At 43.5% G+C, this 72,089-nt stretch overlaps 1 protein-coding gene and 1 pseudogene across 1 annotated transcript; both read right to left on the bottom strand.

Moving 5' to 3' along the window:
- Positions 1–19,905: 19,905 nt before the first annotated feature.
- On the bottom strand, positions 19,906–22,598 carry LOC145343662 (dispanin subfamily A member 2b pseudogene; annotated as a pseudogene).
- Positions 22,599–42,543: 19,945 nt separating this feature from the next.
- On the bottom strand, positions 42,544–46,657 carry LOC145344433 (dispanin subfamily A member 2b-like). The gene is made up of 2 exons (XM_080191570.1): positions 46,449–46,657; positions 42,544–42,884 (listed from the first exon to the last, which is right to left on the bottom strand). Exons 1-2 carry the CDS (start codon positions 46,644–46,646, stop codon positions 42,741–42,743), a joined length of 342 nt encoding a protein of 113 aa, XP_080047696.1. The 5' UTR covers positions 46,647–46,657; the 3' UTR covers positions 42,544–42,740.
- Positions 46,658–72,089: the final 25,432 nt, after the last annotated feature.

The following is a 72,089-nucleotide window of genomic DNA, read 5'->3' as shown; positions in this document are numbered from 1 at the left end:
ACCTTTCAGACTGCAAGAGGAAACCGGAGCACCTGGAATAAACCCACGCAAACACGGCGAAAATGTGCAAACTCCACACAGACAGTGACCCAAGCAAGGAGTCAAACCTGGGTCCATGGCACTGTGAGGCAGCAGTGTTTGCCACTGTGCCACCATAATCCCTACAGTACAGAAGAGGCCAATCAGCCCATCAAGTCTACACTGACTCTCTGACAGAGTATTTTACCCAGGCCGTCATTGTAACCTCACACATTTGCCATGATTAATCCATTTAACCTACACATCTTGCGACACTAAGTGACAATTTAGCATAGCCAATCCACCTAATCTGCACATATTTGAATTGTGGGAGGACACGGGAGAACGTGCAAACTCCACAGAGTCACCCAAGGCCAGAATTGAACCCGGGTTTCTGAAGCTGTGAGGCAGCAGTACTAACCACTGTGCCACCATACCCTTGTGTCGAGCGATTTTTCTTTCTGTTAAAATGCAATTAGCAAATCTCAATCGAAGACCATTCTGAGCTGGACGCGAGTTGATAAGCAAAAGTACAACTCTTGATGCGATTACAAAGAGAGATGCTGACCTTTGTTTATACCTCCCCCCCCCCACCCAAGCAAGAAATAGAATCCAGTTCAGATTCTCTGCGTGCCATTGCCCCCTAGTATTCACCCTTCCCCTGTATTAAGGACGTAGAAACAGTAAAGGTAAAATGTAGCAAATTAGTTTACAGTTGTATTTTGAAATATGCTAGTGAGAGGTTTTGTTTTACTTTGTATTTAGTTCCCTTAGAAATAAAAATGTACAATTAGTTTGGATAGAAAACAAAACTTCATTCGATAAGATATTTTGCTGAAAGAAATGCAAACTGCGCTAGAATTCAGAAGGATAGTGTTTGGGTCCAAAATCAAGCTGTAAATGTATAAATGATCAGGTCAGCCTGTTCTCAGACAAAGATAACTTGTGCCATTTGGCAACAACCTAACCTGAACTTTTTGTAATGTTGGAGTTTTTTTTAAATTAACTCTTACGGTTTCTTTCAAACTTGGCTAAGTAAAAGGAAACTGAAAATTCGTGTAAAGGAGAAAAATGGACAGAGAAAAGGGGTAAAGTTCGGACCTCACCATGAGTGGAACTTGTATAGAAATTACGGAACGGACAACAGAATTAGAATCGCGAGTGAAACCTCTCACAGTCTGTTTCTGTTGGGGGGGAGGGCAGGGGTGGGGGAGCAGCCAGCAGCCCGCTGAACTGTATTTCAGTCGAATCCTCCACATTGCCAACACTCTAAACAGCCTCGCAGAGAGTCTGGTCACTGCTCCCTGTGTAAGTTTTGGGCAGTGGAGTTAAAAAGGAAATTGGGGAAAACAGCAGCGCAAGTAGCGACTCCCATCTCGTCACAAATAATATTAAGATTATTAAGATAATTAAGAGAAAGCAAGAAAACTCGAACCCACAGTACAGTTCAGATGCCGTATGAAAAGGACACACAAAAAAAGTAACTTATTTATTTTGCTGAAGTATAAATCTTCTCCTGCCTGAGTGCGTCATTACAAGTGTTGTTTTGTGCCAGCGAACTGATTGATGGCTTATTAACCTCCTGTAGTCTGGTCTTCTATGATGTTCTAAACCTTTTTCCTTGCAGTGTTCTGTCTGTGTGCATCTCATATTTCTAGGAGTGCATGGAATTATGAAAGCGTGAATGTAATTAGTGCCTACACTTCTAATAACGGGTTGTGGGTCTATAGTCTTCTGTCTTCAAGAACTTACAATGCGAGAGAATGCCGGGAATTCGCTGTCTGAAAACTGTGAGAATCTGCGTGGTGCTTGTGTTTTATGTGGGTTTGTTTTATTATTGATTTCGACAGACAAACATAAGAAGGTCGGAAGTAATATGACTGAGGAAGGCTGGGACTCCTCCTGAACGTTTGCGGTGGCTTTTGCTACCAAGTAAACCTTTAACCCGGTGTTGTGAGACTTCTTACTGTACCTATTCTGAACACAGTAAAAAGTCTGACAACAACAGGTTTTAGTCCAACCGATTTATTTGATAATACTGAACCCAGAGCAGCATCAGGAATGGTAGGATAAACAAATGAAAGCAAATGAGAAGATTGATCCTGTGTAAATGTTACCTTGATCTGAGTCAGTCAGGGAAGTAAGAAGTTTCACAACACCAGGTTTAAAAGTCCAACAGGTTTATTTCATCGGTCAGAAAAATCAGAGAAGGCTGTTAATCCATCAAAGAGGACAATTACTAAAGGAACAAGAGGCACTGTGACTTTCCCACAGCACAAAAGGGGAGTTAACTCTTTCTGATTACACCTTGAACTTTTAACCCGATGAATTAATCCATTCCACCTCGTGCACAATAGGATCCCTGTGACTTATTTTAAAAATTGGCAGAGTTGGAGAAAACAGCTCAAAATCAGAATTAGGCAGAATAATTTAGTGGGTTACGTTTGTAAAAGTTGTTGAAGGCAAAAAAATCCAAACGTGTTAATGCCTGGAATCAAACAGGGATGTTTGTTTTTTGTTTTGAAGAAATTATGAGAAAACTTCATTATTGTAAAATCGCTCCAGACAAACTGAATAAGATTAAGACAGTTGGGAATGCAGGTGTAAACTGGTATGATGATATAGGAAACGAAGTTAGGGGGGAAAGAACGCAATTTTGAGCTAACTGAATTTTAAAAGCTGGTTCCACTCACCTGACCAAGGAACAGCGTTCGGAAAGCTTGTGGGTTTACTATCAAATAAATCTGTTGGACTTTAACCTGGTGTTGTGAGACTTCTTACTGTGTTTACCCCAGTCCAACGCCGGCATCTCCACATCATCACCTGACAGAGTGGAACTGTACAGGGGAGAGAAGCTAAGATCGAGAGTGGAATTTTCCCGTCCCACCCGCCACGGAATCGTCCATTGACATTGGGCAGGATTTTCTGGTCTTGGGACGGGCGCGGCCAGAAAATGCATCCCTAGAGTCAGAGACCCCCTTTGACTCCTATGATTAATATAACAAAAAACGTGCTTAGCAGATCAGGATAATAGAGAAACTAACGTTAAGAACATTTTAAGATGATCATAAGAGAATTTTAAAAAGGGCGTTTATGATTGAAACAATTTGAAGATCAAGGGGAATAACAATACTGAACAACAATGGACCACAAGATGGATTCAGTAAAGAAAGATGAAAGCTTTTCTCATGCAAGAGAAAGCTTTTCTCATGCCGCATGGTAGCACAGTGGCTAGCACTGCTGCTTCACAACTCTGGGGTCCTTAGTTCAATTCCCGGATCGGGTCACTGTCTGCGTGGAGTTTGCACGTTGTCCTCGTGTCTGCGTGGGTTTCCTCCGGGTACTCCGGTTTCCTCCCACAGTCCAGAGATGTGCGGGTTAGGTTGATTGGCCATGCTGAAAAAAAAGCCCCTTAGTGTCCAGGGATGCGTAGGTCAGAGGGATTAGTGGGTATAATATGTTGGATATGGGGGTAGGGCCTGGGTGGGATTGTGTTTGGTGCAGACTCGATAGGCCGAAGGGCCTTTTTCTGCACTGTAGGGTTCTATGTATAATGTTAGGGGAAGTGACGGACCTCCTGCAGATTCGGATCAGGTCATACATTTCACTGGGCGAATGCTCAAGGAAATATGGAAATGGTTAGGGATGTAACAAAATTCCATATCTTCTACCATCCACCAAGTTCAGGGATTGTTGAAAGAATTAATCAAACACTTAAAAAAAAACTAGCAAAAGCTAATCAGAGCACAGGGTAAGGTTGGGCGGATTTCCTCCCCAGTATGTTACAGCAAGATGCTAGGACTAACTCCGTATCAGCCGATGACCGGGAGAGTTGTGAGACTGCTGGAGGATGGAGGTAAATATCAGAGAGTGAGGCAGTTTTAATGTCATGGATTGAGACGAGTTGAGAGATCAGCTGATAATATGCGGCACTGAGGCGAAGCCATGATGGAACAAGCTAAGACACCCAGAAAAGTGATGGTTAAGTTCGTGCTTGACAAACCTGGATTTGAGCCGAAGTGGATTGAGCCGTACTACATGATTATGACCGGGGCTTTATGCGCCTGTATGAGCAACATAGATAGAGGGCGCTGGAAGCATGGGTCAGAGCTCAAACATTTCACAAATTGATTCTCTTTACAGAACCAAAATCAACCAGGACAGTTAAGTTAGAGAATGTCAATTGCCATATTAAGGGATTGATAATCTTGGCTATGGGAGTGGTGAGCAGCGTCACAACTTCGGTACCATTGAATTTTTGACGATAAGTGTTTTCCATTAAACGTTGCAAATTTATTGCAACGTAACTGAACTGTTAAATATGTTAATTATAAATGAAGCAAGCAAGGCAGAAGAATATGGATGATAAACACATTTCGAATTTTCAGGGCCCAAAATGTGAACTCTGCTTTCCTCAACATCATGCAATAAGGTTCGGAGAAGTTCTGACCTTTCTCCTTCCCAATTACATCTTCGGTTTCCATATTCTAAATTCAAACACGCAACACTTGTATAATTTTACATGTGACATGTTTATAACATATAATGCAGATTTAAATATGGGTGGCACTGTCACGCAGTGCTTAGTACTGCTGCTTCACAGCACCAGGGACCCAGGTTCAATACCAGCCTCAGGTCACCGTCTGTGTGGAATTTCACGTTCTTCCTGTGCCTGGTGGGTTTCCTGTAGGTGCTCTGGTTTCTTCCCACAGTCCCAAAGACGTGCAGTTAGGTTGATTGGCCATGATAAGTTGTCCCTTATTGTCAGGATGATTAGCAGGGTAAATATATGAGGTTATGGGGATAGCGCCTCAGTGAGGTTCTTAACAATGCAGATTCAATGGGCCAAATGGCCTCCTTCTGCACTGTAGAAATTCTGTGATTCTGATTTCGGTTTATTTAAAAACGTGAAACTCTTATGTACATTTATACATTAAATAATACTCATCTTCAATCATAAAATTAAAAATTGCACTTTAAATGAGCCAATAAGCTGGCTCCATCAGGAGGGGGCATGGTTAGCATCCTCCTTCGTTGCACTGGGGCCTGTGGAGATTGGATTGAAATCTTTGAATGCAGATAAGTAGGCAAAAAAAACTCTTCTTTCTGGTGGCCCATGGCTTTCTGTCACTAAAGGGAAGTTATGGGCCAATATTTCAGACAATAGAGTTGTTAGAAAACTGAAAAGCTTGTTAATTAGCCATTTCAAAATGTCAGGCTGGCTACCAGTTTCTTCATCTGCTCACTTTCCATAATTTGAGATTGACATGTGCTGACCCTATTCTACAATCATGTGATGAGCAGGGGAATCGTACCCCACTTGCAGACATAAAACCCAGCCCACATGTGGGACACAAATACTATAGCAGATTGATTGACATGGAACCCAGTGGTTTAGTGAAGTTGTTGTTTATTCAGCTATAAAATGCCAATGTAGAACTGAATGCCATGAAAGTGGTGATGGTCTGGGATGTGAGTTCCCTGTTGCCTCTTTTTCAGGAAGGCATGCATGACCTTGTCTACTCAAGAACATGTCAGGCCAGTTTCAAGGACCCCAAGGGCAGAACTCCTGCTTGCTAAAAGCTGCCAGTCAACCAATGTCCAACAACAGTATTGAATGGCAACATCACTCTGAAGGTGAAGCTGCTGTCCTAGCCTGATGCCCAGCTTATCCCACGCGACAGTGTGATGAGTGTTAGCAATTTGCACAGACACTTGTCCCTCAGTGCATGCAGTTCCTGATGCCCTGAGAACAGGCATTGAATGTCTTCGAACAGAGACCCTGCAATCAACCTCACACATGTTTGCTTATCACACACTCCACTTGGCAAGCCTGGATAATACCAGCGATGGCTAAATCAGGCCCTAAATTAACCAAATTAACCAATAATTGTCCATTTAAGGATTTCAATTGGCAGCAGAATGTCTTCATCAGGGTGGAGGTGGAAGTGTGGTATGTCCATATTAGTCACCTTCAGCTATATTCATCAGAGGGGCGGTCACAAAATTCCATCTGCGGATTGTGGCTAGGATTTTTAGGATGGGTCGGGTTTCTCTTTCCACCATCCAAAGAAATCTGAAAATTGAGGCCTGGTGAGTAAAGGCCCTCAAATGGTCAATAATTGGCCTCAATTGGGACAAGAGTGTGTGAGTCAGTCCAGGCCTTGCCCACTCCAACATGAAATTGTGCAGTATTCCTCACCAATATCTAGGGGATTGTGCCAAAAGAAAAGTGAGCTGCCTCACAGTCTAGTCAAGCAACAGCCAGCCATACTCACTGAATCATACTTTATAGATAATGACCTAACCATCATCATCACTAACCCTGGATACGTCCAGTCCAACGAGCATGAGATATCCATTCAGTGTTAGGGACTGGAATTTAGTGAAATTAGCCTAGACCCCAAATTTTTTAATTTCGGCATCAGAGTGAGCATTAAGTGTTTTGTTCCAGGTATGATTTGATTGACCCACTAGTTTTTATTAAAACAAGATTTATTTAACAACACAGTTAAAATGTAAGAGAAGTATTAGCACAATGTTTACTAATTGAAAGCCTTAAACACGACAAGGTATAATTTTTACCAGCTAGCTATCTCTGTAGTTCCAATGTAAGCAATATCTTCACAGACATGCATCCTTCTTCGGAATCAGTTAGCACAAAATAGCTCATTGGATTCTATGTTTCTAGTCTTTTAACCCCTCTGGACAGATGTGGAATGGCACCTGTCTTCTGATTCCCATGTAGCAGCCTCCGAAGAAAGAACCTTATATCCTGGCAGATCTCATTCACCTGAATGAAGGGGCAGCACTCCGAAAGCTCTCGAAAAATAAATAAACCTGTTGGACTTTAACCTGGTGTTGTGAGACTCCTTACTGTCCACAACAAGTCACCACATAGCAGCACCTGTTCAGGTACACTGAGGGAAGATTTAGCATGGCTAATGCACCTAACCAGCACATCTTTCAGTCTGTGGAGGAAGCAAGAGCACCTGGAGGAAATCCATGCAGACACGGCGAGAACATCCAAACTCCATATAGAGAGTGACCCAAGCCAAGAATTGAACCCTGATCCATGGCTCCATGAGGCAGCAGTGCTAACCACTGTGCCATCATGCTGCCCATGTGAAATGCCCTGTGAAATGGCCTAGCCAAGCTAAAAAGGAAACACAAAGGAATGAAACCAGGCAGACCACCCAGCATTAACCTAGACTTTGGTAAACTAAGTCTATGGCACAGAGTTAAGATCATTGCCAAAAGAAGCAATGGTGAATGATGGAAAACTTTTTCACAAAGTGAGTGGTTAAGATCTGGGATGCACTGCCTGAGAATATGGTTGAGTCAACTGTGGCTTTCTGAAGGGAACGGACTATTATTTGAAAGAAATGTGCATGGCTATGGAGGCAAGCCACTATGTAAATTATTTCGTCAAAGGACCAGTGTTGTATAATGGTGTCACAGAACAGCATGTTGCATTTCTGTAATTCTGTGACATGCTCCCTAAAGTGTGGGGCCCAGAATTGTTTACAATATTCCAGTTGTGCTCGAACCTGTGCTTGATTCCAATCCCCTGAGCCTAATCTCTTTACAATTCATCAAAAATAGATCTCCTATCATTGAGTATTTTTAAATTTTGCTTACTTGGTTTCCTTTTGTTTAATTATTCGAAACCTGATAATATTGTGATCACTGTTTCCCAAATACTCTTTGTTCAAACACAACCCACTTCAATCCTACACAAAAGAAAATGCTGGAAAATCTCAGCAGATCTGACAGCATCTGTGGAGAGACAACAGAGCCAACATTTCGAGTCCGGATAACCCCTCCTCAGAGCTGACTCTTCGTCAGCCACTCTGCAGTATTTTGCTTTTGTCCACTTGAATCCTAGTGTGAGATCCAGTACGGATTGCTTCTGCAATGTACCAGAAATATCTGAATCAAAGAATAATTCTATTTAAATTGATCAATGGTGGCTGCTTCCACACTGGGTTCCTGTTTCAATAGTTGTGGCCAATAAATCAATGACCGCAGCCAGCAGAAGACTATATATCCTGTTCTGGGAGAACATTTGGTTTAAGATCTTTAATCTGGAGAGCGTAGAAGTCTGCACAATGGAGGATGTGATGTGGAGATGCCAGCATTGGACTGGGGTAAATACAGTAAGAAATCTCACAACACCAGATTAAAGTCCAACATGTTTATTTGGTAGCACGAGCCACTAGCTTTTGGAGCGCTGCTCCTAAATCAGGTGACTGGGATTTCAGTTCACAAATAGGGCATATAAAGACACAACCTCAATTTACAAAATAATGGTTGGAATGTAAGTCTTTACAGATAATCAAGTCTTAAAGGTACAGACAATTTGAGTGGAGAGAGGGTTAAGCACAGGTTAAAGGGATGTGTATTGTCTCCAGCCAGGGCAGTTAGTGAGATTTTGCAAGCCCAGGCAAGACATGGGGGTTACAGATAGTGTGACATGAACCCAAGATCCCAGTTGACGCCGTCCTCATGTGTGCGGTACTTGACTATCAGTCTCTGCTCAGCGATTCTGTGTTGTCGTGTGTCATAAAGGCAACCTTGGAGAACGCTTACTCGAAGATCGGAGGCCAAATGCCCGTGATCGCTGAAGTGTTCGCCAACAGGAAGGGAACAGTCTTGCCTGGTGATTGTCGAGCAGTATTCATTCATCCATTATTGTGATGTCTGCACGGTCTCCCCAATGTACCATGCCTCGGGACATCCTTTCCTGCAGCGTATCAGGTAGACAACGTTGGTTGAGTTGCAAGTGTATGTACCATAGAAGACGAACATCTCGCCAAGGCCATCCCCACACCTCCACCTCTTGCCTTCAAACAACTGCACAACCTCAAACAGACCATTGTCCACAACAAACTACTCAGCCTTCAGGAGAACAGTGACCATGACACCACACAACCCTGCCACAGCAACCTCTGCAAGATGTGCAGGATCATCGACACGGATGTATCATCTCATGTGAGAACACCAGCCATCAGGTACACGGTACATACACTTGCAACTCAGCCAACGTTGTCTACCTGATACGCTGCAGGAAAGGATGTCCCGAGGCATGGTACATTGGGGAGACCGTGCAGATGCCACAGCAACGGATGAATGAACACCACTCAACAATCACCAGGTAAGAGAGATCTCTTCCCATTGGGGAACACTTCGGTTGTCACAGGCATTCAGCCTCTGATCTTCGGGTAAGCGTTCTCCAAGGTCGCCTTCATGACACATGACAACACAGAATCGCAGAGCAGAGACTGATAGCCAAGTTCTGCACACATGAGGACAGTCTCAACCGTGGTCTTGGGTTCATGTCACACTATCTGTAGCCCCCTCGACTTACCTGGGCTTGCAAAATCTCCCTAACTGCCCTGTCTAGAGACAATATATATCTCTTTAACCTACGCTTAGCCCTCTCTCCACTCACATTGTTTGTACCTTTAAGACTTGATTACCTGTAAAGACTCGCATTCCAACCATTATTTTGTAAATTGAGTTTGTGTCTTCGTATGCCCTGTTTGTGAACTGAAAACCTATTTACCTGATGAAGGAGTAGTACTCCAATGGGCGATACACAGAGGAAACAGCTCAGTCATTGGGGCCACCTCCATCAGAAGCTGTAGGGGTTATGAATCTGAATTCTTCCATCCAGCATTTGCAATCAGTCGGGTATTTGAGAAGGAAACATTGAAATGTCCCTGTGAGCTTTGCTACATGCTCTGTGTTGGGTGTGGGAGTGGGAGGGAAGTCCATGAACTGTATGTATGACGTACTCAGACACAAGGGAGAACATCCAGCCTGTCTCAACAAAGAATGGAAATCTCATGTTCTGGTTAGCACTGCTGCCTCATAGTGCCAGGTCCCAGGTTCAATTCCGGCCTCCAGTCGCTGTCTGTGTGGAGTTTGCACTTTCTCTCCATGTCTGTGTGGGTTTCGTCCCACTGTCCAAAGATGTGCGGTTAGGTTGATTGGCCATGATAAATTGACCTGAGCGTTGGGGAGGGGGATTAACAGGGGGTAAATGCACGGGGTTACACAAGTAGGGCCTGGGTGCGAATGTGGTCGGTACAGAATCGATGGGTCGAATGGCCTCCTTCTGTACTGTAGGGATTCTACGTTTTCGTACGTGACTTATGAAGCTGACCACATTCTGCTGTAGTTAGACTGACTAGTAACAACCCTTTGGGTTGTTATTCTATCAGAAATTCAAAAAGGTTGCTGTGTGCCAGATTATTTCCTCCTGGGGCTACTTTTGTATTTGTCTCTGATTTCCAAGGTGATCCTGGAAACTTTCTGGGAGTGAAGTTTCACCTCGCACTCAGCCGTGTTTATTCGTCACCTGGGCAGCTGTACTCTGCTCCTGTTATCCACCACCGAGTGGCTATACACAGCCCTGACTTGCAGCTTTAACGCCAACTTTTGTTTCTCGTTCTGTGGATTCTGGCTAAGGTCCCCATTTCCCTCCCATTCCCCATCAAAGCTACCTCTACATCACGGATACCATTCTGTCCTTTGTATTCAGACTGAGGGCAAGCAATTAACATGACTAAAACCCCACACAGTGCTGAGTTCACAATGCAAGAGGGAGAGAGATTCAGAGCACAGGACAACAGGTGTGGAGAGCAACCAGAATGTGATGAACGACATTCACCAGTTATCATTTCTTTCCTATGAATCAATTTCTCTAAAACTTAGACCAAGAATTAGTATTTCCCAATCTCAAATGTAGTTTCGGAATAGGATCAGTGGACCCTTGACATTAATGGGCAAAAAAAGAGCACCTTATTTTGTACCATGTCACTGTAGATAAGGTGACAGGTATTAATACAGGAACTCACATATGCAACATACACACATTTCTGGCATCCATTGTCTGAATGAAATAGATGAAAAACATCCACTACGTGGTTAAAATGGGGATTAAATTCCACACTAGTATAATCCCAACAACCAGTCACAACTTCAGTTCTTTATTGCTTCATTGACTTGGTGACATTTACCATCCTTTTTTATTCATTCATAGAATGTGGGCACTGCTAGCTAGTCCAGTATTTGTCACCTATCTGTAATTGCACTTGAGAATGTGCTGGGGAGCTGACTTCTTGAACTGCAGCGGTTCATCAAAGGCTGCCTTGATATCAAGGGCAGTGTGGCTGCATGGCTAAGAGCAAGACTTCTTCATAGCATTATAGGAAAATAGCCAAACTCACAAAAATCAGAACAATAAAAAGCTGAATTTGTGGTCTATAGAGGGAACTGAAGTCAGACTGCTGGCCAAGTATGTCTGCAATAGGGATTGTATGACTTTTGCGGTGCAAAGGTTTACTTTTGATAGGGAACAATGGAACAACTGTGTCCTGTTTTCATGACTCTTGGACAATGATCACAACATTGGGAGAGCCCTGGGCAAAACAAGCATCATCAACATTTTGGAGTAAAAATATAAAGGTGGAAGACTCAAGGTATCAGCTTTGACAATCTGGGATGAATTATCGTGAAAGAAGACCTTGAGTTTGGAACACAGAGAAGACTACAACCTAGGGAACAAACCTGGCCAGTTGGTCATACATGGGTAGTATTTTAAGTTCAAGTTGTGAGTCCTGTGACTTGTCATAAATAAATGCTAGAGTAGTGGGCTAAACATATAATCTTACGGAAGGAAGGTATAGCAAATATTTGTGTGTTTTGTGTGTTCAAGTATTACCAATAAACTGTAAATTGAACAGTTTATAGCCTGGGGTCTTTGTCTGATACGATAATTAGAAAATAAACAGTCAACCCCCTAAAGAGACAAGAAGGGTCAACGGCATTCAATTGCACTCCACTTACAAGTTCAGCTATTGGACTAAATTAGTTCAGAGGTTGACTGGCCCTGACAGTGAGCAGTTAATTGCTATGTAAGTTCCTCTTGCTAACGTTGCCAAAGAAAACCTCCCATTACTTTTTCCACGCTTTCCATTTCTCCCTCATCATCTTGTGACCTCGGAGGGGACTATAGAAACATAGGAAACTAGGAGTAGAAGTAACTCATACAACCTGGGGCCAGTTCTACCATTCAACTATGGCTGATCTTTAAGCTCAATTTGATTTTTCTGTACTATCCCATATCCCTTGACATCATTGGTACTTTGAAAGATATTCATCTCTGCCTTAAACATACTCAATGACTGAGTTTCCATAGCCCTCTGGGGTACAGCATTCCCAAAATTCATAAACTTCTGAATGAAGAAATGTGTCTTCATTTCAATCTTAAATAGCCTTCCAATTGTTCTGAGACTAAGTCCCCTGGTTTTAAACTCCAGGCAGGGAAAACATCCTTTTTTGCATCTAACCTATCTAGGCCATTAGAATTGCGTATGTCTCGATGAGATCACTTCTCATTCTTCTAATCTCTGGAGAACACAGAACAAAACTTCAATGTCTCCTTGTGGGACAGTCTTACCATCCCAGGTATTAACCTGGTGAACTTCTACTGCACTCCCTCTAATGCAAGTATATCCTTCCTTAGGAAAGTGATCAAAACTGTACACAATACTCTAAGTGCAGACTTACCAAGTCTTTATACAAAATCCTTGAAACAAGAAATCTTTTTTCCTGTACTCAAATTGTCTTATGGTAAAGTACAACAAACCATATACCTTCCTAATTGCTTGCTGTATCTGCATGTTCACTTTCAGTGACCCATGAACAAGGACACCTATGTTCCTTTGGACATCAACACTTCCCAATCTCTCATTATCACAAAATATTCAGCACCTCTGTTCCTCCTATGAACGTAGACAACCTCACACTTACCCACATTATATTCAATTTTTCATGTTCTTGACCATTCCCTAATCCTAATCCGTTTGTAACCTCTTTTCTATATCTTCACAACACAACCTCTCACATAGTGTTGCATCCTCAGCAAACTTAGAAACAACATATTTGGTCTCCACATCCAAATTACCGATATAGATTGTGAACTACTGGGGCCCAGGTATCAATCCTTATAGTGCCCCACTAGTCACAGTGTGCCAACCTGAAAATGACCTATTTATTCATATCCTGTTTGCTGTCCGCTAATCAATCCTCAACTTATGCCAGCATATTACCACTACCACATGTGCTCTAATTTTATTAACCAACTTCCTGTGTGGAAATTTAGAAAAGCATTCTAAAATCCAAAGAACAAAGAAAATTACAGCACAGGAACAGGTCCTTCGGCCCTCTAAGCCTGCGCTGACCAAGCTGCCTGACTGAACAAAAACCCCCTACTCTTCTAAGGATCATATTCCTCTATTCCCCTCCTATTCATGTATTTGTCCAGGCACCCCTTAAAACTCACTATCGTATCTGCTTACACTATCTCCCTTGGCAGTGACTTCCAGGCACCCACCACCCTCTATGTAAAAAGTTTTGCCTCATACATCTCCTTTAAACCTTGCCCCTCACACCTTAAACCTATGTCCCTGAGAAATTGACTCTTCCGCCCTGGGAAAAAGCCTCTGACTATCCACTCTATCCATGCCCCTCAATCTTGTACACTTCTATCAGATTGCCCCTCAACTTCTGTCGTTCCAGTGAGAACAAACCAAGTTTCTCCAACCTCTCCTCACAGCTAATGTCTTCCAAGCCAGGCAACATCCTGATAAATCTTTTCTGTACCCTCTCCAAAACTTCCACATCCTTCTGGAAGAATGGTGACCAGAATTGAACATTATATTCCACATGCATTTTTTTGTATTCTGCTCCATGTGACAGACACTAAGTAATTATTTGCCTTTCCTGCCATTTCCTTATTCTCCATTATAAATTATCTTCTTTCTGCCTGTAAAGGACCCACATTTGTCTTTGCTAATCATTTGTTTTCTGCATATCTATCAAAGATCTAATGATCTGTTTTTATGTTTTTTGCTTGTTTACATTCTCCTTTTTTTAATCAGTTTCTTGGCTCTCATTTGTTGAATTCTAAAATTTTAGGGAAAAAATAAACTAATTAAACAAATTAATTTATTAAAATGGATCATAACCAATATTAAAAGGATTATAAGATGATTTGAAGTTGGGGACCAAGTGTAGTGTGTCAAAATTTGCAGATGATACTAAGATGAGTGGCAGAGCAAAGTGTGCAGAGGATGCTGAAATTTGCAAAGGGATATAGATAGTCTAAGTGAATGGCCGAGGATCTGGCAGATGGAGTACAATGTTGGTAAATGTGAAGTCATCCATTTTAGTAATGGACTGATATTTAAATGGTAAACAATTGCAGCATGCTGCTGTGCAGAGGGACCTGGGTGCCCTTGTGCAGGAATCTCAAGGAGTTGGTTTGCAGATGCAGCAGGTAATTAAGAAGGCAAATGGAATTCTGTCTTTCATAGTTAGGGGGATGGAGTTTAAAAACAGTGAGGCTATGTTGCAGCTGTATAAGGTACAGGTGAGGCTGTGTACAGTTTTGGTCTCCTTACTTGAGAAAGGATATACTGGCACTGGAGAAGGTGCAGAGGTGATTCACTAGGTTGATTCCGGAGTTGAGAGGGTTGGTTTATGAGCAGAGACTGAGTAGACTGGGGCTAATATTGGAATTCAGAAGAATGAGGGGAGATCTTATAGAAACATATAAGATTATGAAGGAAATAGATAAGATAGAAACAGGGAAGTTGTTTCCACTGGCGGGTGAAACTAAAACTAGGGGACGTAGCCTCAGAATAAGGGGAAGCAGATTTAGGACTGAGTTGAGGAGGAACTTCTTCACACAAAGAGTTGTGAATCTGTTGAATTCCCTGCCCAGTGAAGCAGTTGAGGCTAACTCATTGAATGTTTGGAAGGCAAGGATAGATAAATTTTTGAACAATAAAAGAATTGAGGGTTATGGTGAGTGGGCGGATAAATGGATCTGAGTCCACAAAAAGATCAGCCATGATCTTATTGAATGGCAGAACAGGCTCGAGGGGCCAGATGGCCTATTCCTGCTCTTAGTTCTTATATTCTTATAACCAATATCCATGCACTTGGAAAAAAATACACCAATAGCTACATATTTAAGTAGGTAGTCAATTTTTCACCACTGAACATTTACATCCTTGGAGCTCATATTAGTCAAATGAATTTCGCAATTGAGCCTTGTACTTCTCATGAATTTAGAATCCATAGAATTCCTACAGTGCAGTAGAAGGCCATTAAACTCATTGAGTTCGCACCTACTCTCTGAAACAGGATCTTACTCAGGCCTCTTCCCCACCCTATCCATGTAATCCTGCATATTTATCATGGTAATCCACCTAACCTACACGTCTGAATTAGCAAACCACCCTGATGCAAGGCTGTGACTGTTTATCATAGAAGGAGTAGACAATGTGATGGAGATTAAGCACGATTTCTGGGAAGATAGGGGAGGATAGATGATGCCTAAGCTAGCAGACATCCTGCCGCATGAACTATGTATCACCGAAAACAAAAGCTACCTATTTAATGTAAAACAATATGCATACAGCATTGGTATCTAAACAATGTTCTGCACCTGTATATAAAGGCCCTTGCAGATCTGTAAATTGGCTTTGGCTGTCCTCTGATGTAATGCTCTCACAGCTTATGTTGGAAGAATAAGTGATTGTGCTGTACCTGAGATAATTCCTTGCAAACTTTATTACTATACTCTCAATGCTCAATTTTACTACTTTTCAGCAACATTATCAGCCACTTCCTTTGACTGAATACAATATTTACCTTCCTTTGTTAGCTATGGAGAACTATTTTTTCTTGCTGGATTTCCATGCCACTAAGAAACGTATATTTGTTGTAAATCATACATTAATTATTTAAATACTTACTAATGGCTGTTTACCATCATATTTTTTAAATGTTTCTTCACACCCACCACAGATAAACTGCCCCTCACAGCTTCGTAATGTCATTTGTTTACGTTTACAACCCTAATTTTAGATTTTTACAAAAACTCATTTACAGGAAATAAACATTGCTGGTTATGCCAGCATTTATTGTCAATCTTTAGTTGCCCTTGAGATTAAACATTGTTTTCAAACTTAATGGAAAATTCCATCCTATTAGGTCACTCTTCCCTAAACTTTCTTTAACAACAAGATTATTAATTAGTCCTTTCTCATAGCATATACTAGATTTGAAACAATTTTCCCTATATGGTTCCAACTGATGATTAGCCATGTGTATGGAATAGGGGAACACTGAGATAAGACTAATTGTAAGAGAATTGGGACAGTGAACAAGATAATTTTCTTGGCACAGAGAGTTGAGGCTGTAGAATGTATTAAGGCAAAATGTTGCAGATGCTGGAATCTGAAACAGAAACTGAAAATGCTGGAGAAACTCAGTACTTAAGAACATAATAACTAGGTATAGGAGTAGGCCATCTGGCCCCTCACGCCTGCTCCACCATTCAATAAGATCATGGCTGATCTTTTCATTGACGCAGCTCCACTTACCCGCCTGCTCACCACAATCCTTAATTCCTTTACTGTTCTTTATCCTTGCCTTAAAAACATTCAATGAGGTAGCCTCAACTGCTTCACTTGGCAGGGAATTCCACAGATTCACAACCCTTTGTCTGAAGAAACTCCTCCTCAACTCAGTTCTAAGTATGCTCCCCCTTATTTTGAGGCTATGCTCCCTAGTTCTAGTTTCACCTGCCAGTGGAAACAACTTCCCTGTTTCTACCTTACATATTCCCTTCATAATCTTTTACGTTTCAATCACATCTCCCTTCATTCTTCTGAATTCCAATGCATATAGCCCCAGTCTACTCAGTCTCTCCTCATACACTAACCCTCTCAACTCCAGAATGAAGATAGTGAATCACCTTTGCAGGTTCTCCAGTGCCAGTTTACCCTTTCTCAAGGAGACCAAAAACTATACACAGTACTCTAGGTGTGGCTTCACCAGCACCTTTATACAGCTGCAACATAACCAATACATCTGACAGCACTTGTGGAGAGAAAATAGGGCCAACATTTTGAGTCAGGAGGGACACCATTTTTTTGCCTATGAAAAACACAATGTGAAATTGGATTGTATTTGTTATTGGGGAATTGAGGATATTTGGGGTGGAGAGTCCAGGGATCATGGTTCAGTCACATGGGAGATGAAGAAATGGAGTGGATATATTCACTTCTGCAGAACCCAACAACAATGAGCAGGGTGAGAGCAGCAGCCAGTGAGTAGCTGAGTGAAACCTAGGAACTGGCCAGACCTTGTGCAGTGTCAGCGACTATACCTGAGCTTCTGGATAGCACTGGCTTGTTGGATTGTTACTAGTTACAAATGACATTTTGGAGATCATTGCTGTGAGTTACTGGTATGACTTCAGCTATTTACAACTTGTCACTAGGACAGCTTTCCTCTCATTTCTAGTTGTGTCTCTGTGAACTTTCTCCCTGCCCCATGTCTCAGACCCTCACCATTCCCATCCAACCAACCCAGCACCACTACTTTCAGAGGAGCTCATAGTTCTTGAATCTGTCACATTATAGCAACTGTTGCAAAACTATGAGCAGGAGATCCAAATACCAAATCTCCAAATGCCTCCAGTCAGATCGTACAACCCAGGCTCTCGTAGATACAAAACACAAAGGAGGACTTTGCAGATTCATCTTCTTGGCTCCAGCCTCACTGAGTGAATATGAGCTACTCAAAGAGTTACGAAATTGTCAAAAGCAAAAAGGAAGCTAGAGCTAAGGATGAGAAAACAAGGTTCAGTTGGGCCGCTTAAGGGTTACAAGGTAGCTAGGAATGAGTTAAAAAAAGGGCTTAGGAGAGCTAGGAGGGGGCATGACAAGTCCTTGGCGGGTCGGATAAAGGAAAACCCCAAGGCTTTTTACGCTTATGTAAGAAATAAAAGAATGACCAGGGTGTGGTTAGGGCCAGTCAAGGATAATAGTGGGAACTTGTGCATGGAGTCAGAAGAGTAGGTGAGACGTTGACTGAATACTTTTCTTCAGTGCTCACTAAGGAGAGGGGCCGTGTTTTTGAGGATGAGTGTGTGATATAGGCTGATAGGATGGAGGAGGTAGATGTTGTGAGGGAAGATGTATTAGCAATTTTGAAAAACCTGAGGGTCGATAAGTCCCCTGGGCCAGATGGGATACATTCTAGGATTTGTTGGGAGACCAGGGATGAAATTGTGGAGCCTTTAGCTTTGATCTTTGGGTCCTCACTGTCCACAGGGATTGTGCCAGAGGACTGGGGAGTGGTGAATGTTGTTCCTCTCTTCAAGAAAGGGCATAGTAATTATAGGTCAGTTAGTCTTATTTCAGTGGCCAGTAAGTTAATGGAAAGGGTCCTGAGAGATAGGATTTATGATCATTTGGAAAGATACAGTTTAATCCGGGACAGTCAGCACGGTTTCATGGGGGATAAGTTCTGCCTCACAAATTTGATTGAATTCTTTGAGGAGGTAACTAACTGTGTAGATGAAGGTAGAGCAGTTGATGTTGTATACATGGATTTTAGTAAGGCACTTGATAAGGTTCCCCATGGTAGGCTTACAAAGAAATTAAGGAGGTGTGGGATAGAAGGAAATTTGGCCAATTGGATAAGTAACCGGTTGCCTCATAGAATAGCCTCATGTCTCATAGAAGACAGAGGGTGGTGGTGGTGGAGGGAAAATTTTTAGACTGGAGGCCAGTTACCAGTGGTGTACAACAGGGATCAGTGCTGGGTCCTCTGCTATTTGTGATTTTTATCAATGACTTGGAAGAGGGGGCTGAAGGGTGGGTCAGTAAATTTGCTGTTGATGCCAAAAGTGGTGGAGTAGTGGATGAGGTGGAGGGCTCTTGTAGGCTGCAAAGAGACATTGATAGGATGCAAAGCAGGGCAGAAAAGTGGCAGATGGAGTTTAACCTGATAAGTGTGAGGTGATTCATTTTGGTAGGACAAACTTGAATGCTGATTACAGGGTCAACGGCAGGGTTCTGAGGATTGTGGAGGAGCAGAGAGATCTTGGGGTTCATATCCACAGATCTCTGAAGGTTGCCACTCAAGTGGATAGAGCCATGAAGAAGGCTTATAGTGTGTTAGCGTTTATTAACACGGGGGTTGAGTTTAAGAGTCGTGGGGTTATGCTACAACTATACCGGACGTTGATGATAGGAAGTGGGATAGCTTGATCTTGGGTTTGGACATAGCTCGGCACAACACTGAGGGCTGAAGAGCCTGTACTGTCCTGTACTGTTCTATGTTCTATGAAATTCCCTTAGATTGCGAACACCTCATTTAGATCTCTCAAACCTTCAGTCCAGTTCACACACGGACACATCAAACAGAAAGTGACCAACTGTTCGATCCAGATAGTTCCATATAAATTAGACACTTTATACGTACGTGGATCCCTGCAACCTCCAAGGAGCAAAGTTTCCTTCATCTCCGCACTCGTCTAACTGATTTAGATTAGACCAACACAAAGTGCTAACCCCTTAACCTCAGAATATGTCAAAGCATCTGCAGAGTGTAATGATGAGAATCTGAATGTTAAAGACGCCAACTGGCATCTTACAACCAAGGACAAAGTACACCACTCTCATTGAAAAGGAGCATTTCAGGGTGCAATTGACCACACACCCATTTGATGTATAGTCATTGCAACTAATAGCTTATTTATACTATCAGGCGGAAGCCTTTACAGTTGAACACAGGAAGCTTCCATTAAACTCCAGGAGACACGAATTGTCATCAATTACTTTATGCATACAATCATTGTCACACATTGACCACGTGTTAAATATTCCAGCACCACATATGCCTTATAAATAAGAAGATGCGATCAGAGTCTGAAAGGGCGTCAAAAAGCTTGAAAATATCTAGCCACAAAATGGTTCCCACCAAGGAAATGAAGTGCTGCCAACGACTGGTTTAATTCCAACCTCTGGAGTTGTTCCCGGATTCAGACCGCTTTTGACACAATGACAACACAATGATGCCGATGACGGTGAGGCAGAGCAGCACTGTGATTGTAATGTTGAGTGCTCGGGCTGTAGCGGCATACTGCAGAGCTCCTTCAGCATCACCCACGACTTTCCGATCTCTGGACTGAAAGAAAATAAGTGCGGTTTCACACAATAAGATTTCAAAAGCCTCAGTGCAAGCTGGTCACGACAATTCAGCACTTGACACTCTGGTAACTTTGGAAAAAAATAGTGTCTCTGCAAAGTACTTTCTGGTAAAGGAACATTCTCAGGGTAGCACTGTGCTGTCAGTATAATTTGTGTTCTTAATCTGGAAAAAACGTGAATATTGAACACATTAATTTCAAGCCACAGTTTTGTCAGACTCAACTCAACAATACTCCTCAATCCAGCAAAAGAATGAAGAAATGATTGCCCACGGTGCATATTCAAAAGGAAATCAGAGCAAAATAGATGGTTCTTTAAAATAATACTTATTACACTGACATCGAAGTAACTATTCGCTGAATAACATTTAACGCTCACGTCAGTGTTGCTTCTTCTACCAAACAACTTCACTCAGTATCCTCTGATTTTCCATCCTCCACAAATGGGTACAGTTCTGCCCTTTGGATTGTCAGAGCATCGTTACTCAAAGACTGCCGCACTGCCGGATCTGTAATCTTAAGGACGCTAAACCAAGGCCGAGTCTGTCCTCTCAGCTGAATGTAAAAGATGCCACGGTGTCGTTTTGAAGAATGTGGGAGTTACCCCTGGTTTCCATGCCGATATTTATTCTTCAATCAAAGTTACACAAAAATGGCTCCCTATCTGGTTATTATCTCATTGTTCATTCTTTCAGTAATGACTGGACCTATTGGGTTGTAAAGTTCATTGAGGAATCTGGCGGTCATGCAAAAATGTGATAGAAATGCAAGCTTCTCTCTCTTCCATTGACTTCCTTAATGAAGATCTTATCTTTATGATCCTTGGATTTGGTCTCCCCCAGAAATGGGAACAGCTTTTCCATGTCTGAACTATTAAAATATAATCTACCTAGCAATCAGTCAGTACTGTTACACCGTGTTGCTTACAAATGTACAGACAAGTGTTAATGAAGGAAGAGCAGAATAGGTTGTTAAAGACAAACATGTCTAAAACGATTGGATTATTTGACAAAGCGACAGAGGAGGTTGATTAAGGGTGTTGTCAGGAATTTCAATGATGTGGAGAATTTGGAAAAGCTAGGACTGTTCTCCCTGGAATGGAAAAACTTAAGATGAGGCTGAATAAAGGTTTACAAAATGATAGAGATTTGATGGAGAAAAATGAGACCCTCTGGAGAGTGGGTCAATAACCAGATGTCAGACATTTAAAATTATTGGAAAAAAACATTGAGGGGAGTTGAAAGAAATGTTTTTCACTCAGTTGTTGGGATCTGGAATATTCTATCTGAAGAGCTGTTGGAAGTTGATGCCATGAATAATTTGGGGCGGGAACTGGAGAATGAGGAATTTGCGGAGTTACCGACAATAAAACTGAAGTGAGGGACTCAGCATGACAGTTCTTTTAAAGAGCTAGCACAGACTTGAGGGGCCGAATGGTCATTTTCTGTGCTGTAAGTTTCTATGATACGCAGTCTGTAACACTTTGTAGACTACATGTGTTCAATTTGTAACAGTTTCCCGAGTAAGAAACAGACACAAATGATTAACAAGACGGCAGAGATTTCCCACAGAGATTTTCTCATCATTGAACACACTTCTTTCAACCCAGGATTTCACAGCTCTGTGAACTTTAGCACTCCATAAGGCCTAAATAAGTAGAAGAACAGAAGTAGACCATTCGGCCCATCGAGTTAGCCATTCAATAAGATTATGGCTGATCTGATATGATAATCTTCAACTGCATCATCCTCCACCTTATCCCTTGATTCCTTTACTATTTAAAAATCCTTCTTTTTCAGCCTTGAAACTTAATGATCCAGCCTCCACAGATTTCTGTGGTAAAGAATTCCACAGATTCGCTATGCTCTGAGTGAAGAATTTCCTCCTCAGCTCTATTTTAAATGGTGACCCTTTACTCTGACAGTATGCCTGCTTGTCCTCAACTCTCCCACAAGAGGAAACAACCTCTCAGCATCTACCCTGTCAAGCCCCGAAGAATTCTATATGTCTCAATAAATTTGCCTCGCATTCTTTAAACATCAATGAGTACAGACCCAAACTACTCAACAGCTCCTCCCTCTATATCCAGGATCAACCTAGTGAACTTTCTCTGGGCTGCCTCCAATGCCAGCATTTCCTTAGATAAAGGACCAAAACTGTTCACACTAAACCGCAACAGGTTCTCATTTTTGTACCACCTCCAAACAACACCTGAGGGGTCATTCTCCCCATCGCAGCACTCTGTTACCTCCCTGTGGTCTCTGTTCCCTACCCGGGGGTCTTTCTTCCCAAACCCCTCACTCACTTTGACCGAGTAAACCAGCGCCACGAATCCCAGGCAGCAGAAATTCAAATAGAGGAAGTTGAAAATGGAGCAGAGGAAGTGGTCCCGCACCGGGGGCACATTCTGGGTCACGGTGGATTTGACCTGCTGCTGTCCCGGGTACGGGTAAGAGCTGGGATTCGTCGGCACTTGGTTAGATCTGTACTCCATCCTAATCCCAGTATCACTGAGTGAGCAAACTGAATATGGACCACTCTGGAATCTGCGATTTAGACAGAGGGGTGGAGCGAGGGACTGAAACCTCCTCCAACAGTCCTGTAATCCTCCCAAAAGCAGGGTATATTCTAGAGACAGGGAATAGACCCAGACACGGACAATAAACCTGAGACAGGCTCTCCACTAACATCTGCAATCCTCCAGAGATAAAGAGTAAGGTTGAGGAATATTACAAGTCCAGCCATCTTCAACCAAAACAGTCGAGAAATAATTCATTACGACCTCCTCTTGAGGTCTCCAGCAACCCCAGCCTGTCTTCAGCTAATTTGATTCACTCAACATGGTATCCAGGAGTTGCTGAACTCACTTGATGACAGCAATGTCTACTGGCCCTGACAGCATAGAATGATAGAAAGGTTACAGCAGTTGTCCATTTGGCCCTTCATGCCCATGCCCGTTCAGCAAACCCAAAACCTGAAACTGGACCTGCTCCAGTTGACCATGCTTTCTATGCACATGGCTGTGCAGGACACCGGAAACTTACTATGCCTTCATAGCGAGGGGGATTGAATATAAAAGTAGGGAGGTCTTGCTGCAGCTGTATAGGGCATTGGTGAGGCCGCAGCTGGAGTACTGTGTGCAGTTTTGGGCGCCGCACCTGCGCAAGGATATTTTGGCCCTGGAGGGAGTGCAGAGGAGGTTTACTAGGCTGATACCGGAGTTGAGGGGATTGAGCTATGAGGAGAGGCTGAATAAACTAGGCTTGTACTCGTTAGAGTTTAGAAGAATGAGGGGAGATCTCATTGAGACGTATAAGATGATGAATGGGATGGATAGGATAGAGGTGGAGAGACTCTTCCCGCTCAAAAAAGACAGTAGGACTAGGGGGCACAGCCTCAAGATAAGGGGGAGGCGGTTTAGAACGGAGTTGAGGAGGAACTTCTTCACTCAAAGGGTGGTGAATCTCTGGAATTCTCTGCCCGTTGAAGTGGTGGAGGCTGCCTCGCTAAATATTTTTAAGAAGCGGGTTGATGGGTTCTTGATAAGAGAGGGGATTAAGAGTTATGGGGAGAGGGCGGGAATGTGGAACTGAGCCACGACAGATCAGCCATGATCTTATTGAATGGCGGGGCAGGCTCGAAGGGCTAGATGGCCTACTCCTGCTCCTATTTCTTATGTTCTTATGTTCTTTTTTCTGAGATTATTCACTGATACAGCACCCGACTCCTGAAGTTTTTGTTTCCATTTTGAGTTTCAGATTTAATTTACTTTGAAACTGAGAGGAACAATTTCCTTTCACACTTTCCTTTTTCTTTCCTATATCAGCTGGGGACTGAAAGAAAGCTCTATATATGGGCAGAAGGCACTGATTTTGGTGACATAGCATCATGTGACTCAGGATCTATTGTTGAACAGCAATGTCATAATGTTTCATTCTCATGCTAGCTTTTTATGATTTATGACCAAGGACCCTCAAATCCATCTGTATTGCAGCTTTCTGCAGTCTTCCTCCATTTAAATAATAATCACCTTCTTTATTTTCCCTGCAAAGTGCACAAATTCATATTTTCCTACATAGCATTACATAAGCTAATTTTTTTGCCCATTCATTTAACCTATCTACAACCCTCTGTAGACTTTTCACATCATCCAGACCATTTGTTTTCCCCCCTATTTTTGTGCCATCTGCAAACTTGATAATAGTGCATTCACTTCCCTCATCCAAGTAATTAATATAAATAATTGTAGCCCCAGCACTGACCTCTGTGGCACTCAATTAGTCACAGATTGCCAGCCTGAAAATGCCCCTCTTGTTCCAATCCTCAATCCATGCTAATATACTGCCGCTAACACTTAGCTTAGCTAATCAAATAGCCTTTTGTGCAATACCGCATTGGACACTCTTGGAATTCCAAGTATATTACATCCCTTCTCCATCTTCAGACTCTCACCCCTCCATTCTACTCCACCCACCATCATTACCACCATTCACAGATGACCTCCTAATTCTGGAACTTATCACACAGTGGCTGCTGAAGTAACTCCAAGAATTATCAAACTTCTAGGAACATTTTCAATCTGATGGGAAACTCAGGACCTCACAGTTACAAAGCACAGAAGGAGGCCATTACTGATTCTGCTGCTTGCTTCCAGCCTCACTGAAGAGTGGACATGAGTCAACGAAGGAAGATAACAAAACACTTTACAAGAACCGCTTAATCTTTTGGCACGAATAAAATCTGTACAGTCCAGATTATATGTGAATATATCAGACAGGAAAAAAGCAGTTGCTCCATCCAGATTCTGCCACATGACAGCAAGAACTTCCCCTAACAATCCAAGTACTCTGTACCAACCTGAGCCCTGTAACCTATAGAGAGATTTTGCTCATATCTATGGTGGCACAGCACAGTGGTTAGCATTGCTACCTCATAGCAACAGCGTTTGATTTCTGGCACGGGTGTCTGTGCAAAGTTTGCACATTCTCCCCGTGTCTGCATGGGTTTCCTCTAAGTGTTCCCATTTCCTCTCACAGTTGCAAAGATGTGCTGATTAGGTACATTGGCCATGCTAAAATTCTCCCTCAGTGTACCCAAACCTGTGCTGGAGTGTGGCGTCAAAGGGGTTTTCACAACTTTGTTGCACTGTTAATGTAAGCCAACTTGTGACACTTATAAATAAATTAAAACACCCAACTAACTGATTTATATCTCCCCAGACAAATCAAGGTAATTCCAAAGTTTAATTAGCTGAATAATAAAGATCCTTAGTCCTGTGACCTGAAACTCTGCAAATCAAGTTTCACATTTGCTCTTTGCCAGAACAAAGTACATTACTTCAGTGGAACAACAGCACCTCTGCATACAATTAACCACAAACTCGGTCAATGCAATGTGGTTGCAAGCATAAAGTTATTTTTACTGTTAAGAGGAAGTCTTTACATTTGAACACAGGAAGTTTACCGTTAAACTCAGGAGACCACCCTTCGTATGAATTGTTTTATTGATACAATTGGGGATCAAACTTTGGAAAAATTTTATAGAGAATAAATTTGTATTGCTGAGACATGTCAGCATAACATGAAGATTATAAAAACAAAGAAAGACCAATAGACTATGCATTAATAGGTGGAAAGTATCATTTTACTTTATCATTCTAATTTATTATTAATAAATGACATCATTGCTAATTTACGACTTTTAAAACTAGGCAATTTTAAAATGACTGAAGCTACGGTTGGCTATGACTAACAATAAGAACTTTCTGGCATTCAGTGAATCTACCACCTCGGTATCATCGAGGAGACAGTAACAGCCCAATGACCGACAGAAGAGAAACTTCCATCGGAATAATATGAAGGCCATTGACATCAATCATGCAAGCTTGGCCAATGTGCTCATGTGAACCAATAATTCCTAATTTCTCTGTGGGCTTTTTCCCAGCTTTCTTTTTTGTATCCCTTTTTGACTGTGGGAATTCCAAAAATATGGGGTGATGGTGGGGGGATGGGGGATGGAGACATTATGCATCCTCTTCGCGTGTTTTGAGTGTGTGCAATATAAACTAACCATTTGAGAAATACGGCATTGTTTATAAAGGGAGAAATCAAAATTAGAACACTTTTTTGTTTACGGATGAGTGGTGAGTAGGGAAATCAAGACTGTTTAAATGAATCACCCCCACCCCCCCCCCCACCCTTTCCATAACAAAAATTGGGAACATAAGTCCAGAAATACCTAACTTGAACTTGACCAGAGTCCACTAACAGATGAGCCAAAAAGTGGTAACTCAGAGGTGGAATGAATTTTAAAGCATAAGTTACTTCCCATAGCAAATTCCTTTCCCCTTATACTAAGCTTACACTAACAAAATGGTAACTTTGGTGCTCAGATGATCATCCAGCAAGGAAATTTGAATGGTGAAATTTTGGATGGTGACTGTTAGCACAGAAAAAAATGAAGCGTACAGAAGTGAACAATGCAGGCAGAACATTTGGGTCTCGCGTTACAGGTAAAGCATCAAAGAGCTCAGCCATGAGCTTAAATTCCCTCCTCCAGCCAATTTCAAGCTGGTAAATCTCAAAGTACAGCTAGAATTTCAGGAAAGGGCAAAAGAGAAATTATGAGTGGTAAAGACTGGGAAAGGAAAGTCCAAGGGGAAGAGTAAAATAGAGCGAGCAAGGAGACAGAGAACAGAGGAAGGGAGAGAGAAAAATTCCAGCTTCAGTAATTGGAAATGGATCGAGCAGCTCAAAGTGGTAGAGGGACACAAACATCGGAAGCTGTGAGGGAGAATATCTATCTGGTAGCACCCCATATCTCCCTAACCCAGGACAAGTCTCTCAGGTCCTCAAATATGCTTGATAATGTCCCAAATTTGAACAGAGCGATGTGGAGTCATTTTTTTAATCACATTTGAGTAAACAACTGGACAATGGCTGTCAGAGGTCTGAACATTTTTAATTCAAGGCCAGCTGTCAGGGAGAGCCCAAGAGATCTATTCCATGCTTCCTTCTGATGTGTCCATGAATTATGAGCAGACAAAGAATGACATCTTAAGTGCCAATGAGTTAATTCAAGGGCAAATCACCAACAATACCTGAATGCTGCTAAAGACCACATGCAAACCTACATCGAGTTCCAAGAGCTCAAGCAAAGCACGCTTGATCAAAGCATAAGATCCCTAATAATTGTATGCACTTTCGAGGGGTTGTGAGTTGGTGATGGTGGGGGAGTTCAAAAATTGCCTACCCACTGCCTACACTGAAACCTGCAAATGCAGTTGATGGAGCAGAGAATCCTCACAGCCAAAGAAAGAACTATAACCTCACCCATGGGCTTAGAATCTTAGATGAACCCTTTCCAAATTTTTACTGATGAGCATTTGAAAGACAAGCAGTGTGATTTAAATAGGAAAGATCCTATCTCAGAATATAAAACACAAAAGAGAGTGTGAAAAGCCCCCCCACCCCCAATCCCCATCCCCCAGTTTGCAAGGAGATCTCCTGGAGGATAGTGTGTTCCCATTGCAATAAAATAGTCCATCCCAGACTTGAGTGCTGGAGATTGCAATAGCAATCTATTGGCCTAATAGGGCTCCATATGAGTAGTTCCCTGAAGGGCACCCCATTGGATAACGCAGCAGAGCTGGTAGGGTTCTCTCTACATAAACTCGCCTTTTGGAGAGTGTGGCACTATGTGTATCTAAGGAGAACGCACTAAGTTATAGAGTTGTAGAATCATACAGCATAGAAACAGGCCTTTGGCCCATCACACCTATGCTGACCATCAAATACCAATCTATCCTAATCTCATTTATCAGTACTTGGTCCATAGCCTACTGTGTCTTGACGATTTAAGTGCACATCCAGATGCTTCTTAAATTTTGCGTGATTACCTGCCTCCACCACCTTCTCAGACAGCGCAGTCATATTCTGACCACCCTTTGGGTGAAAAAGGTTTCCTCAGAACCCCTCTAAATCACTTACCCCTCACCTTCAACCTATGCCCTCTGGTATTTGACACTTCTGCATGGGTAAGAGATTCTTACAATCTACTCTATCTATGTCTCTCAGGTCTTACCTCCCCACCCCCCACCCTTCTCTGCTCCAGGGAAAACAAACCGAGCCTATACAGTCTCTCCTCATAGCTGAAACTTTCCACCCCAGGCAGCATCCTGGTGAATCTCCTCTGAGCCCTCTCTGATGCAATTATGTCCTTCTGATAGTGTGGCAACCAGAACTTCACACAATACTCTATCTGTGGCCTAACTAATGTTTATAAAGTTGTACTAAGATCTACCTGCTACTGTATTCTAGTCTCGGCTAATGAAGGCAAGTATTCTCTGAGTTCTTCATCACCCTATTTACCTGTGTTGCTACCTTTAGGAATCTTTGGACTTGTACCTCAAGATCCCTTTGCTCTTCAATACTCCCTAGGGACCTGCCATTGATTGTGTATATCCCACCCTTATTAGACATTGCAAAATGCATCACCCAACACTTATCAGGATTAAATTCCATCTGACATTGCTCTGTCCAATTTACCAGCTGATCAATCTCAGTCTGGAACCTAAGACAATCCTCGTCACCGTCAAGAACAACCCCAATTTTTGTGTCATCTGCAAATCTACTAATTATATCTTCTACATCTATATCAAAGTTGTTAATGTGTATAACAAGCAGCAAAGGGCGTAGCACAATCCATGTTGTACACTGTTGGTTACAGGTTGCAAATCACAAAAGCAATCCTCCATCATTACACTTTTCCTCCTGTTAACAGTCCAATTTTGGATCCAATTTGCTGACTTGCCTTGAATCCCACAGGCTATAAGCTTTTGGACCAACCTTCCATATGGGACCTTGTAAAAGGCCTTAACGAAGTCCACATAAACTGCATTAACTGTGCTACTGCCCTTCTTGAATAAAGGTACCACATTAGCTATCCTCCAGTCATCCAGCACTTCATCTGTGGCCAGTGAAGATTTAATTATCTTCGTCTGGGCTCCTGCAATCTCTTCCCTTGCCTCCCATAACAACCTGGATACACCTCATCAGGCCCTTGAGAATTATGCATCTTTATGTCCACTAAAATGTTTAATACCTCCCTTTTATTAATCTTAATGTGCTCTCGACTCTTACCGTCCCAACTGAAATCTCCAGCTATAATGTCTTTCTCTTTAGTGAATACAGATTAATTTAGGACTTCACCAACATCCTCTGGTTCCATGCAGAGATTGACCCTTTGGTCTCTAATGGATCCCATTCTTTCCCTGGTCATCATCCCCTTGCTCTGAATATACTTATAAAAAGTCTTGGGGTTTTCCACCCCCATTTTTAGAGCTCTATACCTACCACATACTTCCTTTTTTTCTTTATCAAACCCTCAGTATCTGTTAACGTGCAGAGTTATTTGGCTTTGTCATCCTTGCCCTTCACTCTTAGCGGAGCATGTTGGCCCTGAACTCTCACTATTTCACTTTTAAAGGACTCCCACATTTCAAATGTAGATTTACCTACAAGTAGCTGTTCCAACTCTACGTTTACCAGATGTTGTCTAATGGTATTGAAATCAGCCTTCCCCCCAGTTCAGATACTTGTGTCAGAATTCTACCACCACACCCACCAAGGAATCGGAGCGGGCGAGAGGTGGACAATGGAAATGTCTGTTGACCTCAGATGGGATTTTCCAGTCTTGGGTTGACCGAGGCCATAAAATCCTGCCCTTAAGTTCTGGATTATCCTTACCCCTTCCCATAATGACTTTGAAACTCACAAAGTTATTATCATTTTTGCCAAAATGCTTGCCCACTGACATTTTGACAACTTGCCCAGCTTCATTCACTAGAGTTAGGCCTAGCAAGGCCACATTCTTAGTAGAATTATCTATGTTCTGGCACAAAGAGCTCACCTAGATGCACTTTAAAAATTCCACCCCATCTAATCCTTTCACAGTAAGGCAATTCCAATTAATATTGACAAAGTTGAAACTTATTCCTCACAAACTACTCTGTGATTTTCCTACATATCTGTTCCTCTATCTCCTCCTGGTTGTTGGGAGGCTTGTAGTATAACCCCAGCAAAATGATTGCCCTTTTTTTTCATTCTGAAACTCTACCCGTGTGGTCTAATTTGAAGAGCCTTCTAAGACATCCTCTCTTATTACTGCAATGATGGTCCCTTCTAACAATAATGCAATGCCCCTTTCTCTCTTACAACCTCCCTAATCATGCCTGAAACTTCTTTACACTGAAATGTTGAATTTCCAGACCTGCCTTTCATTCAACCATGTCTCAGTGGCTGCAACAATGTCACATTTCCATGTGGTGATCAACATTATAAGTTCATCTGCCCTACCAGACAGGCTCCTTGCATTAAAATAAATGCAATTTAGCCTTCCAACCCTCCCATGTGCTTTATCATGCCATGTCTTCTCTGCCTTCTTTACTGACCTAGTTTTCCTTCTATATCTGACTGAACCTGAGTCCCGAATGTACATCTACTCTGCCCCATCTGACTGCCAAATTAGATTAAAACCCCTCCAACAGCATGAGCAAACCTCCCAGCAAGGATATTGGAATCATTCTGGTTCAGATGCAACCTGTCCAGCTGATACAGGGCCCACCTACCCCAGAAACAGGCCCAATGATCCAAAAATCTAAAGCCCTCCCTCCTACACCAGCCCTTTAGCTACATATTCATCTGACACATCTTCCTATTCCTATATTCGGTAGCATGTGACCATGGAAGTAATCCAGAGATTACAACTTTGGAAGTCCTGCCCTTTAATCCACCACCTAATTCTCTAAATCCCTGTTGCAGGACCTCATCTCTTTTTCTACCCATGTCGTTGGTAATGATGTGTATCACAACCACTATTTGTTCATCCTCCTCCTTCACAATGCCCTGCAGCCCCTTTCAGGCATCTCTGACCATGGCAGCAGGAAAGTAACATATCATTTCAGAGTCAATTTCATGACCATAGAACTATCTGTTGGCTCCCCTTACAATTGAGTCCCCTATCACTAAAGCTCTCCCAGTCTTTTTCCTCACCTGCTGTACAACAGAAACAACTGTGGTGTCACAAACTTGGCTGTTGCTGTTTTCCCCTGTGAGGGCATCCTTCCCTAACAGTATCCAACACAATATATCTATATATCTGTTTGAGAGGGGACTCCTGCACTCTTTGCCTACCTGCATCTACTACTCTTCCTGGTCGTCATCCAATACTTTCTCTGTGCAACCATTGCTCGCAGTGTGACCAGTTCATTAGGTGCGCTATCCACAATGTTTTCAGCGCCATGGATACTTCATTGTGAGTCCAACCACAGTTCCAGTTGTGCAAAGAAATCATTCAGGAACTGCAGCTGGACACACTTCCTGCACATGTGATCACCAGGTCCACTGGATGTGTCCCTGATTTCCCACATATTCAGGAGGAGGTTTCCATGAGGCTGAGATCTCTTGCCATAGACTAAAAACTGAACTCTTATTCTATCCCTTTAATTTAGAATTCTGGTTACACAAGAAACCTTCCTCTACTTTAAATGCTAGCTAGTCCAAACTAATGTCCCTGAAAATGTTAAAGAAGGGAAGAAATACTCACCTGATTTTTACTCACCAATCAGCTACCTCCACTGAATAGTGATGTCCCTTCAATCTCTACTACAGATCACCTCACTGTTTTTTGTTCTGGAGTGTTCTGCTCCATCCCACTGCTTCCTCACAGGTCAGCTCCCAATTGTGATCTTACCAACCACAAGCAATAACCTAGAACAATTATTCAAACTTTATCCACTGTTCAAAAAGTCAGTTCTTTCGCTCTCTCCTTCTCAGTGTTTATAAAGCTCTGTTGCACTCCGCTCCTGCCCAGACTGAGAATAAGCTTCACGGTCAGTCTTTCAGCTTCACGTTCTCCCTTTTTCACTTATCTCCCTATGTTCACCCAACTCCAAAGTACTCTTGTTTAGCCAACTAGCACCCACAGCGCTCATTTGGAAAGACAGTACAGACATGATGGACCAAATGGCCACCATAACAATTCCATAACATGCTCCCTAAAGTATGGAGCCCATAATTGTTTACAATTTTCTAGTTGTGCTCAACCCCATTACTTGATTCTGGAACTCTTTACTATTCATTACAATTAGATCTCCTATTTTTGAGTATTCTTAAACTTACTTGTGTTAGGTTCATTTCTATAACTATTTTTAACCATGATAAAACACACCACATTTCAAACCCAGAATGACATCCGGTATTGATTCCTTCTGCAATGGCCCAGAAACATCTCAGTAAAAAAAACCAAAAAATGGCATTTAAGGAACCAGAACTTTCATCTCAGGCATCTGTTGCCACTTCCTTTCCTGTCTCAATAGCTGTTGTCATTAAATTAGCAACAGAGCAAGCAGAAGGAGACCACACTTGCTGTGGCAGCACACTTGGTTGCGCATTATTAGCCTGGAGAGTGTTGAGTGCTGCACAATGGATGATACGCAGGGAAATCAGCTCAGTTATTGGGGCCACCTTGACCAGAACCTGTTGGGGCCATGGATCTGAACCCTCCAGACCAGGCTTAGAAAGCAGTAGGACTTCTGAGAACAAGATATCGGAATATCGCTTTGAGATTTTGATACATCTTGGTTCTTCATGAACTATACACATGGAAAACTCAGACATGGGGGAAAACTTCCAGCCTATCTCACAAGGAATGGAAATCTCATGTGCTAGATACAAGACCAAGAAGTTGGTCACCACATTCTGTTAGACTGACCAGCAACATCCCTCAGGAAGTGGTCCCATGTTTGATATCAGACATTGAAGAGTTTAATTTCCACTGTCTTGGCTTTGCATATCCCACTGATTTGATACAGAGTGGCTTAGGTGGCTGTGAATAGAAATTTATATGTAGCCCATGTACCCCAACATCTTATACATCAAATATATCCAACAGCTGTACACATCCAGTGTACCCCAACATCGCTACACAGCCAGGGTACATGAACATCTGTACAGAGCCAGTGGCTATATCATTATTTGCCTGATCACTATGCAACCTGGAAATTCTAACTGGCTTCTGGGTTTTCAGATAACAATTCCAATTCTGCAGCCTTGGGAGATAAACGAGAATTTGTTTCGAGCTGTGTGGCTTGGATTGAAAGATTGAAAAGAGCAACACAGTGGCACACTGGGACCTGGATTCGACTCCTGGCTCAGGTCACTATCTGTGTGGAGTCTGCATGATCTCCCCGTGTCTTTGTTGGTTTCCTCCGGCTGCTCTGGTTTCCTCCCACAGTCCAAAAGCTGTGCTGGTTAGATGCATTGGCCATGCTAAATTCTCCCTCGGTGTACCCAAACAGGCACCAGAGTGTGGCAACTGGGGAATTCTCACAGCAACTTCATTGCAGTGAAATTCTAAGCCTAATTGTGACATTAACAAATAAACTTTAAGCTTTTAGGTTAATGAGGGGAAACAGGCAAGTGGGGGCTTGGGCAATTGCTCCTTCAGTCTGAATGTCTGCAGCTGGGGGGAGGGAGGCAGTACTGAAACAGTTGGCATCTGGTGACCAAGCAGCCATGCTGTTTTTAATGGATTCATCCTGCAATGTTGCTGTTGTCTTGTGTCCTGAAGTGTTTCTTCTGGAGTGAAGCTTTATCTTGCACCCAGCCATGTTTCTTTGTTATTTGGGCAGCTGGATATGGTGGGTACGATTCTGCCCTTTTGTATTCAGAGTGAGAATGAACAATTAAGGCAACATGAATAAAACCACACAGTGCAAAATGTGAGAGGGGGAGAGATACAGACCACAGTACAACAGGGGTGAAGTGCAACCACAAACTGATATTTAAACTTACTTGTGTTGGGTTCGTTTCTAGAACGATTCTTAAACATGATAAAACACACCACATTTCAAACCCAGAATGACATCCGGTATTGATTTCTTCTGCAATGGCCCAGAAACACCTGAATTAAAAAAAACAAGAAATGGCATTTAATGAATCAAAACTTTCATCTCAGGCATCACCAGTTTATATTATTTATTTCCTCTTTCTAAAACTTAGACCCAGCATTAACACTTTCATAGTAATTTTCCCAATATCACGTGTAGTTTCAGACAAGGATAAGCAGAACCCTAACATCCATTTTTAAAAATTGAGACCTAATTTTGTCACTAATAACTGTGGGTTGTTGATATAAGAACCTATATGCATGAACACATGCAATACACATTTCTGACATCCACTGTCAGAACAAATAGACCTAAATCATAAATAGCCTGAGTACAATGGAGATTAAATTTCAATCAAAAATTTCAATCAATTCAGTTTGGTTCTTTATTGCTTGTATATTGCATACATTACTGCCGCTGTGCATCAGTGGTTAAGGATGTCAATATTCAACTTGGAGGATGGGATATCAATCAAGTAGATGACTTTGTCCTGGTTGAGGTTGAACTTGATGCTTAAGTGTTGGGTTGTATTGTTAGAGTTGCACTCATCTAGCCAAGTGGAGAGTATCGTGTCAAAATCCTGACCTGGTAGTCAGATTATAGGGAACCAAGAGGTGAATTACACAGAGACTTCCGAGGCTATGACCCACTCTTGGAGCAGGTCTGGTCCAGTTCAGTTTCTGTTCAATAGTAAGCGAGATTGTTGATAGAGAGGGAATGAGCAGTATAATGCCATTGAATGTTGAGGCAAAATGGATAAATTCTCGATGATAATCCTTGCCTGGCACTAGTGTGGCACACATATTTAAGAATCATAGCATCACAAAATCGCTACAGTACAGAAGGAGGACATTCGGCTCATCGAGTCTGCTCCAGCTTTCGGAAAAAGCATCTTATCCTTTGCCCTGTCCCCGTAGCCCCACATATTTATCCTGCTAATTCCCCTAAACTACACATCTTGGGATTCTAAGAGGCAATTTAGCCGATCCACCTATCATGCATATCTTTGGACTATGGGAGGAAACCCATGCAGACATGGGGAGAATGTGCAAACTCCGCACAGTCACCCAAAGTTGGAATTGAACACAGATCCCCTGCGCTGCGAGGCAACAGTACTAACCACTATGCCACCGTGCTGTCCATTACTTATCAGCTTCAACCTGAATGCTGACAAGGTTTTGCTGCCTATGGACTGATTACTTCAGTATCTGATGGGTCATGAATGGTGCTTTAATAATCAGGAAACATCTCAGCTGCTGACCTTATGATGCATTGAAAATCATTGATGAAGCAACTCAAGATGACAGGGGCTAGGATACTACCCTGAAGAACTCCTGCAATGAGGTCCTGGGACTCAGGTTGTTGATCTCTAACAATCACAACTATCTTCATTTATGCTAGTTATGACTCCAACCAGTGGAAAGTTTTCCCCCAATTCCCATTGATTTCAATTTTGCTTGAGCTCCTGAATGTCAAAGGCTCATTGATGTCAAGGGTGGTCACTGCCACCTCCAGTAGTGAGATCATGTCCTGGACTAAGACTAATAAGATCAGTAGTTGAGTGGCCTTAACCGAGCATTAGTGAGCGGGTTATTGCTATGTAGGTCCCTCCTGATGGCACTGTCAATAACACTTTGACACTTTCCATTATTTTTTTCCATTCTTTCCAATCCCCCTCCCATCAGCTCTTGGCCTCAGACAGGACCATAGAAACATAGGATAATAGGGGCATGAGAATTCTGCCCCGTATGCCTGTTCTGCCATTCAGCTATTTCAAGGTTGATCCTCTATCTGAACACCATTTTTTGGCACTATCCCTGCATTCCTCGATGCCATTGGTACCAGTTTTAAATTCTTTTATGGGTTATGTGGATTGGCTATGCTGAATTGCCCCTTAGTGTCGGGGGCGGGGGGTTGCGAGCTAGGGTAAATGCATGGGGTTATTGGGATAGGGCCCAGGTAGGATTGTGGTCGGTGTAGACTCAATGGGCTGAGTGGCCTGTTTCTGCACTGTAGAATTCTATGATTCTATGACATGGGCATCATTGGTTGGCCAGCATTCATTGCCCATCTCTGGCTGCTCTTGAGAAGGCAGTGGTGAGCGCCTGTTTCAACCGCTGCAGTTCCTGAGGTATAGGTAGATCCACAGTACTAATAAGAAGGGAGTTCTAGGATATTGACCCAGTGACGGTGAAGGAATGGTGATATTCCCCAAGTTAGGATGGTGAATGATTCAGAGGGAAACCTCCATGTTGTGTGTTCACAGATCTCTGCTGCTCTTGTCTTTCTAGGTGGTACTTGCCATGGGTTTGGAAGGTGCTGCCTAAGGAGCCTTAGTGATTTCCTGCAGAACATCTTGTAAATGGTACACACAGCTGCCACTGTTCGTAGTGGTGGAAGGATTGAATGTTTGTGGAAGGGCTAGCAATCAAGCCAGCTGCTTCATCTGTTTTGATCTGACTTGAACACGCTAAATGATGAAACTTCCACAAGATCCTTGGTAGACAATTGTAAAGATTCATTAAACACCGACCGAAGAATTTTCATCTCATCTCTTAAATGGCTTTCCTCTTACTCTGAGAAAATGTCCCTTGGCTCGAGTCCTCCAAGAAGGGAATGCACCCCTTCTGCGTCTAACTTGTCTAGCTCCATAAGAGTTTTGCAAGTTTTGATGAGATCACCTCACATTTTTCTAAACAGTGGAAGGTTTAGGCCCAATCTCAATCTCTCCTCATGGGGCAGTTTTGCCACCCCAGGAATTGGTCTAATGAATCTCCATTGCACTCCCTCTATGGCAAGTATGTCTTTTTTTAGTTAACCTAACCATAACTGTACAAGATATTCTTGTTGAGACCTAACCAAGGCTCTTTCCAATTGTAGCAAGAAATCTTTTCTCCTGCTCTCAAATCCTCTTTCGGTAAAGCATTACATCTCATTTGCCTTTCTAACTGCTTGCTGTGTCTGCATGCTAGCTTACAGTGACTCATAAACAAAGGTACCCATGTTCCTTTAGACATCAACGCTTCCCAATCTCACTAATAAAGAAATATTCTGCACCTCTGCTCCTCCTACTAAAGTGGACAGCCTCATAGTAATCTACATATTTCATCTTCAATGTTCTTGCCCTCTCCTAATCCTGCCCTAATTGCCTAGAAGCCTCTTTATCTCATCCTCACAACATACATTCTTACCTAATTTTCTATCACCAGAAAACTTAGAAATATCAAATTCAGTCACCACATTGAAATAATTGATATAGACTGTCAACAGTTAGGACCCCAGCTGCTGATCCTTGTAGTGCTCCACTACTTAAGCCTGCCAACCTGAAAATGACTTGTTTATTCAGATCAGGACTGTGGAGGAAATCAGGGGAGCAGTGGGGGGGGGGGGAACGGATTGGGAGATCAGGACTGCCAGGGTGGAGATCAAGGCAGCCTGGATGGGGTCAGGATGGGCCTGGAGACGTCTGACAGCCCAACAGTCAAGGAGTGAAGGTATCAGTGGGGCACAATTGCAGAGTGGAAGGTTGGCCAGCGATCGAGTTGTGAGCAATCAGGAGGCCGGCAGTGCAGGGATGCTGCACATGCACTGACCTCCACTATGACATATCGGTGCAGGCACAGTGGCTCTCTCAGCGCTATGCTGCCAGCCTCTCAAGCGAGGTTAGGTCCTGCCCACAAATACTTAGTGTGATACATGCAAAGACATTCTGCAGTGCTCAGAGTGTGGGAGATTCATTTTGAAAATCCTGCTACAAAAAAAGTAGGATTTACTGCAGTTTTTACACAAATTTGACGCTTAGAATTTTTGGGGGAAAATCCCAGCCCATATTATTGTCACACTTCCATAAAGGTTATTTAGCTACAAGATTATTAGTTACCTCTTTCCCATTGAATAATGCTGGACCTAAAGCAACCTGTGACTTATTCGGTTCCAATTGACAATGGACCAGGGTGTGAAACAATGGAACACTGACATAAGACTAATTGTAAGAGAATTAGGACAGGAAACAAGAAAAATCTCTTGGCCTTGAGAGTTGTGAGGCTATAGAATGTACTGCCTGAGCTAGCGTTTTCTGTTTTAAATGCAGCAGCTGTGTCAAGCTTTATAAATATATGTTAGACATGTGATTGGACAAAAGGCAATGAAGAAACATAGGGACAGAATTTTGGAGTTCAATTTGTCATTCCAGAAATTTGAGATGTCACTTTCATAAGCGAGCTCCACTCTCCACAACTGTTTTTATATTCACCAGAAACACCCTACCCCTCCCCAGTCTGCTCTTATGACCACTAGAGACCCTCAACTCCTTGCATCCCAACTTGCTCTGATAGTCACCCCTCCTCCATCCCCATCCCGCACACTGCTCTTATTAGTCAGCGAACACCCTTCACCACCACCACCCAAATCTTTTTTTATTTCATAGAAGTTGGTCATAAACAGCCCCCCCACCACAGCCATCCACAGCAGGTAAATCTGGGCTAGATTGATAGAGGGTGGAGTGTAAACATTTCAGCTTGTGTTTAACGAGAAATGATTGAATTGAATTGCTACCATACTCATACACCGACAGCCTTTTACATAGAAAATCTTGACCTTTTGAAGTTCTGTAACAGGTTCTGCTTTGATTATCACTTGTTAAGGTTTACCATGAAACTGATCTGAAACTACTCTGAAAAATGAAGGCTGCAATGCATCATTATTTTGCCTACGAAAAGCACAAAGTTTCACTGGATTATATGTATGTGGGGAATTGAGGATATTTAGGGTGGAGAGCCCAGGAATCATGGTTTAGTCAGCATGTGGGGGCATGCAAATAGAGTGGATATAATCGTTCTCGCAGAACATAGCAACAACATGGTAACAACAACAGTAGCAGCCAGTTAGTGACTGAGTGAAACCTTGGCACTGGCCAGACCTTGTGCAGTGTCGGAGACTGTGGCGGAATTTCTGGGTAGCACTGGCTTGTTGGGTTATTATCAGTTACAGTTGAAACATTTGGGATTATTTTTATGACTTCAGTTATTTACAACTTGTTACTGGGAGAACTTTCCTCCCATCTCCATGAGCAGGAGATCCAAATATCAAATCTCCAAATACCTCCAGTCAGATTGGACAATGGGTGGCACAGCAGATAGCAATGTTGCCCCACAGCGTCAGGGACACCGGTTGGGTGACTGTGCAGAGTTTGCATGTTCTCCCCGTGTCTGTGTGGATTTCCACTGAGTACTCCAGTTTCCTCCCACAGTCAAAAGATGTGCAGGTTAGGTGGATTGGCCATGGTAAGCGCACAGGGTTGAGGGGTTCAGGCTGGGTAAGATGCTGTCCTGGGCCAATGACCTTCTGCATTGGAGGGAGTTTATGGTTCCATAGTTACAAAACACAAAGGAGGACAAACATTAATTCTCCAAACACTTCCAGTCAGAGCAATCAACCCAGACTCTCACTATTACAAAATAAAAAGACTCACTGATGAGTGAACATGAGCCAATCAGGGAGCTGTCAAAATCCCTTAGATTGGTGAACAGCCCAAACATTCAGGCCAGTTCACACATGGACACATCAAACATAAAATGACCAACCTTTCAATCCAGATAGTTCCACATGATTCAGATGTCTTAGATAAACCTAGATTTCTATAGCCTCCGAGGAGAGAAGTTTCCTTTATCTCTATCACTCATCTAATTGATTTATTCAGCTGACCAACACAAAGCACTAACCCTTTAACTCCAGGACATGTCAAAACGACTCCAGAGTTCAATGAGAAGAATCTGAATGTTAAAAATATTGACCGGCACTTTATAAAGCAAATTTCACATTTGATCTTCTCCAGAACAAAGTACACCACTCTAGGTGAAAAGCAGCTCTTCAGTGTGTGTTTAACAACAAAACCATTTGATCCACTGTGGTAGCAAATATAAGCTTACTTTGGCTAAAGAGGAAACCTTTACGTGTGAACGAAGGAAGCTTGCCATTAAATTCCAAGAGGCTCAACTTGTCATGAAATGCTTTATTCACACAATTAACGCTATGCTTTATAGAAAATAAATCTGTCTTGCTGTGAGGTGATTATTTTAGACATTCTGGCATACATATACATTACAGATAGAAAGATGCAATAAGAGACTGGGAGGGCATCTAGGAGCTGAAAAGTTCAGCCACAAAAAGGCTTCCACCAAGGAAATGAAATGCTGTTAACCAGTGGTTGAATTCCAATCTCTAGAATTGCTCTTGGATTCAATACCCTTGTGACGCTGCAGTAGCAGTGACTGGTCACCCGATGGTAAAGAAGGAATGTAGGAGAAGGGATAACCAGCCGTGGTTATCGAAGGAAATAAAGGAGAGTATTAAATTAAAAGCTGATGCGTTCAGAGTGGCTAAAAGTAGTGGGCGATTAGAAGATTGGGAAAGGCTTAAAAATCAACAAAGAATGACTAAGAAGTTGATAAAGAAAGGAAGGATAGACAATGAAGCTAAACTAGCACTAAATATAAAAAAGGACAGTAAGGGTTTTTACAAATATATAAAGAAGAGGAGGCTGGCTAGAGTGAATGTTGGAGTCTTAGAGGATGAGAGGGGGGATTTAGTGGTGGGAGATGAGGAAATGGCGGAGGCCTTAAATAAGTTTTTTGACTTGGTCTTCACGGAGGAGGACGCGAATAGTTTGCCGGGTATTAAAGATAGAAGGATGGTAGGAGTTGAGGGCCTGAATGCGATTACTGTCACTAGAGAGGTAGTGCTTGATAGACTAATGGGACTGATGGTGGACAAGTCCCCAGGACCGGATGGAATGCATCCCAGGGTTCTGAAGGAAATGGCAGAGGTGATAGTGGATGCCTTAGTGATTATTTACCAAAATTCACTGGATTCCAGGGAAGTGCCAGAAGATTGGAAAATGGCTAATGTTACGCCGCTGTTTAAAAAAGGTAGCAGACAAAAGGCAGGGAATTATAGACCAGTTTGTTTAACGTCTGTAGTTGGAAAAATGCTTGAATCCGTCATCAAAGAAGAAATAGGGAGGCACCTAGAAAGGAGTGGATTGATAGAGCAGACGCAGCACGGATTCGTTAAGGGGAAGTCGTGTTTAACGAATTTATTGGATTTCTATGAGGATGTGACTAGTGCGATAGACAGAGGGGAACCGGTGGATGTGGTGTTTCTAGATTTTCAAAAGGCGTTTGATAAGGTGCCTCACAAAAGGTTGCTACAGAAGGTTAGGGTGCAGGGAGTTGGGGGTAAGGTGTTAGCGTGGATAGAGGATTGGTTGTCTAATAGGAGGCAGAGAGTTGGTATCAGTGGGTGCTATTCTGATCAGCTGTTGGTGACTAGTGGAGTGCCGCAGGGATCGGTGCCGGGGCCTCAGCTATTTACCATTTATATAGATGATCTGGAGGAGGGGGCTGAGTGTAGGGTGACGAAATTTGCTGATGACACGAAGATGAGCGGAAAAGCAAATTGCGCGGAGGGTGTCGAAAGTCTGCAGAGGAATCTGGATAGGCTAAGCAAGTGGGCGGGGACCTGGCAGATGGAGTATAATGTTAGCAAGTGTGAGGTTATCCACTCTGGCAGAAATAATAGTAGGACGGATTACTATTTAAAGGGCGAAAAGCTGCAGCATGGACCGGTAGACGGGCGCCGCAACAGCTCGGTGACTAGCACTGCTGGCGGTGCAGATACATGGATTTGGGCCTGTGTCTGTGGGAGTTTGCGCATTCTCCCTGTGGTTGCGTGGGTTTCCTCCAGGCGCTCCGGTTTCCTCCCACACCCCAAAGATGTGCTCTTAGGCTGACTGGTTTTACCAAATTGACACTATTCTCCCCTGAATCTGGCTAAGTTAGGGGTTCCATTCGTAGACACACAGGGTAGAATAGGTGTAGGGTGATGCGGCGGTGCGGGCTCGTTGGGCCGAAGGGCCTGTTTCCCGTGCTGGGTTGTTCTTTGTTCTTTGTTCTTTGTTGGTGCAGAGGGACCTGGGGGTCCTTGTGCATGAGTCGCAAAAACCCAGTCTGCAGGTACAGCAGGCGATCAAGAAGGCGAATGGTAGGCTGGCCTTTATAGCGAGGGGGATAGGATATAAAAGCAGGGAGGTCTTGCTGCAACTGTACAGGGTACTGGTGAGGCCGCAGTTGGAGTACTGTGTGCAGTTTTGGTCGCCGCACTTGTGCAAGGATATTTTGGCCTTGGAGGGAGTGCAGAGGAGGTTCACTAGGCTGATACCGGAGATGAGGGGGTTGGACTATGAAGAGACACTAAATAGACTGGGTCTGTACTCGTTGGAGTTTAGAAGGATGAGGGGGGATCTTATAGAGACGTGTAAGATAATGAAAGGGATGGATAGGGTAGAGGTAGAGAGATTCTTTCCTCTTAGAAAGGATAGCAGGATGAGAGGGCACAGCCTCAAGATGGGGGGGGGGGGGGTGCAATTTAGATCAGAGTTGAGGAGGAACTTCTTCACTCAAAGGGTGGTGAATCTCTGGAATTCTCTGCCCGTTGAAGTGGTGGAGGCTACCTCGCTAAATATATTTAAGTCACAGGTAGATAGGTTTTTGACCGACAAGGGAATTAAGGGTTATGGGGAGAAAGCAGGAAAGTAGAACTGATCCACTTCAGATCAGCCATGATCTTATTGAATGGCGGGGCAGGCTTGAAGGGCTAGATGGCCTACTCCTGCTCCTATTTCTTATGTTCTTATGTTGTTATGACTGCCACGGTCACAATGACCACGATGACGGTGAGGCAGACCAGCACTGCGATTGCAATGTTGAGTGCTCGGGCTGTGGAGGCATACTGCTGAGCTCCTTCCGCATCTCCTGCAATTCTTCGATCTCTAGACTGAAAGAAAATAAGTGTGGGTTCATATAAAAAATATTTTTAAAAATCTTAATGCAAGCTGGTCACAACAATTCAACGCTTGACACTCTGGTAACTTTGGTAACACAAAGTTTGTGTTTTCTGCAAAGTGCTTTCTGGTAAAGGAAAATTTACACTGCTCAAGGTGGCACTGTACTGTCCATTTAATTTGTGTTCTTAAAAACACTTGAACATTGAACACATTAATTTGCAGCAATAGTTTTGTCAGACTCAACTCAATAATATTCCTCAGTCCAGCAAAATAATATAGAAACGGTTGCCCACGATGCATATTTAAAAGCGAATCAGAGCAGAACAGATGGTTCTTTAAAATAACACTTATTACAGTGATATTGAAGTGAAAGATTTGTTTGATTTTGCTCAAGAAATGGTTAAGTATCAGCTTGGCTCTTTTGAAGTTCCCACCAATATTCTGAGGGCATGGCTGATATGTACTGAAGGAGTACAGTATTCCTGGGATACAATCTTCCTAATGGATATAAATGATCTCCCAAACCTTCAGTCCAGTTCGCACATGGACACATTAAACAGAAAATGACCAAATGTTCGATCCAGATAGTTCAAAATGTTTTCAGCTGCCTTAGACATATTCAGATTTCCGTAACTTCTAAGGAGAGAAGTTTCCTTTCATCTCTACACTCGTCTAATTAATTTATTAAGCTAACCAACACAGAGCGCAAACCCCTAACTCCAGGACATGTCAAAGCTACTCCAGAGTTTAATGAGGAGAATCTGAATGTTAAACATATTGACTAAGACTCTACAAAGCAAATTTCACATTTGCTCTTTCCCAGAACAAAGTACACCACATTTGTTGAAAAGCAGCATTTCAGAGCGCAATTCACAACAAAGCCATTTGATCCACTTTGGTTGCAAAGAGAAGCTTACTCTGAATGTCCGGACGAAGGCTTTATATCTGAAAATATGAGATAATTGAAAGTACAGCACAGAATCTTCCTTGTATCCTAACAATCCCTCTGCATCAACACTGAAATAGAATGGTCATTTACTTCATTACTCTTTCTGGGATCTTGCTTTGTATAATTTGTGTATCATAATTACATTCAAGATATCAACTACACTTCATCTGAGGGGATGCTGAACTGTTTTAGGGAACAACACTGAGAGAATAGGGTAATATGATCGAATGGAAGCTATTCAGACCATTGTGTCCATGGTCATCTCTGCAAGAATAGCACTCCTAATTTCATTTATTACTGTTTTTGCAAAGACCTGCAATGCTTTCTTTACAGCTAATTATCCAAATCTCCTTTGAACTCTGGCGCACTGCGTTTCAGAACATAACCAGTCACTGGATAAAAGCTTATGTGGCTTTTTCTACCAAAAAACTTAACTCAGTGTCTGCTGATTTTCCATCTCCACAAATGGGAACAGTTTTGTCCTATGGATTATTGGAGTGTCATGACTAACAGACTGCTACACTGCTGCATCTGCAATGGATGCAGCATGGCAGCACAGTAGTTAGCACTGTTAACTCACAGCGCCAGGGACCCAGGTTCAATTCCCGGCTTGGATCACTGTCTGTGTGGAGTTTGCACATTCTCTTCATGTCTGTGTGGATTTCTTCCAGGTGCTCCAGTTTCCTCCCACAGATAAAGATGTGCGGGTTAGATGGTTGGCATGCTAAATTGACCTTAGTGTCAGAGGATTAACATGGTAAATATGTGGGGTTATGAGAATAAGGCCTGGGTGGGATTGTTGTCAGTACAGGCTCGATGTGCCAAATGGCTTCCTTCTGCAGTGTAGGGATTCTATGACAAACCAAGGCTGAGTCTGCCCTCTCAGCTGAAAATAAAAGATGCCATGGTGCCATTTCAAAGAACACAGGAGATATCCCTGGTTTCCATGCCAACATTTATCCTCAGCCAACATCACACAAAAATGGCTTGCTATCTGGTCATAGTCACATTGTTCATTCTTTCAATAATGACTGGACCTAATGGGCTGTAAACTTCATGGAGGCACCTGATGGTCACGCAAATATGATTTCTCCCATTGGTTTCCTTAATGAATATCTTCTTTACAACTCCTGGATTTGATCTCCCCAGAAGTGGAAACAACTTTTCTGTGTCTAACCCTATTAAAATCTAATCTACTAACCAATCAATTAGCACCAGAGATCAGAGATTTAAAACCATTGAAAGAAGTATTGAGGGGAGATGAGGAGAAATATTTTCACTCAGTTGTTGATCATTCAACTGGAAAAACTTCTGGAAGCTGTTATCCCATGAATTAGCCCATGAATAATCTGGGGCAAGAACTGGAGAATGAGGAATTTACAGAGTGATCGAGAATAAAACAGGAGTGAGGGACTCAGCATGGCTGTTCTTTCAAAGTTCACAGACACGAGGGACCAAATGGTCACTTTCTGTGCTGTATGTTTCTATGATACTCAGTCTGTAACACTGTAGATTACATGTGTTCAATTTGTAAGTTTCCTGAGAAAGAAACAGACACAAATGATTAACAAGACTGCAGAGATTTCCAGCGAGATTTTCCCATTATTAAACATTGTCCATTAGATCTGGGATTTCATAGCTCTTTAACAGAAGCTAGCTAATACTCCATAAGATCATAAGGCGAAGGACAGAAGTTGACCATTCAATTCACTGAGTTTGCTCTGCCATTCAATGAAATCTTGGCTGATCTGATATGCTAATCCTCGGTTTAAAGTTTATTTATTAGTGTCACAAGTAGGCTTATATTAACATTGCAATAAAGTTACTGTGAAATCTCCTAGTTGTCAAACTCTGGTGCCTACTTGGGTAGACTGAGGGAGAAATTAGCTTGGCATGGGAGAATTTAGCACAGCACATCTTTTCGACTATGGGAGGAACCCAGAAGAAACCCATGCAGACACAGGAAGAACGTGCTGATCCTGCACAGACAGTGAGCCAAGCTGGGAATTGAACCCAGGGCCGTGGCACTAATTAGGCAGCAGTGATAACCACTGTGCCAACATGTCGCTTTCCAATTCCACTTTCCTCCCCATAACCCCTGATTTCTTTTGTTATTAAAAATCTCTTTTTCAGCATTGAACATACTTAACGACCCAACCTCCACAGGTCTCTGTAGTGAAGAATTCCAGATTCACTACTTCTGAGTGAAGAAATTCCTCCTCATCTCTGTTTTAAATGGATGACCCCTAATTCTGACATTATGCCCTCTGTTCAAGACTCTCTCAACCTCTCAGTATCTACTCTGTCAAGAACCCTGAGAATCCTATATGTCTCAATAAGGTTGCCTCTCATTCTTCTAACCTCCAATGAGCCCAGGCCCAAACTACTCAACTTCCCCACATTAGAAAATCCTTTCATACCCAGGATCAACCTAGTGAACCTTCTCTGGACTGCCTCCAATGCCACCATATCTTTGCTTAGATAAAGGACCAAAACTGTTCACACTGTACCCCAGGGATCAGTTCCCCGTCACACAGCATTCTGTTCCTGTCCGCGGGGGTCTCTGCACTTCTCCCCGGTTTTTCTCCCCGAGCCCCTCACTCACTTTGACAGAGAAGACCAGCGCCACGAATCCCAGGCAGCAGAAATTGAAATAGAAGAAGTTGAAGATGGACCAGAGGAAGTGGTCCCGCACTGGGGGCGCACTCGGGGCGATCGTAATAAAGGTGGATTGGACCTGCTGCTGCCCCGGGTACGGTTGAGAGCTGGGATTCATCGGCACTTGCTCGGATCTGCACTCCATCCTAATCCCAGTATCAGTGAGCCAGCAAACTGAATGTGGGACCGCACGGGACTCTGCAATTTATACAGAGGGGCGGAGCGAGGGACCAAAACCTCCTCTAACAGCCCAATTGAATCTGTAATCCTCCCAGAGTCAGGGTATTTTCCAGAGACTGGGTATATTTCCAGAGACCAGGAATAAACCCAAACACGGGCTACAACCAGAGGCAGGCTATACACTCACAGTCTGCAATGCTCCCGGCTGTCTCCAGCAACCGCAGCCTGTCTTTAGCCAATTTGATTCACTCAGCGTGGTAACCAGGAGTTGCTGAACGCATTTGATAACAGCAAAGTCGACTGGCCCTGACAGCATCGAATCACCGCACAACAAATGGCCATTCAGTCCTTCACGTTCAGCAAATCCCAAACACGAAACTGGACTTGTTCCAGTTGACCACAGTTTCTATACACTTAGAACATAGAACATAGAACATTACAGCACAGTACAGGCCCTTCGGCCCTCGATGTTGTGCCGACCAGTGGAACCAATCTAATGACCCTCTAACCTAAACTGTTCCAATGTTATCCATATGCCTATCCACTGACCATTTGAACGCCCTTAAAGTTGGCGAGTCCACAACTGCTGCAGGCCAGGCATTCCACGACCTTACTACCTTCTGAGTGAAGATCCTACCTCTGACATCTGTCCTATAATTACCACCCCTTAGTTTAAAGCTATGTCCCCTCGTGTTAGCCATCACCATCCGAGGTAAAAGGCTCTCACTGTCCACCCTATTCAATCCTTTGATCATCTTGTATGCCTCAATCAGGTCACTTTGTAACCTTCTTCTCTCCAATGAAAATAACCTCAAGTCCCTCAGCCTTTCCTCATAAGACCTTCCCACCATACCAGGCAACATCCTGGTAAAACTCCTCTGCACCCTTTCCAATGCCTCCACATCTTTCTTATAATGCGGCGACCAGAACTGTATGCAAAGCTCCAAGTGCGGCCGCACCAGAGTTTTGTACAGTTGTAACATGACCTCACGGCTCCGAAATTCAATCCCTCTACCAATAAAAGCTAACACACCGTATGCCTTCTTAACAACCTTATCAACCTGGGTGCCAACTTTCAGGGAGCTATGCACATGTACCCCGAGATCTCTCTGCTCGTCAACACGACTAAGAGTCCTTCCATTAGCCCTATATTCTGTACTCCTGCTAGGGTGCAAACTGTCCAGCTTGATGGGTCCTATCTTCCCAAAATCAGTCTCAATGCCTCAGGAATCCAAATCCCTCTCTCCTACACCATCTCTCCAGCCATACATTCATCTCGTTTATTCCCCTGTTCTTGCTCTTGTGACCATGTGGCACTGGGAGTAATTCTGAATTTGATTCCTTTTTTAAAATTTATTTCCTTACTCCCTATATTCTGCTTTCTGGACATTATCCCTCTTCTATGCTATGTGAATTGTACCAAAATGGACTACAATCTTTGGCTGTTCACCCTTCCCCTTCAGAATGTCCTACAGCTGTGCAATTATGTCCTGGACCCTGGCACTATGGAGGCAACATACCATTCAGGCATAATGTCTGTGGTCACAGAAATATCTATATGTTTCCCTTATGATAGAATTCCATATTACTATTCCTTTTCCACACTTTATTTCCACCCCCCTCTGCCTTCAAAGCACTAATCCCCTACCTCCCTGGACAGATCAAGGTAATTCCAAAGTTTAATTAGCAGCAACCAAATATTAAAGATCCTCAGTCCAGTGACATTTACTGAAACTCTGCAAATCAAGTTTCACGTTTGCTCTTTCCCAGAACAAAGTACATTACCTCTGTGAAGCAACAGCATCTAAAGGCGAAACTGACCATAAATTCATCCAGTGCAATGTGGTCGCAAGTACCGAGTTATTTGTACTGTTAAGAGGAAGTCTTTACATTTGAACACAGGAAACTTGCCATTAAACTCAAGGAGAGCCAACCTGTTATCGGTTGTTTTACTGATACACACAAAGCTAAAACTTTGAACAAGTTAAGTAGAAAATAAATCTATATTGATGAGAGGTGATCACTTTAAACATGCCAGCACTGTGAATTGGTGGGAAGATGAACCAATAGGCTGTGCATCAAGATGCTGAAAGGGCCTCATACTTAATATATGCTTACATTAAGTATAATATAATTATACTTATATTGTTGTGAAGTTAGTGTTTGTAAAAATGTAAAAAAAATGTAAAATTCTAAGAGTTGTAAAATTTCATGGTTCTGATAAAAAAAAGTAGTATTTTTACAGTGCTCAGAGAGTTAAAAGAGATGCAGATGCAAATACAGTACCCAAAGGACACAGAGTGAAGCCTTCTATCACAAGACTAGGCAACAGTGCTGCCAAGACAACAGGTTGTTTTTGAATTTTAACCAATCAGTTCAAACTAGGCATTTGTATAACAGCAGCCATCAGCTTTGAAGGTAATGTTTTGTTAACCTGTAAACCAATCCGACTATGGGGGTTTTGGTGTGTCATCAGGGGTATAAGGGCCAGCTTCCAGCTCCAGAGAGCCAAATAGCAACTGCCTCTGCCAGCGTAACAGCCAAACTTATGCCTCAAAAGAAAGTCTCGTCTTGATAGTGAAGACAGACAAAATCAGCAAAGACGACAGAAGATTCTGGAAGACGACAAACCTGACTGAAATTTTGAAAGTGATTAAATATTCAATTTTTTTGTTAATAAGTTGGAATTGCTTTTAAACAGCATTCCAATGGAATAGTGTTGTATTCAGTTTGTTAATAGTTTAGTTAACCTGTTTACTGTTAGTTAGATAAGTGAAGTGGTTACTTGTTGCTTTTACAGAGAGATTCTCGGGTAGTTATTTTGATATAACCACTAAAAGTTGCTGAACCATAGATATTACTACTTCTTACACACTTTACAAGATTATGAAGAGAGGTATTCCTCTTTGAGTGGTTAAGTATTAGTTCTCAGAGAGGAGATCAACCTTCTTCTTCATGACAATATCATCATGGCTCATTTATTAAATTTTAAAAACTGGACAACTTTAAGATGGCTGAAGGCATGGTTGGCTATGACTCAAACAATAAGAACTTCCTGGCATTTAGTGAAGCTGCCAGCTTGTTGGCCAATTATGCCAGTGGGGCTCTCTGGTCCCGCTGCAGTGAACAGAAATTTGACTGAGCACCAAATTCACCATCCTTGCTAGCAGCCATGGTGGGTCGTGAAAGGCCAGAAGATGCCAATCATTATCCCTGAAGGGGCACTAACAACCCAATGAGTTACAGAAGGCCAACTTCTAAGGGAAGTATACAAAGGTTATTTACATTACTTGAGCCAGGCCTGGCCAATGTGCTCATGCGAATCAATAATTCTTATTCTCTCTGTGGACTTTTCCCTGCACCTCTTTATTTCCTGTGTCCTGTGTTGACTGTAAGAATTCCAAACAAATGGAGGTGGGGAGGAGGGAGAAGACACTGTGCACCATCTTGCCACATTTTGCATGTGTGCAATATAAACTAACCCTCTAAGTTTGCCCTATCTTGAGTTTGCTGTGGGGTTATTTGTAGAAAATACGACCACACCAAAGCCACAGAGCTTTGGAAAATAGTTTATACAGGGAGAAATCAAAATCAGAACATTTTTTCTGCTCATGGACATGTGGCAGGTGAGAGGAGAAATCAGGGCTGTTCAAATGAAACTCCCTCCTGCGCCTAACAGAAATTGGAAACTCAAGTCTGGGAATGCCCAATTTGAACGCGATCAGAATCCAAGATAAGAGATGAGCCAAAAGGGAAAAATCAGTGGTGAAACGAAGTTTTAAGTTATTTACCTCCTTTCCCCTCATACTCAGGAAATTGCAAATTTGGTGCTCAGATCTTCATCCAAAAAGGGAATTTGAATGGTGAAACTTTGGATGGTGACCCTTAGCACAGGACAATTGAAAGTTATAGCAAGGGGGTAACAGTAAAGTATAAAGAAGTGAACAATGTTGGCAGAACGTTTGGGTCTCGCATTACAGGTAAAGCAGTGGAGAGCTTAAAATCCCCTCCTCCAGCCAATTTCAAGCCGGCAAGGCTCAAGCTACAGCTGGAATTTCAGGAGAGGGCAAGAGAGAGAAGATGCGTAGTGAGGAATGGCAAGGGAAAGAGAGAAATAGAGAGAGCAAGAGGACAGAACACAGAGGAAGGGACAGAGAAGAATTCTAGCTTCAATAATTGGAAATGGATCAAGCAGCTAAAAGTGAAAGCTGCGAAGGAGAATCTCCATCTATGTGACAGCACTCCCAATCTCCCCAATCCAGTATCAGTCTCTCAGGCCCTCAAATATGCTCGATTCATTCCCAAATTTGTAAGTATTGATGTCATTACTTTGCCACATTTGAGAGAACAACCGGACAGCTGAAATGGCTGCAGGAGGTCTGGACATTTTTAATTCAAGGTCAGCTGTCAGGGAGAGCCCAAGAGATCTATTCCATGCTGCCTCCTGATGTGTCCATGAATTATGAGCAGCCAAAGGCTGACATTTTAAGTGCCAATGGGTTAATCCCAGAGGCAAATCACCAGCAATACTGGAGTACTCCTAAGAAGTCCATGTTCGATTCCCAGCTTGGGTCACTGTCTGTGTGGAGTCTGCACATTCTCCCCGTGTCTGCTTGGGTTTCCTCCAGGTGCTCCAGTTTCCTCCCACAGTCCAAAATGTGCAGGTTAGGTGAACTGGCCATGCTAAATTCTGTCCCAGTGCACCCGAACAGGCAACGGAATGTGGCGACTAGGGGATTTTCATCTCCATAAGGACTACTGATTTTTATTGATTCCTACTGATACTGCCATGGACAGGTGCATTGCGGAAGGAAGGTTGTTAAAGATGAGGTCAAGTATGTTTTTCCTCTCTTGTTGGTTCCCCCACTATTTCCTGCAAGCCCAGTCTTGCATCTATGTCCATTAGGACTCGACAAGCTCGGTCAGTAGTGGAGTTACCAAGACACTTTTGGTAATGGAAATTAAAGGCCCACATCCAGAATATATTTTGTGTCCTTACCATCTCAGTGTTTCCTCCAAGTGGTGTTCAACATGGAGAAGCACTGAGCGATCAGCTGAGGGTGGGGTAGTATGTGATATTGAGCAGGATCCTCTTTGTCCTGGTGCCCTGAGACTTCCTGCTGTTCAGAGTCAATGTTGAAGGCTCTCAGGCAAACTCCCTCGTGACTGTACACCACTGTGCCAACACCTCTGCTGAGCCTGTCCTGCCAATGGGACGGGACAAATCCAAGGATGGTGATGGTCATTGTCGGGACATTATCTGTAAGGTATGATTCCCTGAATATGACTTCATTAGACTGTTGCTTGAATAGCCTGTGAGAGAGTTCTCCCAATTTTAGCACAAGCCCCCAAATGTTAGGAAGGAAAACTTTACAGAGTAAACAGGACTGTGTCTTTTATTTCATTTTATGGGATGTGGGCATTGCTAGCTAGGCCAGAATTTATTGCCCATTCTCGTTGCCCTTGATGGTGAGCTGTTATACTGAACTGTGCAGTCCCTGAGATGTACACACATCCACAGTATCGTTAGACAGGGAATTCTAGAAAGGAACGAAGTGACAGTGAAGGAACAGAGATATATTTCCAAGTTGGGATGGTGAGTGACTTGGAGGACAACCTCCAGGTGGTGGTGTTTCCAAGTATCTGCTGTTCTTGTTCTTCTAGATGGTATTCCATTATACTTCTGACTTCAGCTTTGTAAAAGGTGGACAGACTCAGGGGCAGGGTGGGTAGGGGATGGGGGAGCCTGGAGGTGAGTTACTCACTGCAGAATTCCTAGCCTTTGACCTGCCCTGGTAGCTAAAGCATTTAAATGGGTAGTCCAGTTCAATTTCTGGTCAATGGTAAACCCTTGGGATGTTGACAGTGGGGGATTCAGTGAAGGTAATACCATTGAATGTCAAGGCTGTTGTCATTTCCACTGCCTACATCAATGTCTGCTTGTCCATTTAGTTTCATTCCTTTTTGTATACTTTGTGGCAGCTGGATACAACTGAGTGGCTTGTTTGGCTACCTGTTGGTGTTATGATCCACTCAAGCTCCCCCCCCCGCCACTCTTCTTGATCACAACAGAAGGAAGCACTGGGAGTCTTAAGGTGCATCAAATTAGATAAATCCCCAAGGCTTGATGAAGTGTATCCCAGGACATTGTGGGAGGCTAGGGAAGGAAGCTAGCAGAGATATTTGAATCATCGATAGTCACAGGTGAGGTGCCTGAAGATTCAAGGATGGCAAATGTTGTGCCTTTGTTTACGAAGGCAGGGAAAAGCTTGGGAACTACAGGGCAGTGAGCCTCACATTTGTAGTAAGTTGTTAGAAGGTATTTTGAGACAGGATCTACAGGCATTTAGAGATGCAAGGACTGATTAGGGACAGTCAGCATGGCTTTGTGAGTGGAAAATCACGTCTCACAAATTTGATTGAGTTTTTTTGAAGGAGTAACCAAGAAGATAGATGACGGCAATGCAGTTAATGTTGTCTACATGGGCTTTAGCAAGGCCTTTGACAAAGTACCGCGTGGTAGATTGTTGCATAAGATTAAATCTCACAGGATTAAGGGTGAGGTAGCTAAATGGATACAAAATAGGCTTGATGACCAAAGCCAAAGGACAATTGTAGAGGATTCTTTTTCAAACTGGAGGCCTGAGACCAGTAGTGTGCCTCAGGGATCAGTGCTGGGTCCACTATTATTTGTCATTTATGTTAATGACTTAGATGAGAATATAGGATGCATGGTTAGTAAGTTTGCAGATGACACCAGGATCAGTGACACAGTGGACAGTGAAGAATGTTATTTAGGATTGCAACAGGATCTTGTTCAATTGGGCAGTGGACTAACGAATGGCAGATGAAGTTTAATTTAGACAAATGCGAGGTGATGCATTTTGGTAGATTGAACAAGGGCAGGACTTACTCAGTTAATGGTAGGTTATTGGGGACAGTTATATAATGGTAGGTTATTGGGGAGGGTATCAAAGACTTGGTCAGGAAGAAGAGGGAGGCATATGTTAGGTCAAAACAACTGGATACGGAGAGTGCGCTGGAGGAATATAGAGAGAGTAGGAGGGAGCTAAAAAGGGGAGTTAGAACGGCGAAGAGAGGGCATGAAATGGCTTTGGCTGATAGGATTAAGGAAAATCCAAAAGCATTTTACTCCTATATTAGGAGCAAGAGAGTGGTTAGAGGGAAAATTGGTCCTCTTAGGGACATAGGAGGGGAGTTATGTATTGAGTCGGAGGGAATGGGGGAGATCCTGAATGAATACTTTGCGTCGGTATTCACGAAGGAGAGGGGTTTGGTGTCATGTAATGTCTTGGAGGGAGCTGTAGATCAGTGGCAGGAAATATCCATTACGAGGGAGGAAGTGCTAAGGCTTTTAGGTAGCATAAAGATGGATAAAGCTCCGGGGCCTGATGGTATTTATCCCAGGCTGCTTAGGGAGGTGAAAGATGAAATTACTGGGCCTCTGACGCAAATCTTTGTCTCTTCTTTGGACACAGGTGAGGTCCCAGAAGACTGGAGGGTAGCTAATGTTGTACCGCTGTTTAAAAAAGGTAGTAGGGATAACCCTGGTAATTATAGACCAGTGAGTTTGACATCGATGGTAGGAAAATTATTGGAAAAAATTCTTAGGGGTAGGATGTATATAAAAGTAGGGAGGTCTTGCTGCGGCTGTATAGGGCATTGGTGAGGCCGCAGCTGGAGTACTGTGTGCAGTTTTGGGCGCTGTACTTACGCAAGGATATTTTGGCCTTGGAGGGAGTGCAGAGGAGGTTTACTAGGCTGATGCCGGAGTTGAGGGAGTTGAGCTATGAGGAGAGGCTGAATAAACTAGGCTTGTACTCGTTAGAGTTTAGAAGAATGAGGGGAGATCTCATTGAGACGTATAAGATGATGAATGGGATGGATAGGGTAGAGGTGGAGAGACTCTTTCCACTCAGAAAGGACAGTAGGACTAGGGGGCACAGCCTCAAGATAAAGGGGGGACGGTTTAGAACAGAGTTGAGGAAGAACTTCTTCACTCAAAGGGTGGTGAATCTCTGGAATTCTCTGCCCGTTGAAGTGGTGGAGGCTACCTCGCTAAATATTTTTAAGACGCGGGGTGATGGGTTTTTGATAAGAGAGGGGATTAAGGGTTATGGGGAGAGGGTGGGAATGTGGAACTGAGCCACGACAGATCATCCATGATCTTATTGAATGGCGGGGCAGGCTTGAAGGGCCAGATGGCCTACTCCTGCTCCTATTTCTTATGTTCTTATGTTCTTATGTATGAGCATTTGGAGCGTTGCGAACTGATTAGGGATACGCAACATGGCTTTGTTAGGGGGAGGTCTTGCCTTACGAATCTGGTAGAATTCTTTGAGGAGGTGACAAAAACGGTTGACGATGGGCGAGCCGTTGATGTCATCTATGTGGATTTCAGTAAGGCGTTTGACAAAGTCCCTCATGGTAGGCTGGTAGAAAAGGTTAAGGCACATGGGATACAAGGACAGGTAGCTAGGTGGATTGAAAACTGGCTGGGCAATAGGAGACAGAGAGTAGTTGTCGAGGGGACCTTTTCGGGCTGGAGGCCAGTGACCAGTGGTGTGCCGCAGGGCTCAGTACTGGGACCTCTCCTCTTTGTAGCATACATAAATGACTTGGAAGAGAGCGTAGGTGGTGTGATCAGCAAGTTTGCGGATGACACCAAGATGGCAGGATTGGCAGATACCGAGGAGGGATGTCAGGTGATACAGCAGGAGATAGATAGGTTGATATATTGGGCAGATAGATGGCAGATGGAATTTAATCCTGACAAATGCGAGGTGATGCATTTTGGAAGGAATAATGCAGAGAGGAGCTACGTGATAAAAGGTAGACCGATTAGGAGTATAGAAATACAGAGGGACCTGGGAGTGCAGGTTCACAAGCCTATGAAGGTGGCGTCACATGTAGAGAAGGTTGTGAGGAAAGCTTATGGAATGCTCGCCTTTATATGAAGGGGTATAGAGTATAGGAGCTGCCGTCTAATGCTTCAGTTGTACAGAACGTTGGTTAGACCGCATTTGGAGTACTGCATCCAGTTCTGGTCACCTTACTACCGGAAGGACGTGGAGACTCTGGAGAGAGTGCAGAGGAGGTTTACCAGGATGTTGCCTGGCATGGAAGGACTGAGTTACGAGGAAAGGTTGGAGAAACTGGGACTTTTCTCCTTGGAAAGACGGAGATTAAGGGGGGACATGATAGAGGTATATAAAATACTGAAGGGAAAAGATAGAGTCAATAGTGGTAAGCTGTTCCCTAGATTGGGGACAATTACGAGAGGTCATGATCTAAGGGTGAGGGGGGAGAAGTATAATTTGGATGTGAGAGGAAGGTTCTTCATGCAGAGGGTCGTGGGGGTATGGAACGCGCTACCGAGTAGGGTGGTGGAGGCAGGAACGTTGGACTTGTTTAAGGTTTACTTAGACAGACACATGAGCGAAACAAGGATGGAGGGTTATAGTAGAGGGTATTAAATAGGGTCAGAGCCTCGGGACGACACCGGAAATGTAGACTTACATATTAACGTTTTTGTCTTTTTATTCCGCCGGTGTCGGTCCACCTTGTTGTCAAACGAGGGGCATGCACACGGTGGGTCGTGCGTGGGCTGCTCTTGGAGGTTCCGGGAGTGGCCTTGTACTTCGTGTCAGTGTGTGTGCTTGATCCTGGACCAGCAGACGGGCACCGCAACAGCTCAGTGACTATCACTGCTAGCTGTGCAGATACATGGATTTGGGCCTGTGTCTGTGGGAGTTTGTGCATTCTCCCTGTGGTTGCGTGGGTTTCCTCCGGGCGCTCCGGTTTCCTCCCACACCCCAAAGATGTGCTCTTAGGCTGATTGGTATACCAAATTGACACTATTCTCCCCTGAATCTGGCTAAGTTAGGGGTTCCACTCACATACACACAGGGCAGGGTAGGTGTAGGAGGATGCGGCGGCGCGGGCTCATTGGGCCGAAGGGCCTGTTTCCTGTGCTGGGTTGTTCTTTGTTCTTTGTTCTTTGTAACAAAGGGATTTAGGGTACATGTTCGTAACTCCCTGAAAGTGGAGTCACAGATGGACAGAATGGTGAAGAAGGCATTCAGTATGCTTGGTTCATTGGTTAGAACATTGAAGTTGTAGAAGACATTGGTAAGGCCACACTTGGAATATAGTTATGGTCACCCTATTACAGAAAGAATATATTAAACTAGAAAGAGTGCAGAAAAAACTTACTAGGATGCTACCAGGACTTGATGGTTTCAGTTATAGGGAGAGGCTGGTTGGACTTTTTTCTCTGGATCGTAGGAGGCTGTGGGGTGATCTTATAGAGGTCTATATGAGGTTCTTGCTTCCAGTGTGGACGAGAACGAGGGCTGTGAGCTTGGTGAGCAAACTGCACACGGTACAGTGATGCAGACACAGGACATAGACAAAGAGAAGGTGAAAAGGAACGTAGTAGTAATTGGGGATAGTGTGGTTAAGGGTATCGACACTGTCCTTTGTCACAATGACAAAGTGCACAGAAGGGTGTGTTGTCTGCCTGGTGCTCGGGTCCAGGATGTCGCATCTGGGCTGCAGAGGAACCTGGAGTGAGAGGGTGAGAATCCGGTCGTTGTAGTACATGTGGGTGCCAACGACGTAGGCAAAATGCGAACTGAGGATCTGGGGAGGGGGTATGAAAAGCTGGGAATGGAATTAAAAAGTAGAACCGACAAGGTGGTTATCTCTGGACGACTGCCTGAACCGAGTGCAGACGGGCATAAGGTTGATAAGATTAAGGAAGTGAATGGGTGGCTCAGGGATTGGTGTGGGAGGAATGGGTTTGAATTTATGGGGCATTGGCACCAGTACTGGGGTAGGTGGGACCTGTTCAGGTGGGATGGGGTTGGTCTGAACCATGCTGGGACCAGAGTCCTGGCTAATCGTGTAAATAGGACTGTAGATAGGGCTTTAAACTAATTAGTGGGGGTAGGGTGCGAGGGTAGGTGACATTACGGGGTCTAAAGTTAAGGAGAGGGTACAGGTAAGGGAAGAGGCCGAGGATGTCCCAATAATAAAGGGAGTAGGGGGCATGAGTATGGTTGGTGGCGTTCTGGCAAATAGGGTCCAGGTGAAGGCTGGGATGAAGGCACTTTATCTGAATGCACGAAGCATTCGGAATAAAGTGAATGAGCTGGTGGCGCAGATCAGCACAAATGGATATGATCTGGTGGCCATTATAGAGACGTGGCTGCAAGGTGACAGGGACTGGGAGCTGAATGTACAGGGGTATCAAGTGTTTAGGAAGGATAGGCAGGAGGAAAAAGGGTGGGGGGGCGTAAGTCTGCTGATTAAGGGTAGCATCAGGGTGGTAGTAAGGGATGACATAGGAACCAAAGAGCAGAAAGTGGAATCGTTGTGGGTGGAGATTAGAAACAGCAAAGGGAGGAAGACGCTGGTGGGTGTCATTTATAGGCCCCCAAATAATGATCTGGAGGTGGGGCGGGCTGTTAATGCGCAAATAAATGCGGCGTGCAGGAATGGGACGGCGATAATTATGGGGGATTTCAATCTACGTATTGATTGGTCGACCCATGTTGGACGCGGTGGGCTCGAGGAGGAGTTCTTGGAATGCTGCCGGGATAGTTTCCTTGAACAGTGTGTGTTGGAGCCGATGAGGGAACGAGCTATCTTGGATCTGGTGTTATGTAATGAAGCGGGTAGAATTAGGGACCTTGTGGTGAAGGATTCTCTTGGGAAGAGTGATCATTGTATAGTGGAGTTTCTGATGCAGATGGAGGAGGAGAAAGTGGGTTCCTGGACATGTGTCCTTTGTTTGAACAGAGGGGAGTACGGTAGGATGAGAGAAGAATTGGCAAATGTTGATTGGGGGAGCACGCTGGAAGGTAGGTCTGCTGAGGAACAGTGGAGGATCTTTAAGGAGATCTTTCTTGGTGCTCAGCAGAAATTTATTCCGATGGTTAAAAAGGATGGTAGGAGGAGAGATAATCAGCCGTGGATAACGAAGGAGGTAAAGGAAAGTGTGAAATTAAAAGCGGATGCATTTAGAGTAGCTAAGAGTTGTGGGCAAGAAGAGGATTGGGAGAGGTTTAAATGTCAACAAAGAATGACAAAGAAGTTGATAAAGAAGGGTAGGATAAACTATGAAGCAGGGCTAGCGCTTAATATAAAAAAGGATAGCAAGAGTTTTTATAAATATATAAAAAGGAAGAGGCTGGCTAGGGTGAACGTTGGACCCTTAGAGGATGAGAGGGGGGACTTAGTGGTAGGAGATGGGGAAATGGCTGAGGCCTTGAATAACTTCTTTGTTTCGGTCTTCACGGAGGAGGACGTGAATAACTTGCTGGGTGTTAGCGATGGAAAGATGGTAGGAGTGGAGGGCCTGAATGACATTATTATTACTGGAGAGGCGGTGCTCGACAAACTGGAGGGACTGATTGTGGACAAGTCGCCAGGACTGGATGGAATGCATCCGAGGGTTCTGAAAGAAATGGCGGAGGTGATAGTGGATGCCTTGGTGATTATTTTCCAAACGTCACTGGATTCCAGGGAAGTGCCGGAAGATTGGAAAACGGCTAATGTTACGTCGTTGTTTAAGAAGGGTGGCAGGCAAAAGGCAGGGAATTATAGGCCGGCTAGTTTAACGTCTGTTGTAGGTAAAATGTTAGAATCCGTGATCAAGGAGAAAATAGCGAGGCATCTTGAGGAGAATTGTTTGATAGAGCAGACGCAGCACGGTTTCGTTAAGGGGAAGTTGTGTCTGACGAATTTATTGGAGTTCTATGAGGATGTGTCTAGGGCGGTGGATAGAGGAGAGCCGGTGGATGTGGTCTTTCTTGATTTTCAGAAGGCATTTGACAAGGTGCCTCACAAGAGTTATTACAGAAGGTCAGGGGGCATGGAGTTGGGGGTAGGGTGTTAGCGTGGATAGAGGATTGGCTGTCAAATAGGAGGCAGAGAGTGGGGGTCAATGGGTGCTATTCGGATTGGCGGTTGGTGACTAGTGGAGTGCCCCAGGGGTCGGTGCTGGGGCCTCAGCTATTTACCATTTATATAGATGATCTGGAGGAGGGAACCGAGTGTGTGGTGCCGAAATTTGCTGATGACACCAAGATTGGTAGAACGGCAAATTGTGCGGAGGGTGTGGAGAGTCTGCAGAAGGATCTAGATAGGCTGGGCGAATGGGCCAGGAACTGGCAAATGGAATTTAATGTTGGCAAGTGTGAAGTTGTCCACTTTGGTAGGAATAATGGTAGGAAGGACTATTACTTACGTGGCGAAAAACTGCAGCAGGCGACGGTGCAGAGGGACCTTGGGGTCCTTGTGCATGAGTCGCAAAAACCCAGCCTGCAGGTGCAGCAGGTGGTCAGGAAGGCGAATGGGATGCTGGCCTTCATAGCGAGGGGGATTGAATATAAAAGTAGGGAGGTCTTGCTGCAGCTGTATAGGGCATTGGTGAGGCCGCAGCTGGAGTACTGTGTGCAGTTTTGGCTGCTGCACTTACGCAAGGATATTTTGGCCTTGGAGGGAGTGCAGAGGAGGTTTACTAGGCTGATACCGGAGTTGAGGGGATTGAGCTATGAGGAGAGGCTGAATAAACTAGGCTTGTACTCGTTAGAGTTTAGAAGAATGAGGGGAGATCTCATTGAGACATATAAGATGATGAATGGGATGGATAGGATAGAGGTGGAGAGGCTCTTCCCACTCAGAAAGGACAGTAGGACTAGAGGGCACAATGTCAAGATAGAGGGGGGGTGGTTTAGAACAGACTTGAGGAGGAACTTCTTCACTCAAAGGGTGGTGAATCTCTGGAATTCTCTGCCCGTTGAAGTGGTGGAGGCTACCTCGCTAAATATTTTTAAGACGCGGGTTGATAGGTTTTTGATAGGCAAGGGGATTAAGGGTTATGGGGAGAGGGCGGGAATGTGGAACTGAGCCATGACAGATCAGCCATGATCTTATTGAATGGCAGGGCAGGCTCGAGGGGCTAGATGGCCTACTCCTGCTCCTATTTCTTATGTTCTTATGTTCTTATAAAATATGCAGGGGCGTAGATCAGCTAGATAGTCAATAACTTTTTTTTCCAAAGGTAGGGGAGCCTAAAACTAGAGGGCATAGGTTTAAGGTGAGAGGGGAGAGATACAAAAGGGTCCAGAAGAACAATTTTTTCACTAGAGGGTGGGGAGTGTCCGGAACAAGCTGTCAGAGGCAGTAGTGGAGGTGGGTACAATTTTGTCTTTTAAAAACATTTAGACAGTTACATGGGTAAGATGGATCTAGAGGTTAATGGGCCAAAGGCGGGCAATTGGGACTAGCTTAGGAGTTTATAAAAAAGGGTGGCATAGACAAGTTAGGCCAAAGGGCCTGTTTCCATGCTGTAAGCCTCTATGACTCTATGACTATCAGGGTAATCTTCAGTTTCATTCTTTCTTATGAGTTGATCAAGTTCACTGAATGTATCTATACTAGATTCATAGAATGGTTATGACACAGAAGGAGACCATTCAGCACTTTGTCTGTCTGTCAATTTTGTGCAACTAAAACTCAGTTGGTCCCACTCCTCCACCTTTTCCTTATAGCCCTGAAAAATCTCTTGCCTTCAGATAGTTATCCAGTCCCCTTTTGAAAACCACAATAGAATCTGTCTCCACCCCACACTCAGGCAATTAATACCGAATCCAAATCACCTGTTGTGTTGGGGGAAATCACCACTCGGAGTCAGATTTAAAGATTAAACATGCAGTTTATTGGACAAAGCTTTGGGAGAAGCGCTTGGCTCTCCGCAGTGTTTGTAGTCACTTTCTCAATTTTAAAAATGGCAGCTGAGCTTCTTTTATACATTTCAAAGAGTCGACAAGTAAAGACATCAGCAGTTATTACATCATTAGCCAATTATACCCTCCTAAAAATGACTGACTTCATCAACAAAACTTATCGTTTTGGTTCAGCTTTATCTTAAGCTAAGTTGATCATCTGAACTTCAAGGGCTTTTTTTTTGTCTGTTCCAAGGTAATTAGACAATAACAGGATGTAGCTCAAAGGTTAGTTCATTGTGCAATGTCTATGCCTCAGTCAGCACATTTTAATGTCTTTCCACGGGGTCCATTTTATATCAGGTAACCATCTTGTATCTTCTAATTTCAGGATTCCCTCTGGCAGCATCTCACTTTTACGCCAATAATTCCCTCTTTTAGTCAGGATTATGCTCTAATAATCTGATGGACAAACAACAATAGCAGAATCGTGGGTCTGGCAATTGATATCCCTGACCCCTAACTAACAGGTCACACATTCACAGGTAAACTTCCACCTTCTCGCCCTTTCCTTCATCGTCATTGTCTTTGGCATCTTTGGGTATTCCCATTTCATGTTCTTCTTCGATGACCACACTGGCCCCTGGCATGATCCAAGCCATCATGACTTTACAGCAGACACTAGGAGGAACACAAATCCCTTTCTGGCTCAGTAACATTTAATGTCCTGGTAACTGGTCTGTATAAATTGTGTATACCTCTAATTGACTTTCCACCCGATCCTACCAATTGGTAAGTATCAAACAGGTAAGCCCATGTGGCTGAACTGACATGAGTCCCATTACACTGACCACAAATGAGTTGCCTCCCCACGGCCACATTCAGGCATCTTTACTCGTTACAAGTACAAGTAAACTGACCTCTGTTTACCTGACAGCGCTGACGGACACACTGCTTCTGTATACAGGAAACATTCTTGGGGTCCAAGGCATATGCACAACCCCATCCCTGCCCCAAGAAGAAACGCAGGTAGCTTGTATCGCCTGAGCATACTCTCCTTCCCACTCCCTGGAGCCCCCTGCTCACAGGATCTGTGGAGTTTATTAGTTCCACACATCTTCCCTGTATATCCCTTTTGTATTTGCCTGTATGTCCTTTACAGGGTGCGTCTCAGGTATCTGCTGTGTGTAAGTCATGTGGGTGTTTTGTATGCGTTCTGGTGCCATTACCTTATCATTGAGCCTCCAAACATTATCAGTCCCTTTGCTCGCTCCTTGTCCTTCCCACTTATCCTTTTCCTCTTCCGAGGTATCTTCGTCTAAATCCCAAATATCTATTTCATCTTTTGTCTAGCCCATTACTGCTATTGGCAGCTCACCAACTGCCTCCTGTTCTAATGCTACTTGCACTGCTCTATCTGAGGCTTGGTTCCCTTTGTATTTTAACCAGTTGGGGTCATCCCTTTCTGGTTCCTTCTGATGTGCTTTGATTTTTGTTACTGCCGCTTCTTGGGGTTTTTGCTGGCTTTTACTAATGCCTCGATCCTTTGTTGGTATTTAATAGGAGATCCTCCCATGGTTACAAACCCCCTTCTACCCCATGCTGTGATATAACATGTACTGCTCTGAACGTGTACCTACTATTGATGTATATATTTACCATCTTTACTCCTGACAATTCTAGTGCCTTTGTGAGTGCCTCTAGTTCCATCACCTGTGTGGATAGGCCTCTGTCAATTCTTTCTGACATTACCAATCTGTCCTTTACTACTGCCCACCCTGTCCGGGATGATCCTTCCATGTATTTACCTGCCCTCTACCAGTGCAGACACATAGATCCTTCCCTCCTTCTTACCCTTATGAATGGGGGCTGCAGGCCATCAGTCTTGCTAGTCCCAAAGGTTCCTTACTTCCTCCAGTTCTGCTGTGGACGTGGATCAGGGAGGGGGGTCTCCCACGTTTGTCCCAACACATTGCTTCCGTATGTCCATTTTTACGAACAATAATTACAATGTCTCCCCCTGTTTCCAAATTGGTTTCCTTTCCTCGGGACCTGGCATTCCTTTGCAAAGTGCCCTCGTTGGCCACAATTGTGATAGGTCAGTTTGGGCTTAGTTCCACTCCGGCTATGTAGGCATCTACTAGTTCCTGTTTTATCTTTGTCTGTGATTTCTCCTCCCCTCCTCCATGTGTGCCACTACCCCATTCCACCAGTTCATCATAATCCCGGGACATGATCACTCCCATTTTTAAGATGGTTTGGTGGGTGCCGAGAGCCCATCCTTGAAAGCCTGGATGAAGGCTCAATCCCCACGGCTTGGGTTTCCTTGCCTGAGCATTCCTGATATACTTGGAACAATTGTTCCCCATATTCAGAGGCCCCTTCCCTCTTCTGTTGCTTGGTTGTTGTGATTTTACTCCAATTGATAGGGACATGTCCTAAAACCCTCTGTTCTTCCATTTTAAACAAGACAAAGGGTTCCTGTTGGGTGTCCACCTCTGCCATTAGGACTAATGCATGTGTTCAGCGCCCCCCACTATAGTCTTCTCCGGGTTGAATGGTGGGGCCTCCAGCTCCCTGCCTCCATTTGTCCGCTGGGCATGCGGCCCTGACTAGTTGGTGTATATAAGAACATAAGAACATAAGAAATAGGAGCAGGAGTAGGCCATCTAGCCCTTCGAGCCTGCCCCGCCATTCAATAAGATCATGGCTGATCTGTCGTGGCTCAGTTCCACATTCCCGCCCTCTCCCCATAACCCTTAATCCCCTCGCTTATCAAAAACCAATCAACCCACGTCTTAAATATATCTAGCGAGGCAGCCTCCACCACTTCAACGGGCAGAGAATTCCAGAGATCCACCACCCTTTGAGTGAAGAAGTTCCTCCTCAAGTCCGTTCTAAACCGCCCCCCCTTTATCTTGAGGCTGTGCCCTCTAGTCCTACTGTCCTTTCTGAGCGGGAAGAGCCTCTCCACCTCTATCCTATCCATCCCATTCATCGTCTTATGTGTCTCAATGAGATCTCCCCTCATTCTTCTAAACTCTAACGAGTACAAGCCTAGTTTATTCAGCCTCTCCTCATAGTTCAACCCCCTCAACTCCGGTATCAGCCGAGTAAACCTCCTCTGCACTCCCTCCAAGGCCAAAATATCCTTGCGTAAGTGCGGTGACCAAAACTGCACACAGTACTCCAGCTGCGGCCTCACCAGTGCCCTGTACAGCTGCAGCAAGACCTCCCTACTTTTATATTCAATCCCTCTCGCAATGAAGGCCAGCATCCCATTCGCCTTCCTGACCACCTGCTGCACCTGCAGGCTGGGTTTTTGCGACTCATGCACAAGGACCCCGAGATCCCTCTGCACCGTCGCATGCTGCAGTTATTCGCCATGTAAGTAATAGTCCTTCCTACCATTATTCCTACCAAAGTGGACAACTTCACACTTGCCAACATTAAATTCCATTTGCCAGTTCCTGGCCCATTCGCCCAGCCTATCTAGATCCTTCTGCAGACTCTCCACAACCTCCGTGCAATTTGCCGTTCCACCAATCTTGGTGTCATCAGCAAATTTCGACACCATACACTCGGTTCCCTCCTCCAGATCATCTATATAAATGGTAAATAGCTGAGGCCCCAGCACTGACCCCTGGGGCACTCCACTAGTCACCAACCGCCAATCTGAATAGCACCCATTAACCCCTACTCTCTGCCTCCTATTTGACAACCAATCCCCTATCCACGTTAGCGGCAAAAAAGATTTTGCCACAAACCCTGGGAACTAATGTCTACATTTCAGGCACTGTTATTCTGTCTGTTATTGTTACCGTAATTCTCGTATCTTAACAAAGATGGTACTTCACCTGGTCATCTAGACTGAGGTATCCAAAGGCGTAGCCCTCACAATCAATGTTTGTTGTCAATCCATTCAGTGTGAGCGGGGTGAAGGAGACATTGATGGTGACAAACCCGCCAGCAGGAATTACCACTTGTTTTGGGGTCATTCCTTAAGTGCAGATGGTGTCCGACCCAGACCATATCTAGTTCTGCCCAAAATTTCGTATTTGCGCTTTGGGTTGTAGTTTAGCTAGGGAGACCAATATCTGTTGTCTCTTGCCCGGGGTGAATGGTTTGTAATGTACTGTTGGCTGCGCATCCGTCCCCCTCCCCTCTCAGGTTACTGGCCAGGTTATACTCTGTTGCCATTCCTTCTTCTGGGGGGTGGGGGTGGGTGCGTGGCTGCCCCTTCATGTTGCGTTGCCTCATAAGGGCCCTATTGGTTCTCTTCTAATAATTGATTCCTTTTTTCTAATTCCCTTACCCTAGCTTCTTGTTTCTTAATTTTATCCTGGTCTTCGTTCCACTTTTTAGTTGAAGCGGCTATTTGTCCTATTAGTCCAGCTAATTGATGTACTAATGGTACCCCTGCCTTTTTCGTTTTGTCTTTCTTTTCCCCATCTAGCCACTTTCTCTGTTTTAAGGTCTGAGAAACATCCCAGCCATCCCTTTGCATCTTCTTAATCAAAGACAGTCTGTTTGTCATATATTTATCAATAAGGGAACCCGCAAATCCCCACTTTGTTTCCTTATCTGCCATCTTGCAGGCTTCTAGGCCACTTTGTTGGAGTTTCTGTTTATGTTCATGGCCACAATTATTTTCTTAGCAACGTGTTTCCTCCATCAGAGTCCAGCTCTAGGTTAGGGCGATCAGCTCCTTAACGCGTTGCTTTACAACATGAGAGACAGATACACAAACTCTTATGCAAACGGATGGCAAACTCTGCAATTGTTTGCCACTACGGAGTTTGATGCTAAATGACCTCTAACACTTGTGCCTCATGATCCTAAGTGCTTTGGTGCCTCAATGCCCACTTCAGGTCCTGACCTTCGCGTGGGGGATTTCCCCTCTTAACATCTGGTCTAAGGCTACACGTTTTAGACAGGCACTTCCTTATCCTTAGTCAATAGCACAAGCAATCAATTCCTGTTTCTATCCGATAGTCTTACAAATTCCCCTAATTTTCACCTGTTTTTTAACTGCATTGTTGGCTCAGTCTGACTCCCACAATTCAATAATCTCTATTCCTGGTTGCCGATGAAGGCCAACCTCTCACCTTGCCAGCAGTGAGATCCTGCTGGCTACGCCAATTTGTTGTGGGAAAGCACCACTCAGAGTCAGATTTAAAGATTCAACATGCAGTTTATTGGACAAAGCTTTGAGAGAAGTGCTTGGCACTCTGCAGTGCTCACCTTCTCACTTTTAAAAATGGCAGCTGAGCTTCTTTTATACATTTCAAAGAGTTGACAAGTAAAGACATTAGCAGTTATTACATCATTAGCCAATTATGCCCCCCTAGCAATGACTGACTTCATTAACAAAACTTGTTGTTTCAGTTCCACTTTATCTTAAGCTAAGTTGATCATCTGAACCTCAAGGTCTGGTTTTTTGGCTGTTCCATAGTAATTAGACAATAACAGGGTGTAGCTCAAAGGTTAATTCATTGTGCAATGTCTATTCCTAAGTCAGCAAATTTTAATGTCTTACCACATGGTCCATTTTGTACCAGGTAACCATCTTGTATCTTCTAATTTAGGGATTCCCTCTGGCAGTGTCTCACTTTTACTCCAACATGTTGCATGAAGAGTTTTTTTTCCTCATGTTGCCTTTGGTTCCTTTTTCAATCAGCTCAGAGTTCTCAGCTTTCTCTTGATGGGAACAGTTGCTCCCCATTTATTCTACTCAGGCCACTCATGAATCTGAACACCTCTGACAAATTTCCTCTCCACCTTCTCTTCTCCAAGACCAGCACCAGCTTCACCAGTCTATCAACATAACTGAGTTTGCTTATCCTCGGAACCATTTTTTTTTGCACCCTTTCTAAAATATTTACATCCTTCCCAATGAGACTGAACCAATGCTTTCTGAAGGTTTGTAACTTCCTCACACTTGTTTTCTGTGCCCCTATTTATAAAACCCAGGAGTCAGTATAAATTATTAACTACTTTCTCCATCTGGTCTGCCATCTTCGTTTCCTTTCGAATTGTACACTTCATTTTACATTTCCTTTTTTCATTGCTCTGACCAAATTATATCACTTCAAATCCTCTACATTAAATATAATCTGCTGCCTGTCTGCCCATTCCACCAGCCTGTTTTTATCCTCTTGAAGTCTATCTCTAGCCTCCTCACAGTTCACCATGCCTGTAAGTCCTGTAGTATCTTCAAATTTTGAAGCTGTCCACCCAGGTCTAGTTTATCAATGTGAATCAAGAAAAGCAGTAATTCCTCTATATGCCATATGTAAAGTTTTCTGCAATGTATACTTTTAATAGGATTGAATTAAATCACTAAATTGTTGAATTATTAAATTTTAACTACTCTAAGACTAATGAATCAAAATACCACATTATTTGAAATATAATGGCACTTACATTTTTCATTTAAATATTATAGTTTTACTGACATTTAGCGTCTAAAATGATTAATACACAGAGAGATTGCAAGTTTAGCACACTGGTTTGCGTTATCAGCCCATCGGCACTTGCAGAGTTCTGGGGATTTTTGGGTAGAGGCTCCCTAAGTCTGGATGTGCGTGTCGGGGGAGCAAGTACGGAACCGGGTGGCTCTAGGTTGGATCGGTAGGGGATGAACTGTAAGAAATTCTGGCTGTGTCGAAAGAGGAGCAATTGAAATGAACCCGTGCCGTTCTCAACACTGAATACATTTCACACGGGTACACTCTACCTTCTGAAGCTCTGTAACAGCATCTAAATCCAACACCACTTGCTAAAGTGGGGAATTGAGTTTACATTTCCTGACTGTAAAAAACGGCTCCGATTAAAGGGTGCCACGTGATTCTTTTGCTTGGGAAGTTGGTTTACATTTGTGGTGGGAACTGGGGGGAATTCAGGTTAGAGGGAGACGAATCATGATTCAGTGGACCAAGGAGATGGAGCGGTGATGTGGATGTAAGACCAATAATTTCTACAGAGCCCAGCAACGCCAATATGCAGAATGGGAGCACCAGCCCGTTAAGGACTGAGTGAAACCTGTGACTGGTCAGACCTTGTGCAGTGTAGGTGATTGTAACCGATGAGTTTCTGGGTAACGCTGGGTTTTATGTCAATGATTAGATGCAGGTAAGATATTAGAAGGCTATACTATTTATTAGTACATGAGTTCTATTGGTGGGTTGCTGTATGACTGAAGAGGGCAATTTGAGTTTTGTCAGTTTTCCTGTTTGTGAAAAGTGTCATTTCAGGAGTTACTGCTAAGTACTGGTGAAATCTGGGAATCTCGTTGAAACTTATAGAATATGAAAAGGCCTGGATAGAGTGGACGTGAAAGATATTTCTATTAGTAGGCGAGAGTAGGATCCGAGGGCACAACCTCACAGTAACCAAGATAAGAGGGATTTCTTCAGTCAGAGGTGGTGAATCTGTGAAATTCTTTGCCACAGAATGCTGAGGCAGACAAGTCATTGAGTATATTGAAGATAGAAATAGATAGTTTCTTGATTGGTAAGGATATCAAAGTTTATAGTGAAAAGGCGGGAGAATGGGTTTGAGAAACTTAGTGGCCAAGGTTGAATGGCAGAGCAGACCAGATGGGCCAAATGGCCTAATTCTACTTCTGTATCTTACGATCTTATGATTTTATAATCTAAGAACAGGATAAAATAAAAACATAAGAATAAGATCTCTAGCTCATTAGAGGGGTCAGTTTTTGTACAAAGCGTGCAGGAAGGTTTCTTGACTCAGTATGTTGATAGGCCAACTAGAGGTGAGGCTATGTTGGATTTGGTGCTGAGAAATGAGCCAGACCAGGTGCTAGACTTGGAAGTTGGGGTGCATTTTGGTGATAGTGACCACAATTCGGTTACGTTCACCTTAGTGATGGAAAGGGATAGGCATGAACCTCGGGTCAGTAGTTTTAGCTGGGGGAAGGGTAATTATGAGGCTATTAGGAGAGAATTAGGAAGCATAGGTTGGACTAGGAGACTACAGGGTCTCGGAACGTCCGAAATGTGGAGTTTTTTCAAGAAGCAGCTACTGCGAGTCCTTGATATGTATGTCCCTGTCAGGCAAGGAGGAATTGGTCGAGCTAGGGAACCGTGGTGCACTAGGAAAGTTGATTCACTGGTTAAAAAGAAAAAGGAGGCTTATGTCCGGATGAGACTTGAGGTCTCAGGTAGTGCACTAGAAAGTTTTAGATTGGCTAGGAGGGAGTTAAAGAGAGAGTTAAGAAGGGCTAAAAGAGGACATGAGAAGACTTTGGCTGATAGGATTAAGGAGAATCCTAAGGCGTTCTATAGATATGTTAAGAACAAAAGGTTGATTAGGGCAAGATTAGGGCCAGTTAGAGACAGCAGTGGGAATTTATGTGTGGAACCGGAAGAGATTGGAGAGGCATTGAACCAATATTTCTCTTCGGTGTTCACGCAAGGGGACATAAATGTAGCTGAGGAGAACACTGGGTTACAGGGTTGTAAACTGGACAGTATTGCAGTTGATAGGGAGGATGTGCTAGATATTCTTGAGGGTTTGAAAATAGATAAGTCCCCTGGGCCGGACGGGATTTATCCTAGGATTCTCTGGGAGGCAAGGGAGGCGATTGCAGAGCCTCTGGCTCTGATCTTCAGGTCGTCGTTGGTCACCGGTATAGTGCCAGAAGATTGGAGGTTAGCGAATGTTGTCCCATTGTTTAAGAAGGGGAACAGAGACTTCCCTGGGAATTATAGACCGGTGAGTCTTACTTCTGTTGTGGGCAAGGTTTTAGAAAAAATTATTAGGGATAGGATTTATAGTTATTTGGAGGGTAATGAATTGATTAGAGATAGTCAGCATGGTTTTATGGAGGGTAGGTCATGCCTTACTAAGCTTATTGAGTTTTTTGAGAAAGTGACCAAAGAGGTGGATGGGGGTAAGGCAGTTGACGTGGTATATATGGACTTTAGTAAGGCGTTTGATAAGGTTCGCCATGGAAGGCTTCTGCAGAAATTGCAGATGTATGGGATTGAGGGTGATCTAGGAAATTGGATTAGGAATTGGCTGGCGGATAGGAGACAGAGGGTGGTGGTTGATGGTAAGTATTCGACATGGAGTTCAGTTACGAGTGGTGTGCCTCAGGGATCTGTTTTGGGGCCACTGCTGTTTGTAATTTTTATAAATGATCTGGATGAGGGTATAGTTGGGTGGATTAGTAAATTTGCTGATGACACCAAAGTCAGAGGTGTGGTTGATAGTGAGGAAGGGTGTCTTAGTCTACAGGGAGACTTGGACAAGTTGCAGAGCTGGGCCGAGAGGTGGAGGATGGAGTTTAATGCGGAAAAGTGTGAGGTAATTCACTTTGGCAGGAATAACGGATGTGTAGAGTATAGGGCTAACGGTAGGACTCTGAATAGTGTGGATGAACGGAGGGATCTAGGTGTATGTGTACATAGATCCCTGAAAGTTGGGAATCAAGTAGATAGGGTTGTTAGGCAGGCATACGGTGTCTTGGTGTTTATTGGTAGGGGGATTGAATTTAGGAGCCGCAGCGTCATGTTGCAACTGTACAAAACTCTGGTGCGGCCGCACTTGGAGTATTGTGTGCGGTTCTGGTCCCCACATTATAGGAAGGATGTGGAGGCTTTGGAGAGGGTGCAGAGGAGGTTTACCAGGATGTTGCCTGGTATGGAGGGGAGGTCCTATGAGGAGAGACTGAGGGATTTGAGGTTGTTTTCGTTAGAAAGAAGGCGGCTACGAGGGGACCTTATTGAAACATATAAGATGATTAGAGGTTTGGATAGGGTGGACAGTGATAGCCTTTTTCCTCGGATGGAGAAAGCTAGCACGAGGGGGCATAGCTTTAAATTAAGGGGTGGTAGTTATAGGACGGATGTCAGGGGTAGGTTCTTTACCCAGAGGGTGGTGAGGGATTGGAATGCCCTGCCTGCTGCAGTTGTAAATGCGCCTAGTTTGGGGGTGTTTAAGAGATCCGTGGATAGGTTTATGGACGGTAAGGGTTTGGTTTAGGTTAGAGGGTCATTGTTTTTTTTACTGGTCGGCGCAACATCGTGGGCCGAAGGGCCTGTTCTGTGCTGTAATGTTCTATGTTCTATGTTCTATAATAAATGGGAGCAGGACTAGACAATTTAGCCCATCGAGCCTGCTCCACCATTCAACAGGCTGAAGTTCAGCTTCAATTCTACCTTCCGACCTCTTCCCGCATCCCTTGATTCCTATTCCGTCTATCTCAGCATTTCTTAAATATGAAGGGAAAACTGAGAACAGTACACTTGATGTTGTCTCACCAAAGTCCTGAGTAATGGTAACAAGATTTCTCTATTCTTGTACTACAAGGTACAAGAACCTGGGTCCTTAGTGCTGTGAGGCAGCAGTGCCAACCATTGTGCCACCATTTTCCAACATTGGCAAACTTTTTTAACATTCCAATTTCCAACACTTTCTGATTATATTTCTCAGTTTACTATAGGTCATAACATCTTAATCTTTTTTAAATCTAAAACAAACCTTAACTTTATTACTAAACCATTGATGGATCTTTCTTGCTAAGATTTTGTTCTTCAATGGAATGTATTTTAGTTTAACATTTTGAATTATTTCTTTAAATGTTTCTCATTGTTATTTATCTTTTTTAAGCATAAGATTCTAGT

The sequence above is a fragment of the Carcharhinus amblyrhynchos genome, chromosome 6 (assembly GCF_965287045.1).
Source record: "Carcharhinus amblyrhynchos chromosome 6, sCarAmb.v2.hapA, whole genome shotgun sequence".
Taxonomy (NCBI): domain Eukaryota; kingdom Metazoa; phylum Chordata; class Chondrichthyes; order Carcharhiniformes; family Carcharhinidae; genus Carcharhinus; species Carcharhinus amblyrhynchos.
Note: the sequence above shows the minus strand (reverse complement) of the source record. Positions and strands in the feature narration are given on the sequence as shown.

What these genes read in the sequence shown, in the direction of transcription:
- LOC145344433 (XM_080191570.1), bottom strand. Translation starts at nt 46,646, where the DNA reads ATGGAGTGCAGATCCGAGCAAGTGCCGATGAATCCCAGCTCTCAACCG. An exon ending in CGCTGGTCTTCTCTGTCAAA is followed by an intron (nt 42,885 to 46,448) that starts GTGAGTGAGGGG and finishes ATTTTCTTTCAG; the next exon opens with TCTAGAGATCGAAGAATTGC.